At 41.3% G+C, this 60,948-nt stretch overlaps 2 protein-coding genes across 2 annotated transcripts; one reads left to right on the forward strand and one right to left on the reverse strand.

The window, feature by feature from the left end:
- Positions 1–34,167: 34,167 nt before the first annotated feature.
- LOC137235428 (SWI/SNF complex subunit SMARCC2-like) lies at positions 34,168–38,081 on the forward strand. Its single transcript, XM_067758411.1, is given in 2 exon segments — positions 34,168–37,245; positions 37,247–38,081. Coding segments are annotated over 2 exon segments (3,066 nt in total). The 5' UTR covers positions 34,168–34,390; the 3' UTR covers positions 37,458–38,081.
- Positions 38,082–44,815: 6,734 nt separating this feature from the next.
- LOC137234950 (actin-histidine N-methyltransferase-like) lies at positions 44,816–46,681 on the reverse strand. Its single transcript, XM_067758246.1, has 3 exons — positions 46,655–46,681; positions 44,944–45,913; positions 44,816–44,860 (listed from the first exon to the last, which is right to left on the reverse strand). The coding sequence occupies exons 1-3, from the start codon at positions 46,679–46,681 to the stop codon at positions 44,856–44,858; spliced, it is 1,002 nt and encodes a 333-aa protein (XP_067614347.1). The 3' UTR covers positions 44,816–44,855.
- Positions 46,682–60,948: the final 14,267 nt, after the last annotated feature.

Genomic DNA, 60,948 nt, shown 5'->3' on the forward strand with positions numbered 1-60,948 from the left:
GACGACGACGAAAGCGACGAGGTGCTATCGATCAACATCACCGAGGACACACGATCGTGGGCCCAACAGGTAGAAGAGGAGGAGAAGGAGATGGAAGAGTTCACGCGAAGTGCAGCCGCCTTAGTCATCGCCCCAACGACCAGTGGAGAAGCACGATCCTTCCGACCGCTGCTTCAGCATGAGAAGCAGAAAGATAATCAGCGACACATGGAACACGGGGATGGCGCGGAGACGCGTCCTTTCCGCCCATCGCACCGCAATGCCAGTGGGCGCCGGGGCGGCGCGGAGCCGCGTCCGTTCCGCTCGACCCGACTCTCTACTGGCAGAGCGGCCCCGTATCAACCATACAAGAAGGGTACCACCACCACTATCGTTCCACATCAGGCGCACCCTGCCGGCTTCAGGACAGGGCGCTTACGGGAAACCCATGACGCGATGACGATCACCCGAGCATTTATTGCTATTGCTCCTACAGCGATCATACGGATAGAGGCAGGGGGGCACCTCCATCTGGTGCGCGCACTCATTGATCCCTGCGCGCCGACGTCCGTGATAGACGCGCACCTGGCCAACGACCTCCAACTCGAACGGCTTAATACGGCCAGAACTACGAAGTGCACACTAGTGTTGCGCGGGAAATACGGGGTAATGAATCGAGTCACGACTCAGGCAACGGTGGTATCACGGCATACGCGTCTCAACCCAACCGCGACGATTGACTCCTCGGTCACGGCACCCTTCCAATTTATGAGACTCGCAGACCCGACTTTCTATCGATCTGCGCCGGTCCTCTTAACACTCGGGGCCGACGTGTACGCCACCATTATGGTTAGTGGCACAGCCCCAGTAACGGTCAATGGGCTCCTCACGCAGCCGACGATCTTCGGACTGGTCGTTTCAGGAGCGTTCCAGCCATAACGGTCTGGCAGCATTCTTACGCGTCTACAGCGACATCCAGCCTTCACATAATACATAATACATATTACATCCAATTAACCAGGTGCATCAAAACCAAGCAACCCCACGTACATGCATACTAACTTTTCCCTTTTTTATTCACAGCTCCGCCAAGAGAGGATGCATTAGTGATGACCGGGAGTTCACAGGAGATCCCATTGGAATTTTAATTTATTTTAAGTTATTTAATTTATCTAAGTTATCACGCCTCGGGTCGGTTGCTGGCGTACTCATCAGTTTCCTTCTTTGCTCTTTCGAGTTGCTCGCCGCAAGGGGGCCGGCATGTTTAGGCCACCAGCCTAAATATTCGCTACCACCCTAATGTACACTTTTGGCAATTTTAGTATTTACCGGTAACGGCCCACCCCTGCCGAGCGCTAACTTTAAAGGGGAAAACTCGACGAAAGTTAGCTATCGGCAGGTGGTGCGGACCTTTTTCGTTTTTTAAACTTTCTTTTCGATTTGGAACGTCAAAGAGCCAGCAGCTAGCTCCAGGTGAGTAAGAAAAAAAGTGAGTTATTTAAATCAGCCATTTTATACAGTGCGAGTGTCAGTGAATTAAGATTGGAAAAGAATTAATGTTAAAAATCTGAGTTGCCTCTTGAATTTATTTTGTACACTTTCGGCTCCTAGCCATTGTCACATAACTTTAATTTTCAATTTGCCTTTTTTTGCAATTCATTCGTATGAATTTGGATGTGCCAAGTGCATATTGTACGCGGTAATAAGTTGTATCTTGAAGTGTGCGCAAATAATTATTTTCATCCTTGTGCCTTAAATTAATTCCCATCTTTAAATTCCGTGAATTAATATTGCAAGTAATTATTTGTGCATAGGGAAGCGTGCGTCTAATTAATTCCTTCTTTACCCAGTACTTGAGTTGGAATTGATTAGGCCCCTTCATTACATACCGCGAGTGTACTCTTGCACACCTTTTGTGTTGTGAACTTTCACCTTAGCGAACCTTTGATAATTAATAACCACATCTTCTTTACATAGTTAATAAATTTTTATTGTTTTGATACTAATTCTGTGTTTTATTTCTTTTATTTGCAATGCACACGCCCGACTTCCCCGGGTCCACTGCCCCGCAAAACACCCGATAAAAAACAAAAATAAAATATGTAGATCGAAAATTCGGTATGAATTTTTTTTTGTTCGGTTAATATTTGTTTATTTTTTTTTAATTTGTACGATTTAGCCATGCATGGTCATTATTTTCTCATACCAGCATTCAGCTTACTTCCATCATTAGAGATGTTGCAGGTCTTCGCAGCTGGACGATTCACCTAGTCCAACTGGGGAATATTAATTTTTGGAAGTTAATTTTTCCGACACCTTTTTCCCGCACTGTGGGACATCCCGATTTTGTTTTGATGGCAGCAGAGAGCAGAGCACATATACATTTACTTGTGTATCATCGACAGAACTAGGCGGCGTAGTCTTTTTCCGTTCGTCCATATACGGTTCTTATTTTTGTTGTACAAATCCATTGCCTGGGTTAATAGGCTAGAACACTCAAGAAAGTTTAAATAAATTCCTCTAACGGAGTTCCAAGAAATCGAGCAGTTTCAATATGGTTTTAGCAAAAAAAAGTTGTTATTACAGAATTTTGTTCCACATAACAGGCGAATACTTGATTTGTGCAATAGACCAGGCTGGGGCCATACATAGAGATCGAAGTTGGGGCAGATGAACGCGCATATCCTTCGGAAGTGTGCATTCTTCTTCGGCGATGTCTGCAAAGGCGGGAGCCTGAGTTTGAAGGAAATCACAGACTCTACGTTCGTGTTTCTCTGGATCATACTACACCAGATCTCGCCATAGGGCTTATGCAGATATCTTCTTATCAACCTTGGAGGCGCAACTACATCAATCAATTGTCTTTTGGGATGCCTCGGTACCCAGACGTCTTAAGAAGAAATTCCGTGGCAGTTCTAAGTGGGAAATTTGGCAGCCCTGAAGCTTTCTCTGTTGCAGCAATTTGAGGATTTTTATACATCTTTGTGCATTGTAGGCAATTTCGGATGCATTTGTATTGAAAGTTGTTGGGGTTCCACAGTAGTAACGTTGTGCCATCGAACTGGCTGTCCAGTTGTTGTGTTATGTGCAAGATCCACGTCGTGAGCAATATGGCCGAATGTATATTAAATCAGTGTCAAGTCCTGTGATGTGAACATTTTGAGAAGACAAGGGATATAAATGTTTATTTTGCAGCATAGCTTTCTTTTGTTGATTCCAATCTGCGTTCGCAGAGCCATGATGCTGTCGGACAAAACTAAGTTCCTCCTCTATGAATTTCAACCCGCCGGTGATATAATATTTTGCAAGAAATATTTTTCCCCGGGCGCAAGAAAACTTCACTATGCCACTGCGCAAAACCAACTCATGAGGGTTCTACCGAAGGAGCTAACTACTTTTCGCGAGCATTTGCCAACACAAGGGTGCATTTCACAGGACCATTTGACATAAAAAGTTATCGTGGCTGTCGTATTTCTAAAGGTTTGTTTTTTTGTTTGCTTTGCTACCAAACCTACTCATTTAGAAGCCACATGTGACTTAAGCACAGCATCCTTTCTGGCAGCTTTTGACAGGTTCATTGCTAGACGAGGATGTCCACAAAATATGTATTCCGACAACGGAACTAACTTCGTCGAAGCATCAAGGGCGCTTAAGACGGAATTTAAGGCCTTTGTAGCGGATGCGCGTGATAAAACTTTATCAAAGCATGCACATCAATTACTCAAATGGCACTTCATACCGCCATCTGCGCCGCATATGGGCGGTCTCTGGAAGCGGGTGTTAAAAGTTTCAAAGCACATTTTAAAAAGGTAGGATTCGAGAGGAAATACACGTTTGAGGAATTTAGCACGCTCCTATGTCGAACAGAGTCGTGTCTCAATTCGCGACCTTTAAGCCCTGCATCAAATCAACCATCTGATGTAGAACCTCTTATAATTTCTTAGTAGGAGGACATCTCTTAACCCCACCAGAATTAGATACGAATGAAAACTCGGCTTCAATTGTTAATCGGTGGCAGAAACTGAAGACCCTTCGCCAGAAGTTTTGCAGAAGATGGAAACCGGAGTGTCTAGCTGAACTACCCAAACGGGATAAATGGAAGCATCCTCAAACTAATATGAAAATTGGACATCTTGTCGTCATCAAAGAGGATAACATGCCTAACGAATGAAGAATGGGTAGAGTGGTCAATTTGCAACGCTGCTCCGATAACCGAGTTCGCGTCGTAGACCTTGTGACAGAAAATGGTCAAGTAATACGACCAATAGTAAAGTTGGTACTACTAACAACAGATCCCCCTGAAAATAATGAACCTACTTCCAGGGAAACCAGATCTAGTAAAGATCCTATCAACCAAACAATAGTTAAAACAAAAATTCCAACAAACTTAAAATAAATTACGTTTAGCACTCACCGTCAAGATGCACATTTCTGCTGCTGTTGGGGAATTATTTTCGAAACCGGATATCGGCCGTTTAATCCGCAAAATGAACAAGTAAGGAAGGCTAATTTCGGGAGTAACCGAACATTACATACTCAGTTGAGAGCTATGGAGACAAAATAAGGGAAAATCACCATGTAGGAAAATGAACCTAGGGTAACCCTGGAATGTGTTGTTTGTACGATATGGGTACCAAATGAAACGTGTTAATGAATATTTTAAAAGAGCGTGGGCCTTAGTTCTATAGGTGCACGCCTTTTCGACATATCGCCATAAAGGTGGACCAGGGGTGACTCTAGAATTTGTTTGTACGATATGGTTATCAAAAAAAAGGTGTTAATGAGTTTATTAAAAGGGCGTTGGCCTTAGTTCTATAGGTGGACGCCTTTTCGAGATATCGTCATAAAGGTGGACCAGGGGAGACTCTATAATTTGTTTGTACGATATGGGTATCAAATGAAAGGTTTTAATGAGTATTTTAAAAGGGAGTGGGCCTTAGTTCTATGGGTGGACGCCTTTTCGACATATCGCCATAAAGGTGGACCAGAGGTGACCCTAGAATTTGTTTGTACGATATAGGTATCAAATGAAAGGTGTTAATGAGTATTTTAAAAGGGAGTGGGCCTTAGTTCTATGGGTGGACGCCTTTTCGAGATATCGCCATAAAGGTGGACCAGGGGAGACTCTAGAATTTGTTTGTACGATATGGGTATCAAATGAAAGGTGTTAATGAGTATTTTAAAAGGGAGTGGGCCTTAGTTCTATAGGCGGACGGCTTTTCGAGATATCGCCATAAAGGTGGACCAGGGGACACTCTAGAATTTGTTTGTACGATATGGGTATCAAATGAAAGGTGTTAATGAGTATTTTAAATGGGAGTGGGCCTTAGTTCTATGGGTGGACGCCTTTTCGACATATCGCCATAAAGGTGGACCAGGGGTGACTCTATAATGTGTTTGTACGATATGGGTATCAAATGAAAGGTGTTAATGAGTATTTTAAAAGGGAGTGGGCCTTAGTTCTATGGGTGGACGCCTTTTCGAGATATCGCCATAAAGGTGGACCAGGGGAGACTCTAAAATTTGTTTGTACGATATGGGTATCAAATGAAAGGTGTTAATGAGTATTTTAAAAGGGAGTGGGCCTTAGTTCTATAGGCGGACGGCTTTTCGAGATATCGCCATAAAGGTGGACCAGGGGTGACTTTAGAATTTGTTTACGATATGGGTATCAAATGAAAGGCGATAATGAGTATCTTAAAAGGGAGTGGGCCTTAGTTCTATAGGTGGACGCCTTTTCGGGATATCGTTATAAAGGTGGACCAGGGTTGACTCTAGAATGCGTTTGTACATTATGGGTATCAAACGAAAGGTGATAATGAGTATTTTAAAAGGGAGTGGGCCTAAGTTCTATAGGTGGACGCCTTTTCGATATATCGCCATAAAGGTGGACCAGGGGTGACTCTATAATGTGTTTGTACAATACGGGTGTCAAATTAAAGGTATTAATAAGAATTTTAAAAGGGAGTGGTGGTAGTTGTATATGTGAAGGCGTTTTCGAGATTTCGACCAAAATGTGGACCACGGTGACCCAGAACATCATCTGTCGGGTACAGCTAATTTATTTATATATGTAATACCACGAACAGTATTCCTGCCATGATTCCAAGGGCTTTTGGTTTCGCCCTGCAGAACATTTTCATTTTCTTCTACTTAATATGGTAGGTGTCACACCCATTTTACCATGTTGCTTTCTAAAGTTATATTTTGCGTCAATAAACCAATCCAATTACCATATGTCATCCCTTTTTTCGTATTTGGTATAGAATTATGGCATTTTTTCATTTTTCGTAATTTTCGATATCGAAAAAGTGGGCGTGGTCATGGTCAGATTTCGGCCATTTTGTATACCAATACAAAGTGAGTTCAGATAATTATGTGCATTGATTTTAGTAAAGATATATCGATTTTTGCTCAAGTTATCGTGTTAACGGCCGAGCGGAAGGACAGAAGATCGACTGTGTATAAAAACTGGGCTTGGCTTCAACCGATTTCGTCCTTTTTCACAGAAAACAGTTATCGTCCTAGAATCTAAGCGTTTGCCAAATTTCACAAGGATTGGTGAATTTTTGTTTGACTTATGGCATTAAATGTATCCCAGCCAAATCAAATTAAAAAGGGCGGAGCCACGCCCATTTTGAAATTTTCTTTTGTTTTTGTATTTTGTTGCACCATATCATTACTGGAGTTGAATGTTGACATAATTTACTTATATACTGTAAAGATATTAAGTTTTTTGTAAAATTTCAATTAAAAAAATTTTTTTTTAAGTGGGCGTGGTCGTTCTCCGATTTTGCTAATTTTTAATAAACATACATATAGTATTAGAAGTAACGTTCCTGCCAAAATTTCATCATGATATCTTCAACGACTGCCAAATTACAGCTTGCAAAACTTCTAAATTACCTTTTAAAAGTGGGCGGTGCCGCGCCCATCGTCCAAAATTTTACATATTTTCTATTCTGAGTCATAGGTTCAACCCACCTACAAAGTTTCATCGCTTTATCTGCCTTTGGTAATGAATTATCGAACTTTTTCGATTTTTCAAAATTTTCGATATCGAAAAAGTGGGCGTGGTTATAGTCCGATATCGTTCATTTTAAATAGCGATCTGAGATGAGTGCGCAGGAACCTACATACCAAATTTCGTCAAGATACCTCAAAATTTACTCAAGTTATCGTGTAACGGACGGACGGACGGACATGGCTCTGCTCAACTGAGTATAAAAAGAAGAATATATAGTTATTTACAGTAATCCAATTAATCACTGGTATTCGAGCTACAAATAAATTCAAACGAAAGCTTTTCACGCTTGCATATCCTTTTCAACTGATTGAAATCGAATTTTTATATTCAATAAAATCCAAACTTCAAAAACAATACCGAAAAGGATAAATACGAAAATCGAATATATTGTTACACTCTAAAAGCATTGCACGGCGGATTACAAATTTATAAACGGACATAAAAAAAGTAAAAAATTACTTTTGAAAAACATTTTAACTTTTCTTTAAATTTCTCGAAATTTGGATATAAAGTTATTCAGCACTTAATTTTCGAGATTATTAGTATCTACATGTATATTAATACGCTAACAAAATTTCCATACAATCAGTTGACAGGCTGTTTCGCATAAGCAGTTAGCATACGTAAAATCATATAAAAGTTATATGAATCGATTCCTATGGATCAGACGCAGTGCATAGGCCTATTTTTATACTCAGCGTGCTTTGCACACAGAGTATATTAACGGTTGGTTGTACAGGTATAAAAGAATCGAGATAGATATAGACTTCCATATATCAAGTATCGAAAAAAAAATTGATTGAGCAATGTCCTTCCGTCCGTCTGTCCGTTAACACGATAAATTGAGTAAATATTGAGATATCTTCACCAAATGTGGTATACGAGCTTATCTGGACCCAGAATAGATTGGTATTGAAAATGAGCGAAATCGGATGATAACCACGCCCACTTTTTATATATATAACATTTTGGAAAACACAAAAAACCTGATTATTTAGTAAATAATACACCTAGAATGCTGGAATTTCACACGTGGACTGATTTGAAAAAAAAAATAATAATTTTTAAAGTGGGCACGGCACCGCCCACTTGTGATGAAATCAATTTTACAAATATTATTAATCATAAATCAAAAATCATTAAACCTATCGTAAAAAAATTCGGCAGAGAGCCTTAACTATAAAAATTGCTTTGAACGAAAACTAACGAAATCGGTTAAGGACCACGCCCGCTTTTATACAAAAGATTTTTAAAAGAGTCGTGAACGAATAAAATAAGCTATATATTTACAAAAAAGAGCTTTATAACAATGGTATTTCATTTCCCAAGTGGATTTACAACAATAAATAGGAAAAACTTCAAATTAAAAAAAAAATGGGCTAAGCAATTTTCTATGTTTCAGGAGCCATAACTCGAAGAAAAATTAACGGATCTTAATAAAATTGGGTACATAAATTTGCCCTATAGCAAGAAATATTTCTAGAAAAATGGACGAGATCGGTTAAAGACCACGCCCGCTTTTATATAAAAGATTTTTAAAAGGGTCGTAGACGAAAATAATAAGCTATGTCTTAGCGAAAAAGATCTTTGTATCAATAGAATTTTACTTTCTTCTACATTTTGATTGTCACTCCATAACTCGATAACGGATAAAAAGATTGCCATGAAATTTTTAGGAAAGATACAGGAAGGAGAGATGATGGTTAGTTGATTTTGAAATCCCAATTCGGTTTAGCCATTCTTGAGTTATGATTTTTTTTTTAGAAAAAATTCAAAATTTGAAAATTTGGTATATAAATTTGCCTATATTAGTATTTACGATCCTTTTTTCCGGGAAGTTAACCAGAGACGGACTGGGACTGGAATTAGAACTACGACCGGGACTGAGACTCGGAGTGGGACTGGGACTGGGACTGGAACGAAATACATACCACCCTCTGGGACAGGCAATAAGGGATGAAGAAGAATGAGAAGAAGGTGAGAGAAGAGAAAAGAGAGAAGTAGAAGGATACTGAGAAAGAAATAGAATGAGACGAATATGGAGATAGATGAAGCGAAAAATACGGCAGGTGGAGTGAATAAAAGGATCAGGAAAAAGTAAAGAGGGGTGGGAGAGGGCAGAGTTAGACGGAAAAAGCTTATTAAAAAATGCAGATAAGCCAAATTTAGGGCAGAACAACGTCTGCCAGGTCTGCTAGTTGAATTATAACATTAAATTGGAAAACACTTAATTTGAAAAAAATGGGTGTGGCACCGCCCCTTTTTTGTCTAAGCAATTTTCAATATTTCGGGAGCCATAACTCGAAGAATAATTTACATATCGTAACAAAATTGGGTACAAATATTTTCCTTATAGCAGAAAATATTTCTAGTAATAATGGACGGGATCGGTTAAAGACCGCGGCAACTTATAATGTTTTCTTTTCTGGCTAATGTGTTACGCTTTTTGTACGCCGCGCAAGGGTTGTTGTTCTATTCTAAAAAGCAGGCAACGCCTTTATGGGGTATTTCGTTCTTTTGTGAAAATTGTTGCCAGCTCACAACGCAAAAGTGTTACACTTTTACCCTGTATAAAATTGCGGTGTGGCAGTGCAACTCTGTGAAACTCTCAATTCGCTCTTAAGTTCCACATATACTCTGTTAATATGAGTGAATATGGTGAGTTGGAATGTTCTTTGTATGCACTATAAATGTTGAAAATCTTCTGGGGTAGGAGTAACTCTATTAAGGCTTTTCCATTTACTTAGGCAACAATTTATTTCAGAAAAGAAAACGCTATTAGATATAAAATAAGTTTCAAAGGTTAAAAGGGGGTCGTAAACTAGAACAATAACGTATAACTTAGCAAAAAATTGTTTTGAATCAATGATATTTCATTTATCAAGTTTTATTGTAAGAGGAAATGGGGAGACATTTTTTGTAACGGACGGTGCCACGTGTTATGTAGAAAAGAAATTTATCTGAAATGGAAGGCAATTGAAGCTCACGCTGAGTATATAATGTTCGGTTACACCCGAACTTAGACACCTTTACTTGTTGTTAACAAATATTACTCTATTTGTTTATAATTAATGTAAATTTTTTTTTTGTAAATTCGAACAATCTCTTCAATATCGAAATTTATTTTATGCCCAAAAGTGGGCCATCTGTAGGACCAATTATATTAGTGCTCTAAGACACAAATCTAAATATTATGTTGAATTCGAAATTCGAAAAGCTGCGTGGTCGTGTTACTCAAATGTTTCATCAGCATATATACATATACGTACGCGCCAGACGGAGAAAGAATAAAACATGGTTTCCCAATGTTGCCACTTACCTATATTGGTCTGTAGAAAAATCCTAAAATAATTGTTCCAAAATAATTGTTAGCGCACAAAAAAACTTTAAAGAGAAGTAATTTTTAACCGGCAAATTTTTTGGACAAATTTTAATTACACGTAAATGCATAGGTCTTTATTTAACAGATTCTTTGTTTTTTATTTTAGTTGCTTTAAAAAAACATGAAATCACAAATAATGAGTTAACTTTTGTTGAAACTAACTAAATTTATTTATAACAATTAATGGAAAATTACCCGAAAATGTTTTTGCATTTTCAGATTTTATGCTCATTTTAGATAAAATAGCTATTCTACTGACCAAAAACAAAAAATAAATTTATATTGCCTTTTATGCCAATTTATTTCATTTCATTATATATTCTTCTATTTCAACATAGTTTATTTTTATTTAAATGCAACTTGACTGAATCGAAAAATTTCACATTGTATATTAAACGAAAACAAAACGTCTCAAAAACGTTTTTTATTTTGGGTCAAAACGGCAACCGGCATCATAGCGGCCGTATTGCATAGGCCGTATATTACCTACTTTGTTGGATTATATGCCCTTTAATCGGATCCTTAGATCCCATAACCCTAATTTGTTTATGTCGCTTAAAGTTATGAAATTAATTTTATTTTAGTAAATATGTTTGCGTGAATAATTTCAATGTTTTTGTTTGTTTTTCTTTTCTTTCTAATTTACTCTGCTTTGTTATATCTTAGTATTATATCGTTCACAGACGATATATAGTTTACAAATTTAATACAAATTAATTGCGTACACAGATCTCAATGGGAATCCCAACATTAAATATCCGAACATTACAATTCATATTTCCACAATGATAACATTAAAACCCGGAAAAGGTCTAAGTGCACTTATTATGAAGGTATCCTCTATTCGCGGACACCGTGGTGTGATGGTAGCGGGCTCCCCCTACCACACCGTATGCCTTGGGTTCGCACCACGGGCAAAGCAACATCAAAATTTTGGAAATAAGGTTTTTAAATTGGAAGACAATTTTTCTAAGCGGGGTCGCCCCTCGGCAGTGTTTGGCAAGCGCTCCGGGTGTATTTGTGCCATGAAAAGCTCTCAGTGAAAACTCATCTGCCTTGCAGATGCCGTTCGGAGTCGGCATAAAATATGTAGGTCCCGTCCGGCCAATTTGTAGGGAAAGACAAGCGGAGCACGACGCAAATTGGAAGAGAAGCTCGGCCTTATATCTCCTCGGAAGTTATCGCGCGTTACATTTATTTATTTATCCTCTATTCTATTCGAAATTTTCGTTTTGTGTCACACTTACATATTACATATATATTTATACAAAATTAAACTCGGTAAAGCGCCAATTGCATACTTAACGGGTGGTGTGAAATAGGCTAAATTCCTTTAGCACATTTCTTTGTTTTTAACTAAAAGTTCGTGAATTATGACACTATTGAAGTAAATGGGCGATATATGTATATGGGTGATATAGGCCTACTGGGGAACCGAGCACCCAAAACTAACTTCGGTTGCGTGCCAACGGGGAGCTTCCGGGTGGTGTGGAAAAAGCTATTTTTCAATTCAATTTCAAGTAATTTCACCATAATTATATGTCAATTTCATTTGATTTTACATATTTTTAAAATTTTTATTTAAGGAGCTCCATACCAAAACGTTATAATTACATTTGAAAAGTTTGTAGAAAATTTAAGAAAATACAATCAAAAAGTACAATGTCTTAGATCAAATTCAAAATTTTAACGAAAAATTTAAGTAAGTAAGAGGATAACTTGCCACCTAACGAATGAAGAATGGGCAGAGTGTTCAATTTGCTCCCCGGCTCCGATAACCGAGTTCGCGTCGTAGACCTTGTGACAGAAAATCGTTAAGTTATACGACCATTAGTAAAGTAGGTACTACTACCAACAGATCCCCCTGAAAATTATGAACCTACTTCGTGGGAAACCAGATCTAGTAAAGGTCCTATCAACCAACTATTGTTAAAACAAAAATTCCAACAAACTTATAATAAATTACGTTTAGCACTCACCATCAAGATTCACATTTCTGCTGCTGTTTGGGGATTGTTTTTCGAAACCGGATCTCTGCCGTTGAATCCGGAAAATGGAAAAGAAGAAAAGATGGTTGTTATGGTCCACTTGGGAGAGTCACCCTTGGAAGGCATCAGTTGACTAGTGATAGGAAAAGGTAGGATTCACCCTCACTCATGTCTGCCTGTGGTGGTCAAAACAAAATTTTGTTAGTTTCGTGCGGGTGGCATCGCCAAAAATTCCCATGACATTGACGAATTTTGAGTAACACCTGGCGCAATGGTGTGGGTGGCTCATCTCATCAGCTGATTTTATTCGTTTCATTGTACTGGCATGGAGATTATCAAAAAGAGATGGCGAACGTAAAATGCAACCGATGCATTAGCAATTATGCACTGCGTGGTGGTAAAGTTTTACCTAATTCGGCGCACAACGTTCCCGCAGGACACAAAAGTTGCAAAGTTTTACGCTTTCTCTACCTTCCATTCACCTATCATCAACACAAGGGTTTGACAACCTGAATGCGACCTGTATAGTGCTGTAGGGATGAGCTAACGATAACAATGAACCAATCGATAATCGCCGCCACACTTAGATAACTGCGTGTTTCCATCGCTGAATGGAAGAAAACATTTTTTTTGACGACACCATGGCATGTTCGGCCATTTTGGAAAGAAGATAAAAAATTAGAAACCGCTGACAGTTTCCTTGTTATTTCCGCATTCGTGCATACTGGTTTTTCTCTTCGATCGTTGTGAATGCATTTTAAGCTAAAAAAGTTTCCTCCTTTGGATTTATTCAACAAAAACCAACCAAAATTGTGACGTTGTTAACGCATTTTAAGCTAAAAAAGTTTCCTTCTTTGGATTTATTCAACAAAAACCAACCAAAATTGTGACTAATCTATCCAACGAAAATTTGTGAAAAAACAAAAAAATAAGATTTAAACATTGATCAATCAATTTGACAACAGGAATGGCTGCTTTGTTTTATTAAAGCAAAAAAATAGTAAAGTGCTGAAAATGAAAATCAGGAATTGAACTGAAAACCTTAAGTGCTATTTAGAAAAATTTGCTACATTGAATGGCTGGCCAAATTAGAGAGAGCAAAAGATACTGAGCCTACAACATTTATATTGCTACAAATTCTTACCGTGATCTGTGTGGGTTCCTAATCGAAAATAAGGAGATACAACAAAGAAACTAAGAGTGTGTGTATCCATTCACGAATAAGTTTGTGCTGCTGGAAGGCAGAAAAGTTTGAAGACTTCAAGAGCAATCTGCATGGCTACAACTCGCATTTAATGCATTTCATTTTAATCGTCCAACATCAAAGCATGCAAGCAAAGTGTTAATACGCCGAACACCTCCAGTAATTGTAGCTGGTTGCACACCCCATTAATGGCAAATGCGACAGGAGAGTGTCAATAGGCGCTAGCACCACGACCACCAATATCTAACCACAACCAGCTATAGCGCCAGCGAAACTACGTGCTGTCACCACCATGGCGTGCAACACCGCGCTCAACCACCAGCGATAGCACTAGTCAACCCAACGTGCAACCACCGGCAGCGTCTACCCAACTGCACAACAACCACCGGACGTACCACCACAATCAACTTTAGTAACAACAACTAGCAGGGCCGCCTCATATAGGCCTGCTGTAACATCAACTTAAGTAACAACAACCAGCAGGGCCGCCGCATAGGGCCGCCTCATATAGGCCTGCTGCAACATCAACTTTAGTAACAACAACCAGCAGGGCCACCGCATATAGGCCTGCTGCCACACCAACTGTATTAACAACAACCAGCAGGGCCGCCGCTTATAGGCCTGCTGCAACATCAACTTTATTAACAACAACCAGCTGGGCCGCGGAACATTGGCCTGCTGCAACGAACCCAGCGTGACACTAAGACCACCAACTAAACCTGGTGAGTTCGTTCCGTAATACGGAAACCAATTTTTTTTTCTTCCCATATTTAATTTAGTAAACCATTTTTGGGTTTTAAAAAGAAAATACTACATACAGATAATCCACGTAGATGTAGGTGTTTAATATAAACCCAATTTAAATCTTATTGTATAAAATTTATTCTTTATTTGCAACATACGTTCATCTATGTAAGGGCGTGTACGTTTGCTACACCTTTTAAAGTATACATAGATGTAGGTATGTAATATAAATTTCATTTAAGACTTTTTACCAAATTTTTAGTTTTTGCTTGCGACATACGTACATCTATGTAAGGGCGTGTTAGTTTGCTACACATTTAAAAGTATACATAGATTAGGTATGTAATATAAACTTCATTTAAGACTTTTTACCAAATTTTTTGTTTTTACTTGGGTCATACGTACACCTATGTAAGGGCGTGTACGTGTGCTATACATTCGAAAGTATACATAGATGTAGGTATGGAATATAAATTTCATTTAAGACCGTTTACTAAATTTTAGTCTTTACTTGAGACATACGTACATCTATGTAAGGGCGTGTATGTTTGCTACACATTTCAAAGCATACATAGATGTAGGTATGTAATATAAATTTCAGTTAAGACTTTTTACCAAATGTTTAGTCTTTACTTGCGACATACGTACCTCTGTGTAAGGGCGTGTACATTTGCTATACATTTAAAAGTATACATAGATGTAGGTGTGGAATATAAATTTCATTTAAGACGTTTTGCCAAATTTTTAGTCTTTACTTGCGACATACGTACATCTATGTAAGGGCGTGGTCGTTTGCTACCCATTTAAAATTATACATAGATGTGGCTATGTAATATAAATTTCATTTAAAACCTTTTACAAAAATTTGTGTCTTCACTTGCGACATACGTACATCAATGTTGGGGCGTGCACATTTGCTACATATTTGAAAGTATACATAGATGTAGGTATTTAATATAAACCTCATTTAAGAATTTTTACATAAAATTTATTCTGTACTTGGTTCATATGAAAGTCTATCTAAGGGCGTATTCGTTTAAAAATACTTAGATTATAAGGAAAGGCGAAAACTATTGGCGTTGACGGCCAATAAGCACTGAACTTTTTGCACCACCAGTGCATGATTAACGAAACGTTAATATTTACAGCAACCCCAAATTGAAAAAATTAAATTTAAGCTCACCATTAAATTTAAAATCAAATGGAAAAAAAATTAAGGATCTGATATCAAATGCATAATCCTGATAAATGCATTGACTATATATGTATATTTATCCTTAAGAGACTATACAGGCCAATCTGTATGTATATACACATAATAATTAAAGGTGTTCATCCATTTTCAATGGCCCTTTTGTTTTTTTTTTTTTTTTTTTTTTTGCGGGGAGGCTGAAAAATGCCTAATGCACCATAATTGCTGCCGTCGCAGCAACCGTGTGTCCGTAGACTAAAAAACAGCCCCGTTCTGGAACCGTCGCCCACCCCGGCACCACTTTCGCATTACTTCGGGGTGGCGTTCCATATTTCTCATTTTTTAAGAGCCTACTGTTTTCCCTGCGTCCAGGTTCCCGCTATTTGCTCTGAGTGTCCATTTAATCACCACTGCTTCGCATGCGCATTTTCTGCGCTCCCTCTCAACATCCATCAGGCGTGTTATTACTATAAATGCCATTTTGCTCACTGAAGTCCAGCATTCTTTCCTGCTGCACATATGTGAAACTAAATTTCTCGTGGTAGGTTCCTCCCCAAAGACTCCATGCAAGGTGAGTCTTTCTTCTTGGAAACGGGGGCAGTAGAACATGACGTGTTCTGCGTTTTCTAACTCTGTGGTACACATTGGGCAATGAGGATCTTCCTCTATCCTACGCTTCCATAAATACTCTTTGAAACCTCCATGTCCACTCATTATTTGCGTGAGATGGTAGTTCAGTTCGCCGTGCTTCCGCTCATTCCATTGAGCTACGTTCCAAACTAGTGTGAAAGTCCAACGCCCTTTACTCGAGGCCTCCCACCGTTCTTGCCACTTAGCTATTGTTTGTGTCCTTGCTCTTTTCTTGTCTTCTTCAGATGGTCGCTCGATATTAGTGTTATACAGATCGGCCATTTCGCTTGCCAGTAAGTCCACTGGGATTTTCCGGGTTAGAACCAGGATCGCGTCGTCGGACACCGTCCGATAAGCACTTGCTATTCTTAAAGAAGCAAGTCGGTACGCTGCTAATATATATTTTTGATGGGTCTGTTTAGATCCATACCACACTGGTGCTGCGTATAGTATTATTGAGCTGGTTACTGTGGACAATAGCTGACGTATAACTTCGCTCGGACCAGCAATGTTAGGCATTATTCGCATAAGTGATCCATTAACTTTGGTAATTTTCTCCCCCACCGCTCTGAAGTGCTCTTTGAAAGTTAACTTAGAGTCAATGTGCACTCCTAAGTATTTTAATTATCCTTTGAGGTGATTTGATGATCCCCGACAGTTAAGACTAACTCGTTCGCCGACCGTTTGGAGCTTACTAATAACACTTCCGTCTTTTGGCTAGCCAACTCCAGTCCTGTATTGGTCAGCCATTCCTTTATTCTTGCTACGGCGTCATTACATAATGCTTGAAGCAGGTCCAGTTTCTTGGCCACTACTACCACTGCAATATCATCAGCATATCCCACAATTTGCGTGTTTTCTGGTAGATCAATCTTTAGCACCCCGTCATACATTACATTCCAAAGCGTTGGACCGAGAACAGATCCCTGTGGGACGCTTCCTGTGATTTTGTACTCTTTAGCTCCTTGATCCGTGTCAAAAAGAAGTACTCTGTCTTTAAGATAGCTACCTATAATTCTGCGTAAGTAAGCTGGAGTGCCGAAGCTTTGCAGCGCTGCCATTATCTGCATCCAGTTCGCAGTGTTAAAAGCATTCTTGATGTCCAACATAATCAGTGCACAGAACTTCCTTTTATTTTGGCCTCCAGAGATAGCTTCTCTAGCTATATTGACGACTGTTTGTATTGCATCTACGGTGGATCTTGATTTGCGAAATCCATATTGACTATTCGATAAGCCACCTGGTCTTTCTAGAGTCAGCTCACTAATTATACGCTCGAAAATCTTCCCTAGGGAATCCAGCATACAAAGTGGCCTATATGAGGATGGTTGGTCCGGCTGTTTACCACGTTTCAGCAATAGGACAAGTCTTTGTCGTTTCCACGGGAGAGGGAACACGCCTTCTTGCATACAGGCATTAAAAAGATCAGTAAATAATGTAGCCCTAGTTGTAATCGCGGCTTTAAGGGCTATGTTTGGTACTTCGTCGGGTCCTGGGGATTTGTTATCAGCAACTCTTTTTGCAGCGTCCAGCACCTCTTGCTCTGTAATTTGCGGAATTTCCGTACTTTCTAGATCCTCGCTTGGATAAGTCAAGCGATCTTGCGCCGGGAAAAGTGTTTCAACAATAATATTCATCAGTATCGGGCACGTAGGTTGCTGTGATATCGGTCCTTTAACTTTGGCCATCACAGTTCTGTAGGCTGATCCCCAAGGATCTAGGTCGACATTATCCAGCAGTTCCCTAAAGCATAACTTCTTGCTCTTTTTTATGGCATTTTTAAGTGCCTTTCTTTGTGCGACATAGGTGCTGTGTAGCTCTGCATATTGTGGTGATGAGCGTGCCCTCTGCGCTATTCTTCGTGCTTTGTGGCATTTTCTACGCTCTTCCGCAATTTCGTCATTCCACCAATATACCGGAGTGCGCTGTGCTTTTCCGCGACTTCTGGGCATGGCAGCATCACATGCCATACATAGCAACTTAGTGATTTGAACCGACTGGTCTTCCGCATGCGATTCTCGTACTATGGCGTCCTTCCAGATAATGTCAAATATTTGTGGGTCGAAAAGGTGCTGTTTCCATTTCCTACTTTGTCGATGTCTTGCTGCTACCGTTCGTGGAGTTTCGAGCAGCTCTACGCTAATAGCTTTATGGTCGCTGTGTGTGTAGACGTTGCTTATGGACCATTTTGCTCGTCTTGCTATTTCGCTGCTAGCGAAGGTGAGATCTATAATGGATCGTCTGGTACCTGTATCGAAGGTATATATCCCTGGTTCATTTAGGAGTTCTAGCCTCAAAGAAGTAAGACTTTCGAGGAGAACTCTCCCTCTTTCGTTGGTTCGTCTACTTCACCACACAGATGACCATGCATTGAAGTCTCCACACACTAAAAGCGGGTGTTTACCTCGTGCTTCAATGGTGATCCCGTATATCATGTCTTCGAACTCGGCGATGGTCATGCTCGGAGGGGCATAGCAACTGAAGACGTATATACCGTTGGTTTTTGCCCACGTGAATCCTGCTACCGTTGTCGTCATAATTTCCTGTGGGAGAAATTTCCCTGGTGCCCAAATTGAGGCTTTCCCTGCTGAATCTGCGAGCCAACCCTGCTCCTGGCGATTTTTGTATTGTTCAGAGAGTACCACTATGTCATATCCTCCTTCATAGACTGTTTGGGATAATAGCTCTTGGGCTGCCTCGCAATGGTTTAAATTGAGCTGCAATACCCTCATGAGACAGTCATTTTGCTGCCCTCTCGTTGTGGGCATTTAAAACTGCCTGCTGAATGTTGTCCCCCACATAGCGCGCATTTCGGTGCATTTTCGCAACTTGCAGCCTTATGACCTTCCTGGCCGCATTTCCTGCATAGGCTAGACCTATCTACAGTCTCCTTACATTTCTGAGCTATATGCCCGTAGCCCCAGCACCTATAACAGCGTTTTTCTTGCTTGAGCTCTCTAATTCGGCAGGAAACCCATCCTACCCGGATTCTTTGCGTATTAAGAACCGCCTTGGCATCATCCGCTGTAAGGCTTATAAGTGCCGACTTCGTGCCACTGTACCCTGTGCGTATGCTTTTTATGGCAGCCACATCTGGAAGTTTGATGTTGCATTGCTGGTGGAGGGCGTTGCAAATCTCCTCGGGCGTAGTAATCTCATCGAGGTCTCTGCACTGTAGCGTGACCATTTGGGACTTTGTTATAACTTTAGCCGAGTCCTTTAGTACCGCTTCAATTTCTGCTTGGTACGCGCTTGTTTTCCCATCTTGCGATTTTTTCAGCTCTAGTAACAGCTCTCCTTTCGCCGTTCTTCTAATCGTTTTGACGTCATCACCCAGGGATTTTAATTCGTCGCATTACGCAATATGTCGGCGTACGTCGCATCCCCCGCCTTGGAAATGATGATTGCATCCGGCCTAGCCTTAAGTGATTTTTTCTTGCTCTTCTTTTTGGCTAACTGCCACTCTCCCGTCTTTTGGGCTGCAGTTTCCTCTTTCCGCTCCGTCTCCTCTTGCGTTTCTTGCCGTCGTTTGTGTCCACCCACGTGCCCTGGTAAGACATCTTTTAGAGTAGTAGTGGGTTTTACCACGTTGTTCTCCTTGGTCGAGTACGAATTATTCCTCGGTCGCTTTCCGGGGGGTGATGGACTTCTATCCTTGGCGCATTCGCTTGCACGCAATTTATGTTCTAAATTCTTTACCTCTAGGGCCGACTCGATGTACAGCACTTTTATTACGGAGGCCAAGCGCTTGATTTCCGCGTGTATATTATTACGCCCTATGAAGAACTGCATCAAGTCCTCAATCGCCTTGCCTAGCTTGGTCATCTTTTTCTCTCCAGGGGGGTTTTGCTGATTTAACGCAGCTGACGCCTGCTTAATTAGCTCACTTAATAATGGTGTGCCCGTTTGAGCCTTGCTGTCGGAGTTCTTTTTGCAAAGCTTCGGTGTAGCACCCGGCGACAACGCTCCTTGCTTGCTTTCGGCCTGCGCTCCTTTGGGTTTCGTTACCACTTGCGACGAAATGTTAAGGCCCCCAGCCGATGGGCCACGCCCTTCTGGAGAGCGAGCTAGCTTCCTTCCTACAAATGGATTGAACGCCATTTCATTCTCCTGTGTTTGGTTTTTTATTTTAGTATTGTTGTTGTTTAGGCCACCAAGCTAAACCCAAGAATGAGCACTGCCAATAGTGACCCAGCCTAATGTAAACTATTTGTGTTTGCTTCTATCTACTTTCGCGCACTAACACCAACGCCTATATATGTCCGTGCAGGCGTATGTGTACGTGTTGGTGCGCGACTTTCCAATTTAACTTTCCAATTTAACTTTCGTTCTATTACCCCTCAAAACCGCTTTTCGACGGAATTGAAGGGTGAACGCGTTTTACAAGAAAGAAACTCTTTCACTTCTTTTTTGGAAACCTCCGTGCCAACTGCAGCCATCAGCCCTGCCATAGGTAAGATTTTCTTTTTAATTTGTATAACCTAACCTGTATATAATTAATTAAAGTGTGAATTAGCTTTTGTATATATATATTGTGAGTTAGCTTTGAACTAAAAGTAATTAAATTGTTAAATACTTGAATTTAATCTGCGGTGTGTTCTTTTCCTTTTTTTATCTTTTTTCAACGAGCGCAAAAACCCCTTGGGAACTCACTTGAGCTATCGAAGCCCCAAGAGATTTTTTCATGGTCCTACGACGCCGGAATAATTACAGACACAATTGAATACCAGCAACCGACTGGATAAACACAGCCCACCTGAGCGTTTCAAAAGTAGCCATCAATATAACCACACAAAAGCGTTTCACAAGCTAGCAGTTAGCTGCACCACACAAAAGCGTTTCAAAAGTATTCATCTATAACCAAAAGCGTTTCAAAAGCTAGCCGTTAGCAGAACCACACAAAAGCGTTTCACAAGCTACCAGTTAGCAGCACCACACAAAAGCGTTTCAAAAGTTAGCAGTTAGCACCACCTGAGCGTTTAAAAAGCGACAAGCATTACACCAGCAAACAAAAACGAGCGGTCAAACAAAGTCACAAAGGTACGTGGTTTGAGTTCAATTTTTTTGTTTGTTTTTTGCACAAGTAGGGAATTTACTTATACTAACTTCTCGGCGTACCAATATCGCGATTTTATTAAATAAAAACCAGATAATTATACGTATGTGTGGCAATTAAGTCACACAGATTTACTTAAAGTCTTTTGATTTAGTATTTTGTTTGCTGTAGCGCATATTTTCGAGTAATATTGCAGCCAGCTGCACAAATTCAACATAACCCCACTTTTTCACTGTAGTGTGGCAATTTCTTTGCAACAACACTTTAACGCACTTTATCACAAGTCACTGCCAATACTTTAGAAACACTAGACACTTAAGTGTAATAAATTGAACCAATTCATTAGGTTCTGACGTAAACCAGCGTTACTACCATTAAATCAAAGTCACTTAACCATATTTTCTTGTATACACAACACTAACACTGCGGTGAGTTGGGTGACAAGAGTGTTCGCATAAAAGCACAATCAGCTGAGAAAAAAAAAAATAAATAAAATAAAAAAATTATTAAAAATTTGCGTGTTTACCCCCTTGGCGGCAATCCATTATATTGGGCATATACCCACTAGCTACATCGTCCTATCTTAAGCTGAACGTGCCTTCGTGAACTACCCTATTAACAAGTTAGATCCATTTTGCCCTTAATCTCAGTACTGATACCATGTCGAAAGCGATGGAAAGTTACATCAGGATGGCTGATGAAGTCATAGAGTTTGAAGCTGACTTCAACTCCACACCCGACTCCGAACATACCAAGTATACTCTGGCTATCCAGCAAGAAGAGTTAAAGGCAAAGTGGAAAAAAGTAAAAACAGCCCATGATGAGATATTAGCTGGGGACACTCTAGAGGAAAAAAATATATCAGCTGTTAAGATAAAACACAAAAGTGCTTATGCAGTCTACTTGCGTTGCATGTCAAACATATCAACGCGACAGGCCACATTCAACAAACCCGACCCTAAGCCCGAAGAACAGCACGAAAGGGATACAAATATGCGTCTACCCCCGTGTGACACTGATGTGTTCAAGGGAGATTACTTATCCTGGCCTACATTCAGAGACCTCTTTACGGCCATATATATTTTAAATAAGCGACTCACCCCGGTAGAGAGATTGTACCACTTGATACAAAAGACCCAGGGTGAGGCTAAAGAGATAGTGCAAAAGTGCCCACTCACAAACGAAGGTTTCGGTATAGCGTGGCAAAACCAGACAGATACGAAAACAAACGCATACTCAGCTGAAAACGTTGTTCAGCTTAGAGGCGGTTGAAAAGGAATGCGGCACTTCAATTAAAAAGCTGCAGCGAGACATCAACAACTGTATCGCATCCTTAAAGACACATCAAATCGACGTGTCCAATTGGGATGCAATTATAACTTATTTGTGCTCAACGAAATTACCAAAAAGCACACTAGCCTTATGGGAGCAAACGGTTCAAAATAAAACAGAAATATCCAAGTGGGAAGACATGGATAAATTTTTACAAAACCGTTTCCAGACACTTGAGACAGTCTCTGGCATAACTGAGGATAGCCTGGAAACCAAGAATCCGAAAACCCATAATGGTAGACAATCCACTGAAAACTCTCACAGAAAGCTAGGTGCTTTTATGACGAGTGTAACCAAAGGTGTGTGCAAGATGTGTAAATCCACTGAGCACAAACTACAACATTGCCAACGGTTCCGCACATTGTCGGTTTCCGATAGAATCACCTTCATTAAAAACAAGAAAGGGTGTATTAACTGCCTATCCTCAGGGCATACTGTGTCTAGGTGTTCAAGCTCCTACAATTGCGCCACCTGCAAGCAAAGACACAATACGCTCCTACATATTCAGGCAACGGACACCAACCAAAACGCAAACAACAATAATACCAACCCTGGCCCATCTGCCCAATCGCAACAGAGGCGCACCTATTCCAATAACCAAAGCACTGGAAATAACCAAAGCAATGGAAATAACCACTTCAAGGCCTGCTTTACAAACACAAGTAAAGGGGTTTTACTAGGTACGGCCCGCATCAATATATTCTACAACAACACCAACTTCTCCGCGCGGGCACTTATAGATTCGGGGTCAGAATGTACTTTCATAACTGAAAGACTTAAACATCGCATAAACTTGCCATCTCAGCGGATGTCTGCACATGTGTCAGGCATCACCAATCAAGTGTCAGCACAAGTAAAGGAGGCGTGTCATATACAACTGATCCGACAATAAATATTGCTACCACCGCGCTTGTGCTGCCGCAATTAACTGGCAATCTACCAACATGCAAGGTGGATGCCATGGCCATGCAGGCCTTCCCGAACTTAGTATTAGCTGACAAACGTTTTTTTGTCAATGAACAAGTCGACCTGATATTAGGAGGCGACATTTATGCACAGGTGATGTTAGGGGGAATAAAGAAAGACGTGTTAGGAACACTGCTAGCCCAAGAGACGGTATTCGGCTGGATATTGACCGGCCAAACCGAAACAATCTCACCCAGCGAGAAATATGTGTCCTTTGTCAGTGAAGTGCAATTAGACAGAGAGCTACGATCATTTTGGGAAACAGAGGAAGTCCCCAAGGACAAAACGTACAACCATGATGACAAGTATTGTGAAGAATTGTATAAGAACACAACGATTCGAAATGATAAGGGTAAATATATTGTATCCTTGCCTTTTAAACAGGAATTTCCAAAATATAAACAATTAGGTCCCTCATTAAAAATTGCGTGTTCACAATTCTTCCGAATGGAAACGCGTTTAGCTAAAGACCCACCATTACAGTCAGAATACAACAGGGTCTTAGCAGAGTATGAAACCTTGGGGCATATGTCCCGGGTACCAACACACATCCCCGCTGAAGATTGTGATACCTATTTTTTACCACATCATGCCGTCAAAAAGGAAGAAAGCACAACAACCAAAGTGAGAGTGGTGTTCAATGCGTCATCATCAACTGCAAACGGAGTCAGCCTCAACGACATCCTCCATCCGGGGCCAGTTCTACAGAATGATTTAACCATTCTCATATTAAGGTGGCGTTTCTTCAAATATGTCTTCAATAGCGACATAGAAAAAATGTACAGACAGATTCTGTTACACGATGATCACACTAAGTATCAACGGATTGTATTCCGAACAGAAAGTACGCAGCCAATACAACTATATGAGTTGAAAACGGTCACCTTCGGAGTTAACTGTGCACCGTACCTGGCAATACGAACACTGCTCCAGTTAGCGGACGACGTGGAACACAGCTACCCTATAGCATCAGATATACTACGAAATGCAATGTACGTTGACGACGTGCTAGCAGGAGGCCACACTATTACCGACGCTATTAAAGCAAGGGATCAAATAACTACAGCCCCGGGGGCAGCAGGATTCTCGCTGAGGAAATGGACCGCCAATTCGAACAAACTACTTAAAGGCCTACCAAAGGCTCACCTCCTAAACGAAGATTTCCTAGACTTCGAGGATACCAGTATGGTTAAAGCACTTGGCATCAGGTGGAACGCCCACGCAGATACCTTTTACTTCAAAACGAAACCCATAGAGGAACAGTCTAGCTTTACAAAACGGAAAATTCTGTCGGCGATAGCAAAATTATTTGACCCATTAGGGTGGCTGGCACCATTCGTGGTTACCGCCAAAATGTTGATGCAAGGCATCTGGTTAGAGGGAACAGGATGGGATGAAACCGTGTCGCCAGTCTCGCTGGATCGGTGGCAAAGTTTCATTGAAAGTTACCAGCACATAGAAAAAATTAAGATCCCACGCTGGGTACACTTTTCACCAACAGCCACAGTGGAGATCCACGGATTCTGTGACGCGTCAGAAAAAGCATACGCAGCCACCGTCTACCTGCGCGTCAATATTAATGAGCAAATATTTGTAAGCCTGTTGTTAGCCAAATCAAGAGTCGCGCCAGTAAAAACTATCTCCTTACCAAGACTAGAACTTTGTGGAGCAGTTCTCCTTTCAGAAACCCTAGAGTCTATCAACAAGAACCTTAATTTAGGCAAACATAAAACCTTATTATGGACTGACTCAACTATTGTATTAGCTTGGTTACGGAAACCTCCGTGTTCATGGTCAACCTTCGTGGCCCACCGTGTGACAAAGATAATAGACCAAGTTGGGAACACGGACTGGCGTCATGTGGACTCAGCGTCCAACCCTGCAGACTTAGCCAGTAGAGGGCTTTTAGCGCAAGAACTAGTGAACAATTCCTTGTGGTGGGAAGGCCCATCTTGGCTGCAGCAAGATGGCAAAGAATGGCCAAACCAGGAAATAAGCTACACCACAACCATGGAAGAAAAAAGGTTACAAGTCCACACAACCTCGCTTAACCGAAAAGACGAAGATATTGTAGACAGGTTTTCCGACCTTTCCCGGGCTTTAAGAGTTGTGTCCTATGTTCTACGGTTTTACAAAAGGACTCATCTGAAAACCTCCTTCAATGAAACATCACTGACGATTTCACCCATCGAGATTAAAGCAACGATGTGTCGACTGATCGTCAATGCTCAACGAAGCCATTATGCGGAGGAGTACAGAGCACTCCAAGAAAAAGGCTTAATCAAGCCAAAGAGCGATTTACAACCCTTGCACCCATTTCTCGATGAGGACGAGACAATCAGAGTCGGGGGGCGGCTCGAGGCGTCCAAGGACCTCTCGTATAACGAACGCCACCCCATAATTCTGCCTTATCACAGTGGACTGTATCGTCTCATCATACGATTTGTCCATAAAATCTCGTTACATGGGGGAAATCAGCTTATGCTGCGCCTGATCCACACACAGTACTGGATACCTCGCGTGAAAAATATGATACGATCAGAAATTCACAAGTGCAAGGTATGCGCAGTGCATAGGAAACAGGCGCAAACACAATTGATGGGCATTCTACCGACCGAACGAACCACCTATACCCTGGCATTCACTAACACCGGGGTAGATTTTGCCGGCCCCTTTGAGATAAAGAATTATCAAGGGCGAGGCTGTCGCGTGTCCAAGGGATATGTCTGCCTCTTTGTGTGTTTCTCCACTAAGGCCGTCCACTTGGAAGCGACTACCGATCTGAGCACCCGGTCATTCTTGGCGGCTTTTGCCAGATTCGTCGCGCGACGAGGCTGCCCGAAGAATGTGTATTCCGACAACGGAACCAATTTTTTGGGGCATCCAGAGCCCTCAGGGCGGAGTTCAAAACCTTCATGGCTGACTCACGCGCCGAGGTAGTAACAACCTATGCATACCAAAACCTGAACTGGCATTTTATTCCTGCGTCTGCTCCTCATATGGGGGGATTGTGGGAAGCGGGAGTGAAAAGTTTTAAATATCACTTCAAAAGGGTAGCATCAAACCTTAAATACACCTTTGAGGAATTCTCTACCCTGCTTTGCAGGATAGAATCCTGCCTCAACTCCCGCCCCCTAACGCCCTCTTCAAATCAACCGTCCGACTTAGAACCATTAACCCCGGGGCACTTTTTAATAGGGGGACACCTATTAGCACCCCCGGAGCCAGACGCGGACGAAAACCCCGCATCGATTATCAATCGATGGCAGCGACTAAAGGCGCTACACCACACCTTTTGCCGACGATGGAAGACGGAATACCTCGTCGAACTTCAAAAAAGGAATAAATGGCGCCAACCTAAAGCAAACATGAAGCTAAACGATCTAGTTGTCATAAAAGAAGACAACCTGCAACCCAATGAGTGGAGGCTCGGGAGGGTTATCAATCTCCATCCGGGATCGGATGGACGAGTACGAGTAGTGGATCTCATGACGGCAAAGGGAAAGGTTACAAGACCCCTCACTAAACTCGTGCTACTCCCATCCAGCGAAGAGGATCAGGGATCTAGAGAGCCGTAACCGAACCCACGACCCAGGCCCGAAACATATAACCTACGACCCCCCCCCCCCCCCCCCCATCCCCTTCCTTTTCAAAGATATATCTATCTGTTGTAATTCATGCTAGTTATCAACTGGCATGCTGAGAAGATACGCTATACTAAACATGCAACCGACTATCACACCCCCCCCCCCTCCCCCCCCCTCTTTTTCAAAGAAATGTCTATCTGTTGTGCTGCATGCTAGTTAGCAACTGGCATGCAGATAAAAGATAATACTTGTTTAGGCCCAATGCCTAACTTTTACCTGATTGACGGCGCCCCTCCCTAATGTTTTAATAATATTTCCAGCCACCCACACTCACGCCTACATTTGTGTGCATGCATGCACATGCATGCGTTTCATACACATGCACGTGTGTGTGTGCAGGTTGTCAGCACCCATGCACGTATATGTGGGGGTGGTTGTATGTGTGGCTTTTCCCCTCCTTAACACCAGAGGACTTTTTCGCGGCTTAGCGGTTGTCCTCAACGGGATAACCGGTCTCTTTTATGATCGACCGCCAAGCAGTTCACAACGCCCCGGATCACCATCGTCATTTTTGCGACATTAAGGTAACATTATACCAATTGTATATTTTCCTTTTACTTTCTAATTAAATAATATTTTATAACGAGGCAAATCCTCTTGTGTTTCTTTATTTCATTTCGAGAAACCCATAAACCCGAGATCGACCCGTGTGCGCCATTCCCATTGCCGGTTTACGACGCACTCAGGCCGAACATTGGTCCTTCGAGCCGGATAAAGAACTAAAAGCCTAAAATTACAGTCCACAACGCAGCACAATTTTGCCTACTAAAAATTTATTTGCCACAGCAGATCACAGCAGCCAAAAATCGACAAGAAAAAGTTGGAGGTTTTACATTGTACATAGGTGACCAGAGCCACAGCATATTTGCCAACCACAGCACAGCACAATCAACTTTTCCAGCACAAAAACCAATAAGAAGTAAGTGTTATATTTCTTGCCACTTTTTTTTTTTGAGTGTTGTTTTTTTGCAAAATAAAGAGAAAAACCCGTGTAGTGCGCGAAAAATTAAAATCAAAAAAAGAAGTGAAAAAGTGAAGTTATTTAGTGAGCACCATTTTTCTTTCCAATTTCAAAAATTAAATCACTTGGTTTATTAATTTATTTCGATCCTTGTGATTATCTGGTCTATCCCCCCACCAGTGGTAAGGTTTTCCAGACACAACACAAGGAAGAGGGTTACCTAACCTCATTTCCGCACCATACTAAATAGTTTTGTGTTGTTGTTTTTTTGCACATCACAAACACGAAATTGAGTTCAATTTAATTAATTAATCCGGTGCTCACTTCACTTTTTAAACACTATTTACACTTTTTTTTGCGCTTGTTTTTGCAATATCGCACGCATTTTTTCACTTTTTCAAAAATACACCCATTATCTGTGGAGGTGGCGAGTGGTCCCCCTTTTTTTGTTGTTGCCGCTGAGACAAAAAGTCTGTAAATTAAACCTTTTGCGGTTGTCGCTGCTGTGACAAAAAGTCCATAAAGTAAACCCTTTTCGTTGTCGCTACTCTGACAAATTCTGCAATAAACAAAATAAATAATAAACTTCGAATTTCAGTAGTGTTTATTTACGGCTGGGCAGGTATTTTTACTCTAAAGCGTTCCATTTCTATAATCGGCAATTTTCTCGTTAATAAACGTAAATAAAACAATGGAAACCTACATCCGTTTAGCAGAATCAATCGCAGAGTTTGATAAAGATTACAGCCTTATTCCGGAGAGCGACCATAGCAAACACACCCTTGCAATACAGCAGGAAGAGTTGCGGCTCTTGTGGAAGAAGGTAAAGTCTGCGTTTGATTCGCTATTGGGATCTGATGAGGTGTCAGCGGATGACGTTATGGCGATCAGAAAGAAGCAAAAGGCAGCATACGCAATCTACGTGCGATGTTCAGCGTCTATATCTGCTGAGGCAGAAAAATACAAGAAGGATGAAAAGAACGTCAACCCTGAGCAAGAACCTCATGGGCATAAAATTCGCCTCCCTGCTTGCGATACGGAAGTTTTTAAAGGGGATTATCTGTCTTGGCCAACTTTTCGCGACCTTTTCACGGCAATTTATATAAACAATTCCAGCTTGAAAGGGGTGGAAAAGTTATTCCATCTCAACAACAAAACGCAGGGCGAAGCAAAAGATATCGTTAAAAAATGCCCCCTCACAAATGAAGGTTTCGAGATGGCCTGGAAAAACTTGTGTGAAAGATACGAAAACAAACGTATCTTAGTTAACACACAATTACAAATTTTATTTAACTTAAAAAAGGTAGAAAGTGAGTGTGGCAGTTCAATAAAAAAGCTGCAAAATGATATAAATAATTGTATTTCGTCCCTCAAATGCCACAAAATTGACACTTCCAATTGGGATGCAATCCTGACCTATCTATGCTCAACCAAGTTACCAGAGAGCACGCTGGCTCTTTGGGAGCAAAGTATAGACCATAAAATGGACATATCCAAGTGGGAGGATATGGATAAATTCCTGTCTAATCGGTTCCAGACACTTGAAACAGTGTCTGGTTTTACAGGGCATGCCACTTCGAAAGTGCAAAAACCAAACGCGTCGCGACAATCAACGGAAACCCCTACGAAAAGACTTGGTGCTTTTCAAACGAAAGTATCCAAGCAAACAATAAAATCAATTTGTAAAATGTGTAAATCCCCTGAACACAGATTACGCAACTGTTCACGCTTCTGCGACTTAACCCCAGTAGAAAGGATTAAATTTATAAAAGCCACAAGTGGCTGCCTGAATTGCTTATCCCCAGGACACACCGTGACGAAGTGCACCAGTTCCTACAACTGTTCCAAATGCCACTCTCGTCACCACACGCTCCTGCATGCGGATACATCTCAGCACACGGCTGTACGCAATCCTTTCAAAGATGCGGATAATAGCCCAACAACTTCGGCACAGGCGCGACAATCTGCGAACCAGAATGTAAAATCCTGTCATGCCAATTCCAGCACAGGCGTGCTATTAGGAACTGCACGCGTACACATTCGCCATAATGGTACCGACTTCTCCGCACGGGCATTAATTGATTCAGGGTCTGAATGTTCCTTTATAACTGAAAGACTGAAACGCAGAATCAATTTGCCAGCGAGAAAAATGCATGCCCAAGTTTCAGGCATCACAAATTCGGTGTCAGCCCAGGTGAAAGAAGCATCCAAAATTGAATTACGTTCACCAGTGGATGCCTGCTTCAGCCTGACTACACCCGTTCTAGTCCTAGCCAAACTCACTGGGAATCTTCCATCCTGCCATATCAACGTCATGACTATGCAGGCATTCCCAGACTTGGTTTTGGCAGACAAGAGGTTCTACATCAACGAAGATGTAGACCTCATACTTGGAGGAGACATATATCCCCAAATTATACTGAGTGGTCTGAAAAAGAATGTACTAAATACACTTTTGGCCCAAGAGACAGTGTTCGGTTGGATACTAACCGGTCGCATCGAAGCACCGAGTCCGACGAAGAGCATCATGTCATTCTACAACGAGGTTGCGTTGGACAACCAATTAAAAGCTTTCTGGGAGGTAGAAAATGTTCCCAAAAACAAAATGCTTAATGAAGAAGAAAGGTATTGTGAACAATTATTCAAGGACACAACAAAACGTGATGAAAGTGGAAGATGTACAGTTTCGCTACCATTCAGGCAGGATTACCCTGAGAATATTAAATTAGGACCGTCCCTAAAGCGCGCATGTTCACAATTCTTCAGAAATGAGGGGCGATTACTAAAAAACCAAGAGTTAGGGAAAGAATATGTTCGGGTGTTATCCGAATACGAAACGCTTGGACATATGAGAAAAATTAAAAATAATATACCATCCGACGATTCGGATAATTATTTCCTGCCCCACCACGCCGTTGTAAAGGCGGAAAGTACCACTACCAAGGTGCGCGTCGTCTTCAACGCGTCAAGTCCGACGGCAAATGGCATTAGTCTAAACGACATACTCCACCCAGGTCCAGTACTCCAAGCAGACTTGCCTATTTTAATTCTACGTTGGAGACTTTACCGTTTTGTCTTTAATAGCGACATAGAAAAGATGTATAGGCAGATTTGGGTGACCGATAATCACGCCAAATTTCAAAGAATTGTCCATCGAACATCCCCCAACGAACCCATCAGTCTTTACGAACTAAAGACTGTCACATTTGGTGTAAACTGTGCCCCCTACCTCGCGATACGGTCACTTCTACAATTGGCTGATGATGTAGAAAATACGCACCCAATAGCATCGGGTATATTACGAGAAAGTATGTATGTCGACGACGTTTTATCTGGAGGACATACAATAGCGTCAACAATCAGAGCAAGAAACGAGATTCGCGAAGCATTACACTCAGCTGGCTTTCCATTGCGCAAGTGGACATCAAATTGTGAGGAAATCCTTCAGGACATCCCCAAAACGGATCTGCTCAGCGAGGACTTCCTAGCGTTTGAAGAGGCTAGCTCGGTGAAGGCACTCGGAATACGATGGAACGCGCATTCAGACATGTTTTACTTCACCGCAGGAGCTTTAGAGAGTGGCGAGAACATCACCAAACGCGTAATCCTATCCGCTATAGCCAAACTTTTCGACCCTTTAGGCTGGCTTGCACCAGTGGTCATAGTGGCAAAAATACTAATGCAGCATATCTGGTTAGAGGGCACCGGGTGGGACGAACCTGTCTCCCCAACTACCTTAGAACGGTGGGAAAATTTCACCCAACACTATAACGAAATAGATAACATTAGGATACCGCGATGGGTAAATTTTACGCCCGAGGACGACATCGAAATACATGGTTTTTGCGATGCATCGGAAAAGGCATATGCAGCAGCTATATACATGCGCGTAAAAAGGGACGATACAATTTTCACAAATCTCTTGCTAGCCAAAACCCGAGTAGCCCCAGTGAAAACCATCTCACTACCACGCTTAGAACTTTGCGGCGCCGTGCTGCTCGCAGAAATCACGGAATCAATATTCCGAAACATTCATTTGGGGCCAGCAAAAGTTCACCTCTGGACGGATTCAACCATCGTACTCGCTTGGATAAGAAAGCCGCCCTGTTCCTGGTCAACCTTCGTCGCACACCGAATCACTAAGATCATCGATATGGTCGGTAGCAAGGACTGGCTTCACGTGGACTCGGAATCTAATCCAGCGGATCTAGGAAGCAGAGGACTACTTGCATCAGAGTTGACCAACAATTCGTTGTGGTGGCAGGGACCTTCTTGGCTGCAAGAAGACAATTCCCACTGGCCAGCACAAGAGACCGAATACAAAACGTCCGTTGAGGAGAAGAGGGCACAAACATATGCCACGACAAGGGTAGATCATGTAGATATTCTCGACCGTTTTTCAAATTTACCCAGGGCCTTAAAGGTTCTCTCCTATGTTAGGAGATTTTATAAACGAACTCACCCAAAAACTAAAGCAATGTTCCACGAAAGGTCGTGCATAATCTCAGCCGATGAGATTAAGGCAACGACTCAAGCATTAATACGAGTCTGCCAGAAACAATTTTACGGGACAGAATATTTAAAATTGAAAAATAGGGAACCTATCGATCGAAAGAGTGAAATACTGTCACTCAACCCATATATCGACAAAGATGATATTATTAGAACAGGGGGGCGTCTAGGGGCTTCAAAGGACATGTCATACAATGAGCGTCATCCGATCATCTTGCCGTACAATTGTAGGCTGTCTCGCCTTACAGTTATGATGGCTCATCATGACTCCCTTCATGGCGAGAACCAGCTCATGCTCCGTCTTATCCGAACCCAATACTGGATACCGAATGTCAAGACCATGATCAGAGCCATCATCCACAAGTGCAAAACCTGCATTATTCACCGAAAGCAGGTACAGTCCCAACTTATGGGGACCCTTCCCTGCGAACGGACTACTTTTACCCGCGCGTTCACCAATACCGGGGTAGACTTTGCAGGGCCTTTCGACATCAAAAGCTACCGCGGTAGGGGATGTCGACTGTCAAAAGGCTACGTATGCCTTTTTGTCTGCTTTTCCACTAAGGCCATCCATTTAGAAGCCACTAGTGACCTTAGTACCCCAGGCTTCCTCGCGGCCTTTTCGCGTTTTATCGCGAGAAGAGGATGTCCGAAGAACATCTACTCCGACAATGGTACGAACTTTGTCGGAGCTTCCAGATCTCTACGATCGGAATTCAAAGCCTTCCTGGCAGAAAGCCGAGACAAAACAGTCTCCAAGTATAGCCATCAAGCATTAACTTGGCATTTTATTCCCGCTGGCGCTCCACATATGGGCGGCTTGTGGGAAGCGGGAGTGAAGAGCTTCAAAAGCCACTTCAAAAAGATCGCTTCTCCCCACAAATATACTATGGAGGAGTTCCAAACACTTTTGTGCCGGATTGAGGCGTGCCTCAACTCGCGCCCTCTCAGTCCGGGGTCGAATGACCCAACGGACCTGGAACCACTAACCCCAGGACATTTCCTAACGGGCAGCCATCTTCTGGCGCCGCCAGAACCGGATGTGAACGAAAGCCCGGCCTCCATAATAAACAGATGGCAGAAGCTCAAGGCCCTCCATCAAACCTTCTGCCTTCGTTGGAAAACTGAATACCTTTCCGAACTTCAAAAACGAGTGAAGTGGAAACAGTCAAAGCAAAATCTTAAAGTGGATGATCTAGTTGTCATCAAAGAGGACAACTTATCTCCCAACGAATGGAGGTTAGGCAGAGTCGTCAACGTACACCCCGGCGAAGATAACCGAGTACGTGTAGTCGACCTCATAACCGAGAAGGGTCAAGTCAGACGACCTTTGGTCAAACTGATCCTTCTTCCCACGGAGATAGATTGTGCGAGGACCAAAAGCTTCGCTTAACAATCCCCCCGTTCCTCCACATCCCTCCGTTCAAAAAAAAAAAAAAAAAAAAAAAAAAAAACTTCTATTTTTTTCATTTCAAAAAAAACCATCCCACTTACTCGTTATTCCAGAACGAGTATACCAGAAAAGCCTTTACGCAGACCCTCGGTCTGCCACAGAAAGCAAAGGCACTCGGCCCATAATCCTTTTAAAATTTTCAAAATTTCAAAACCCAGCGCTCGCCCACCGAGGCCAATCAACCACCCTAATGCAGATCCCCATCTGCCACAAAACACTTATTTTTAATTTTCACAACCAAACCCCATTTCACTCACTCACCCCGAGCGAGGACACCAGAACCCTAACGCAGACTCAGGGTCTGCCACAGAACGCAGATGCACTTAACCAAAGAATCGTGGGCACAATTATTAATACAATTGTTGCAATATGTGGAGGCTAAGTTGGGCAAAAATGCTCAGGAGCCGCCGGCAACGCGAATCCCGATGCGTTTATTTATGGATTTCAAGCCTGGCGGTGGCCTATGTATCATCTTCAGCACAATGTTTAGATTTCGTGCCGAGCAACGCGAAAAAAATTTTGATTTTTCCGTTGGTAAAAATCCACCACGTAAAGATCCAAATATCCAATTGGTGATTGACATTGAACAAGCGTTGGTTGAGGCAAATCTTCATCGTATACATTATATTTACATCAGACCAGAAGTAAGCAAAGATTTAGCACAACGATTACGTGATATACTAATTACCAGACGTGTAGAAATCGTATTCGATGAGGATGAAGCTACTCACATTATATATCCGGTGGTTGATCCTCATCCAGATGAATATGCACGACCAGTTTTTAAGCGCGGAAATCATGTAATGTTGCATTGGTATTATTTTCCTGAATCATACGACTCTTGGGCAGTAAATACTTTTGATTTACCCGAATTCGTCCCCGAAAATCCAGACTCAACTGGAGAACGTTGGCTTGTTTCGGCATCTTGGGTTTTGGATTTGGAGCAATATAATGAATGGATGGTCGAAGAGGATTACGAAGTCGATGAAATGGGCAAAAAGAAAACACATAAACATCGTATGTCTGTTGATGATATGATGTCATTTGGAACGGATGAAAAGAAACGCGTTTCTTCTGGTGTAAGTGGTACTACGACAGGTAAACAAAAGCGACGTCGTTCACCATCACCAAACACTTCGAAACCTGGCAAACGTAAGCGTTCGCCAGCCGTATTGCATAAAAAATTGCGTAACGAAGATGACGATGAAGATTTGACACGTGACATGGATGATCCACCAGCAGAACCGAATGTTCAAGAGGTTGTAAAATCAGCGCCCATGCAGTCAACTGCTAGTCCAGCACCAGGAGGAAAATCACGTGCTGACAGTGATATGATACCCATTAGAAGTGGCACTATGACAGATTTAGATGATGAAATGACAGGCTGTAGCGCGGCTCCGGCGCTTTCCACTGGCGATGGTGAAAATTCACAAACTGGTAAAACTAGTGACAACAGTAATACTCAAGAGTTCTCTTCCTCTGCCAAAGAGGATATGGAAGACAATGTTACCGAGCAAACCCATCACATTATTGTACCCTCATATTCGGCTTGGTTTGACTACAACTCTATCCATATTATTGAAAAACGTGCCATGTCGGAATTTTTTAATGGCAAAAATAAATCAAAAACTCCTGAAATTTATATGGCTTATCGTAATTTTATGATTGATACTTACAGATTAAATCCAACTGAATACTTAACCAGCACCGCCTGTCGCAGAAACCTAGCTGGTGATGTATGCGCTATAATGCGTGTACATGCATTCCTGGAACAATGGGGTCTTATAAATTACCAAATCGATGCAGAATTACGTCCAACACCAATGGGTCCACCTCCCACTTCACATTTTCATATATTATCAGATACACCATCTGGTTTGCAATCGTTGAATCCCCAAAAGACGCAACAGCCATCTGCAGCCAAAACTTTGCTTGACTTAGACAAGCCGAAAGTAATTAAAGATGGTAAAGAAGGTTCTGTTGAAGGTGACAAACCAACACCACAACAGCAGCAACAGCTGCCACAGCAGCAAATCAATAATCCACAACAACAGGGCGTATTGCAACAAACTCAACAACAGCAAATGAATATGAAAACAAAAACTGCACTGGCCAACATGTTGAATAGTCGCTTGGGTAACAGCAATGGTGGGGCAATACAAATACAACAACAGCAACAGACGATGGTCGTAGCAGCAGGTGGCACCCCAGTACCAGAACAGTCGCTTCAACAACAACAGCATCCCCAGCAAATAATACAACATCAAGTTGTGGTCGCTGGTAATGCCCCACAGTCTGGTATGATATTGCATCACAATCATCAGCAACAGCTGCAATATCAACAGCGCCAATTAAATATGGATCAAGTGGGTATCACTTCATCTCCTAATGATAGTGCTTTAAACATGATAATGGAACACGAGACCCAGCAAAATCAGTCCCAACTATCACAACAGCTGCCACGCGAAAGAGGTGATAGATCACCACCTGAAATTAGCGATATTGTATCATCTGTGGCGACAATAACGACCAGCACATCCATGGCATATGTAAATACTCCACACGGACTCTTTCCCATGCCATTGGGCAAGTCATCCAAATTGCCGCAAGTATCAAAAGCCAAAGCAAAATCCAAATTCCTTGGAAAATTTATGGCTAAGGCTGTTATGGATAGTCGAATGTTGGATCTACCATTCTCAATACCGTTCTACCGCTGGCTATTGAATGAAGAATATTCAGTTGGTTTAGCCGATTTGGCACGTGTCGCACCCGAAGTGCAAAGTACATTGGTAAGATTACAGGACGTGGTACTTGAACGCGATCAAATATTAAACGAATCGAAACTTGATGCAATGGAAAAGACTGAAAAGATTGAATCGCTGGATTGGGATGGATGCCCCATAGCTGATCTTGGATTGGATTTCGTTTTACCAGGCTATGCAAATATAGAACTATGCCGTGGTGGTCGTGATACGCCAGTAACAATTCACAATCTACATCAGTACATCTCATTGGTGACGTATTGGTTCCTTGTTGAAGGCGTGCAGAAACAATTTGAGGCGCTACGAGAAGGATTTGACTCGGTTTTCCCGACACAACGTCTGCGTATGTTTTATCCTGAAGAGTTGGAAAATGTTTTTGTGGTTCTGGTGCTTGCAACTACCAACGATGGGACTACCGACTGGAGTTTTTAAGTCTTTAACACCACAGCTAACAATTGTGCGCAAAACACTTGATGGTAATCAAAATCCAAACGAATATTTACCATCAGTGATGACATGTGTAAATTATTTAAAATTGCCTGATTATTCAAGTCAGGAAGTGATGCGAGAAAAGCTTAAAGTTGCCGCGAATGAAGGCAGCATGTCGTTCCATTTATCATAAATATTGCAATGTATAGCAACAAAATTTATTAAAAAGAACTAAGTGCTTATAATTGGCATAACGAATGATACACACATCTTCAGATGCATAAAAATGAAAGAAGTTGCCCTTATGTAAGTTATAACCCGATTCAAATATGATCGGTGGCAAGAGAACCAAAAAGAAGCCCGTTGGCGAAAATACTTCTTCGCGCTTCCAACTGGGATTTTCACCCGACATAACCTTCAAAAACAGACCAATCAATGCGCCAAGGAATACAACAACAATGCTTTCAGGCAAATATTGGAAGCCAGTCATTAACATTGAATGTATCAACAAAATACCCAACATAATAACGCAAATAACAAAGAAAATGGACAATGATGAATTGTGCTCTTGCTCGACAGCATGTTGGTCTGGTAATGGTGGGTCTGCAGTAGGTGTTGTAGCATTTTGTGTATTATTTGCAGGTGCCAATCCTGTAGCCGTAGATATGGTAGCGTTTGTTAATACATTGGTACTGAGTTCATTCGTATTTGGGATTGATGTATTTGATGATAGTGAGGAGGCGTTGATTCCAGCGGATTGTTTGTCAGCTGATGGATTGTTGCTGAATGTTGATTGTACTGATGACTTGTCTCCGGCGGAGCTGATATTTGGCTTACCACCACTTAGTGTTATATTCTGTGTGGTTTTTGTTGGTTGAATGGCAGCGGCGGAGTCCGATGGTTGGATACTTTTATTTATGGCTGTATTATTACTTAATGTGGCATTAATACCATTGGCATTATTTTCGCCCACTGAAGTTTGGACCAGCAAACAAATAGCACGTGCAAAGCCGCATGCCATTATTTTGCTTTTAAACATTTTTGCTGTTGGAGTTGACTGCTTCGTTTTATAGGGTTAATTAAGCCATTCGTATTATATTTTCCTTACTTTTTTAATTTTGCAAATTTACAATATTCACGAAAATTCCAATATACAATTTTTACTACTTTACAACAACAAAACTAACACGTCTACTCAATTAAAAAATTAGCAAGCGATTGTACTACGGCCACGCGCCGTAGTAAAAATAATGAAACAACGGAAAAATTCTTTCGATTAGTCCCGTTTGTTTCAATTCTGAGAAATTTACATTCTATACACGGGTGTGTATGAATGTGCACAATTTTTTTTGTCTTTGCGGCTGGTAAATATCTACCAGTGCATGGACTTTTGTAAAGGCAAAATGTTGGGGCACTGAAAATGGTAGTAGAAGTTTCGTGAAAACGATAACTACGGTTTATATTGGTACCAAAAAATTCCCAATTTATCGTAAAACAAACAAATCACAAATAAATCACATCCCAAAACGTCTACCTACCACAACCATTTTCCAAGGTACCAAAATTACTGCCGCCAAATAACCAAGGTCAGCTTGCTATCGTTTACGTAAAACTTTTTATTTTCCTTCAAATTATTCACAAAAAAAAACAAAAAAAAAACTGAGAAAAATAGCGCAGAAAATATTCGCGTACTCAGGCATTATATTTCTCCACTCAAAAATTTATTTCCTGTTTAAGTTCTGCACAAATTTTTTCAAAATTTATTGATTTGATCAGTATCGCCCCCTAATGGTAGTTGGGTGGGCTCTGCAATTCAATACTTTAAAATTATCGCAGTATACAGTATACGTTTTCAGTGCGAAAATACTGAAATATTGGTAGAATCTGGGTTTTGGTAGCGGTAGTAGTAGAAAATGAAAAATGGGCCAAAAAGGTATGTCAAACTACCAATGCGGTAAAGTACGGGCACTGACTGCCCATATACTTATACCAACGTATGTACATACATGCCGAGTTTTTAAATCTACATTATATTAGGGATGCACAAAATGATGCAAACGGGTACCGAAGAACCCGTTTCCGAAAAATCGGTACCGGAGCCAAACACCCTTCGGGAACCGTGCCATTTGCTAAAGGCCATCAATTAAACCGGACTAGAAGCGTATTTGGGGAAAGGTTGAATAAACAACTCTCATAAATAACCGAAAGGTAACACAAAAAGAGGAAAATGATACATTCTACAAATGATTCTCCTCATCCAAAACGAACATTTTTTTATTTTTTCTTTACATCGCATACAATTTTGCTGTCCAAACATTTTTTTTTGTGGCGGGCAGGGAAGTTGTTGGGTTTTAGCACCAACAACACAAATAACAGCGACTCAAAAGAACCCACGCTATACACTTTCTACCCGGTTCGGCACCAGAATGTGTGAACCGAAAATCGTAAATGCTCATTTTCTACAGCACTAGTGTGCCCGTGGCCAACTAAAACGCTGCCGGGTGACACAAAATAAACAAAATAAGGCACTAAAGACCCAGGCACATAACGTGCGGGGAAAGAGGCCATGCACATAATGCACGCCACATATGAATCTTTTTTTTTGCAGCGACAGATGTTTCCCCTTATGCGCGCGTTAATAAAATTTCCCAAATGCCCAATAATACAACTAGGGACCACTCGCCCATGCACTTTGACAATGACCCGACCCATTGAAACCTATTTCACTCCTTTCAGGAAAATGGGTCGTTTTGCCGCTTTAAAACGTAATGCTGCCACGAACGCAGCGCGTTATTCGTCGGAATGCCGAGTGTGTCTTGAGCGACACCCTATCCGCTTGTGCCCAACCTTTCGGGCGAAAAGGCCAGAAGAGCGCCTCTACGTAACCATTCGCGAAAGCTACTGCGGAAATTGTCTGGCGCCTGATCACCGCTCTAACGCGTGCCCAAGCCAAGGGCGATGCAAACGGTGCGGCGAGAAGCACCACACGATGCTGCACATCGCCTCGATCGACGAAGAGGAGCAGCTATTACGAGAAGCCCGCTCCAAGCCATGGAGCATCCAAGTGGAAGAGGAGCTAGATTCACCCCGAGAGCGGCTAGACGACTCAATCTCGTTATATGCGTCGGACGCTGGAACGGAGACTGGACCTCTTCGTCCACCCCGAAACCGAGATGCCAGCCGAACCGGAGCGGAGACGCGGTCTCTTCGCCCGACCACAACGCCTACAGCCAAATCATTTCGACCACTTCTGCAGCACGAGAGGAAGCGGCTCCAACAAGGGACAGCGACAGCCCAGCGCCATACATATAACGGCCGAGCGGAGACCCGGTCTCTTCGCCGGCAACCCAGGAACCCCCAACGGAGACGACATTCGCGCGACCGCAGAGCGGAGACACGGCCTCTTCGCCTGCACCAACGAAATCAGCCACAAGATCGTAGCCACGGAGGCAACACGCTGCAGCTCACCACCGTGTCCACCTTCCGGTCAGGGCTCGTAGCCCAACATCCAGCGGCCACCGCCACCATGATACCAACGGTAGCGATCACACCCACCGCGGTCGTGAAGATAGAAGCTGGGGGGCGGCTACACCTCGTCCGGGCCGTAATTGACGGATGCTCCCCCACCACCGTGATAGCATATGAGCTCGCCCAGGAGCTCCAACTCCCGGCCAGCAACATTGGCGGGCAAGCAGGATGCCTACTACGCATACGAGGAAGACACGGCCAAAATAAACGAATTGCAACCCATGCGGCGGTCGTGTCAAATTTTCGGCGAATGGCCCCCACGACCAGCGTCGACAGCGCCATAGCATCCCCGTACGCACATCTCCGTCTGGCGGATCCACAGTTTTATTCATCCGCCCCGATCCGCCTCGTACTAGGGACAGACGTATATGCCGAAATAATGCTACCAGGGATTCTGCCCACCACGTTTGGCCCTTTGCTGGCTCAGAGTACCATCTTCGGTTGGGTACTCTCGGGCACAACCAAGGCCTAACATCAAAATGTTCGGTAATGACCGACACAGATGAATTTTTTTATACTTTGTTATTTTTATTGAATTTTTGGTGTACACAGTTGCAAAAGACCTGCATTGTGAATTCGTACCAGCGAAAAATCTTTCGATTCCTCCATTGCCATACCTGCGTGTCAAATAATAGCTGACAGGGAGAACGGCAGTCGCGAATGGCCAGATAATGGAATAAGGGTTTGTTTTTTCTTTTGCTCGCCGTTATTAAATTGAAGTGCCATGAATTGTACATTTGTTTCAAATCAGCTTTCTTTTAAATTTGTATACCGAAAATCAGACTACATATTAATATTCATTTCTATAATCAAGTTTATAGATTAAATTTGAGCCACCAGCTATGCAGGCATTTTAAAATATGTAAATAAAGCAATATACCAGTCGTCTACAGAAATGTTTGAAAACCACTGGTGAGCTAATGATTTAGTTAATCGAACAACGATTGAACAGGTGATCGAAGCTGTTTACTATTGTGCACATTTCTACCAAACCTTCGCCACTTGTATGAATTCACAATGGAGGTGTGCGTTTAAAATCTTGTATCATTACAATAAGTTATTTTTATTGAATTTTCTTCATACACAATTCTATGCTTGTTCATTTCCAATGAATTTGTAATAAACGGCAAGAAATATGAACACGTATATCTTCTTACTTCTTTTCGCAATCCCTAGCTCTAGGCAAACCTGGCTCAGGCCTTGAACCATAACGCGAATGTGCCGAATGACCGAGGCATCAGCAACCAAGCTCGCACCCTGCGCAAACCATCTTGCGTGTCGCCAAGCCGGCGGACTGGCCGACGTTATGTTAAGTTAGATATAATTAGTTATAAGTTTTTTATTTTTTCCTCTTCTTCACGGTCGGTGATCCTTGGCGGACTGTGACGTTGCGTACCGCAAGGGGGGCGGCATGTTTAGGCCCAATGCCTAACTTTTACCTGATTGACGGCGCCCCTCCCTAATGTTTTAATAATATTTCCAGCCACCCACACTCACGCCTACATTTGTGTGCATGCATGCACATGCATGCGTTTCATACACATGCACGTGTGTGTGTGCAGGTTGTCAGCACCCATGCACGTATATGTGGGGGTGGTTGTATGTGTGGCTTTTCCCCTCCTTAACACCAGAGGACTTTTTCGCGGCTTAGCGGTTGTCCTCAACGGGATAACCGGTCTCTTTTATGATCGACCGCCAAGCAGTTCACAACGCCCCGGATCACCATCGTCATTTTTGCGACATTAAGGTAACATTATACCAATTGTATATTTTCCTTTTACTTTCTAATTAAATAATATTTTATAACGAGGCAAATCCTCTTGTGTTTCTTTATTTCATTTCGAGAAACCCATAAACCCGAGATCGACCCGTGTGCGCCATTCCCATTGCCGGTTTACGACGCACTCAGGCCGAACAATACTTTATATCAAAAAAACAGATGCAACTTAAGGTGGATATATAATATTTATTTATACTTACATAATGCATTTTTAATGGGAAATTGGCAAACATATTACTGGCACTCGGATGTTCACTGTCGGCGGCAAATACTAGTGATACCCAAATACCTTCGGCGTCGGCTGTCAAATCATCCGGTAGACCAGGTAAACCTTCTACAAAAACTTCACTTTGTCCCGCTTTGGCACCTTATAGGTGATATTTCATCAAACGCACTCCTCCAGTTTCGGCAACAACAACGAAATCTTATTCTTAACGGCCGCGGCGACAGACAACTGAAAAGTGCCACAAGGAAAAAAAATGCAAATTTGTATTATCTAAAACATACTGAATATCTACACATTATAGTATGCAAACTTCTATTTCTAGCTGCTGCTTAGCACAATTGCACCCAGCTGATAATAAAATTTGATGGCTGATTTCACCTTGCTACATAAGATCCGTTTTTTTTTTTTAAATTTTTCTTTCACTAAAGGTCGAGCCGGACCAATTTGAATTGAGTGATGAAAAAATGCTGTTTTTACATAGAAGTTACTCATTTTCACTCCCGCAACATACAATTTTTTTTTTCGATTTAATTATTCTAATTTTGGAGATCGCTAAATAATTCAAATTTTCCGCATCAAGATTTTCGAATCACCTTTATAAATTTTTTGTTATACGATAAGCGTATTTTTTGATCAGTGTACAATAGATTTGCCTTAAGCGCACTGCAGCAACCTTTTATTTGTATACATTTGTATTATGTATGACTGTATGTACAAATATGAATTTAACAACACATTGCAGCTGTCTGTTACTATCGCTCTTTATGAGTTTTTGCAATCTCTTGCGTTAAATTACCATTATTAAAAATAAATTTACAAACAGCTCTTACCTTTTGCAACAAGCCAATGGTTTGCAATACTTTGTGCCACTTCCTTAACGCTGTTTCATGACCAGATTTCTTGTTGACGTAAAGGCTCGACCCAATCTTGATTTGAATTTGGCAATGTTTGCCATTGCGCCAAATTCAGGATGCGAGCGCGATGGCTCATATCATTCGCAAGACGCTCCCCCAAGGACCGCAACTTAATAGCACATAACTGTGTAGTATTTAAAACGCAAATAGTTGTGCATCATACTTTTAAATGTAATTCTTTTTATCCTTTCTTCCACCTTTAACTGCTACCACTAAATTGTGTGGGTGGAAACCACACACAAGTCGTTATAAAACAAGTACAATGGTCTCTGTTGATTTTCACAAACAACTTGTGCACGTTTTAGTTGCTCCAGTGCGGAAACCCATAGTTGAAGCTCAAAATGTAACGTCCCATGCATCCAGGCAACATCAGCTTCGCATTCCAATTTTGTGCGCGCGTCAAATGCCCCGAATCACACAACTACTGTAGCTGCTTCTCCTTCTGTTTTTCCGACATTAACAGCATTTAGACTCTTTGACCATAATGATTATAGGAAAGTTCAATTTCACAATTGGCATAACCTTCTTCCAATTGAGCAATAACAGCGGCCTCAACCATGTTTAATTTGCTTTTCAAAACGACACTTAAGATACGCATAAACTTAACTGAACAATATTAAATCTTAAACAAATTTTTGCTTGAGCTTTAGACGTTATTAAATAATGGCCACTAATAACTCATAAAAATTCAATTTGTCACGCTCCGTCAACACATTGGTCTCGCTTGTGAAAATTTCTGTTACACGCCCACGGCTAATACAGCTTAACTCAGCCAAGCAAACGTGCATATGTACTCATGCACATTTTTAGTGCCATGTAAAGGAATTTGAACAAATACGTGGAACATCAACAAAAAAGGAGTGATTTAAACCACAGCTGGTTTATATTCGTGTATAAGTAATCGATTTTTGCAGAAGTTAGCTGCGAATAGTAAATACTAAAGTTTCTAAGGTATAAAGACCTAGCGAGGTCCTCTAGCCACATATATACATACCTACAAACAAACGCGTACATCCTCCAGCTTGTTTAGCGGTGGTTTTATATCGAAAGGACAGTGGCCTTTTGAAGGTGAAACTACAGCATGACAACGCCGTCAGCAGTGCAACGAAGTCAACGTCAAAGATGACATTAACAGCGAGTACGTTATTCTGGAAAATGAAAATTTTAAGTGCATAATTAGAACATTGCAGTGACAGGCAGACATTGTTTAAAGTGTTTTCGATTTATATACCTAGAATATCTGCGATCACAACAACCAAACCGATGATTGCCATATCCCAACAAGGTATAAGAGCAGCAATTGTCTCAGTTTCTTGACCAGATTCGGTAACGCCATTAGTGGCGAGTGGGCGAGAGCGTGGAATTAAATTCTCACGCGTCATAACCGTGGAGACAGCCCAACGATACAATACATAGCTGAACTGCTCTTTGAACGCTTGGCCCATCGGATTGAATTTGTGAGCACGAGGTGCTTGTACAGTGCAATTGTAGAGAAACGCATATTGGCGCGCAATCGCTTTGCATTGACGCAGGGCCGCGGTTAATACATTCGAACCGCATAGCATTTCCATTTCCTTCGAAGTAAAATACAATACCGTATTATATTTCTCCGGCAAAAAATCAATGTAAGGCTTCCAAAAGCTGTCTGGTTTCAAAGCTTCTAGCATAAGAACGTAGGACAATTTCAAATTAGACATTGAGCCGAATTGTGCCGGACTCTCTTCTAAATCGAGATTCCCCTCTGTGAGTATAAGTTTGCGTGGTATGCTACAAAGCAATTCATCTTCGGCTATATTGAGTGTAGCTTCCAAACCCAGCTCATACCCGGGAAATTGAGCTATGCGCACCCCATCATAACGCACGCAATTTGCGCTGACCCAACTATAGAAATTTTCAATGTTTGCCAGGCGCGCAGTAATGCTTGGATTGGATGTTGAGCGTTGCAGCGGCGCTTCAAGTATTTGCACATGATGCAGAAATGACTGTATTTCAGTATATTGATCCCAGCCTTCTTTCGGGTTAATGGGTTGTTGGAAGCAAATTTCGAAAAGCGTTTTAATGAGCGCACTCAATTCATTACGTTTTTGTAGCGTGAGTGTAATTTCTTTAACGACGATCATATTCAGGAAGCTCGCCAATCGTTCAAAAGCGCAAAAGCCATGTAATTTGCTTTTCCACCCATCTATTAATTCCGTCCTCACCTGGAAAGAAAGAAAATGAAAATTAACAATGTGTGTAAAAATTATAACTGATGCGTACCTCGTTTTTTTTTTTCAATGACAGGAAATTCATTGAAGGGTAATACAATCCACTTTCACAATAACACAAGGTACACTACAAAAATTCATATGGTGTTGCCAGATGCTAGGGCGGCAAACCGGGAAAAACGCGATCACATTTATTTTTTTCCCCCTGCCTTCCTTTTTTGGGCCGTGTTTTACGAATTAATAACCTGAAATAATTGATCTTCTATAAATATCCTATTACCACCCAGATCAAATACACCTGATTTCTTATAGTGGGGTTAATGTAGAATGTATTTATCACATTTTACAATAGTTTTTTGCTGATTACACTGTAGGGGCGTATATGGGCGGAACGCCTCAACCGATGCCCCCCCCCCCCCCCCCCCCGAGGACGGCGGCAGGCCAAGTAACCGTCGTTTTACACAAATAGGGCTCGGCTTTATAACCAAAGGCAACCAGTGCCGGATCTCCGGGCGAGTATAGTACTCGAAGAAAAATCCCCCAATCCGAGAAGGCCGGCACCAGAACCTTGCCTGGGCACGTGCGCCGACTCCGACCGTCAGATGTCCCTGCCCCTCGTGCAGGCTCCGCTGCTCCCAACTCGTGGTACTGGCTTCACAATCTATAGAAAACAAATGAAAAATAAGAGAGTTTCAATCAATGTTTATCTCAGATTAAGGAATAAATAAAACTTACCTCTGTTTTCTTTGGCACGTTCGGCATCCTCGATGCTGCTTTAAAATGATTAATTACCCTGCAAAAACGCTCTCGTCACTCCACGTCATTTGACTAGTCATTTGACAGTCATAGGTTATTTTCATAATCACATTTGCTTGGGCGCGGGTAAGTTTTATGACCTAATTTTTTGTAGGGTGGCCACACAACCAAATACGTTCCACAAAGTCATCCCCGTGCGCCATCTGTCGGCAAAATACTTACAGCCGGCCGAAAGCTTACCGCGTGGCTACACTTAAAGCCAAATCTGTCAGATCGCACACGAAGCGCACCGTCATAGAGAAGTACTTGCCATTTTAAACAAATCGCGTGGACATAAAGATAATTTACATAAAAACCACGTTGTATACCGAATTTATGTTCAAAATAAATCCAAAAAAAAAAAAACACAAAATTCAAGGCTCTTGTGCAGCTAACTGCCTAAGTAATTGTAGCTTGTTGCCAACCTCTTGCGAATATCTTCTCAACACCCAACTCCCCTCAAATTCTAAACCCCGACCAATGACAATTACCACTTTTCAGGTCCAGTATGACCCGGTACACGACTCTACGCAGGAAGGCGGAACGCATGGCCCAGCGGTACCCGAAACCATGCCACCTGTGCGACAAACGACATCCGATCCGGTTATGCCCGGTCTACCGAGCCAAATCGGCCGAGGAAAGGCAAAGGGAAGCCGCATTAGGACGGTACTGCGGCAACTGCCTGTCAGTGGCACACCGCACCGCCGACTGCACGAGCAAAGGACGTTGTCACCAGTGCCAAGGGGACCACCACACCACGTTGCACCAGAGCTTCGACAATCCGGAGCCCCAGGAAATTGATACCAGGCCATGGAGCGTTCAGATGGATAGCGAGGACGAACACATTCTGTCTCTTCAAGCATCAGAAATAGGAACTGACAGCGGGCCACGCGAGCTAGAAGAAGGAGAATTGGACGAAGCCGGAGCGGAATCACGGCCTTTCCGCCCGGCCACCAGTAGGAAGGTGGAACCAAGGAAGTTCCGGCCCCCACTCGCACACGAACGCCGCAAAGATGGAGCGGAATCACGGACTTTCCGCCCATCAACTACACACCAACGTCACCAAGGAGCGAGGAAGCGGGGCTCAGATCGTCACAAGGGAATAGCGGAATCACGGACTTTCCGCAGCCCGAACCGGCGTCAACGCACACGAGGAGCGGAATCACGGACTTTCCGCCCCCGTCAAGGATACGAGTTAGAGAGAGTAGGTTCGCAGGGCCAGCTCGAACGACATTCTCGACGTCTGCCAGCTGCCTTCAGAACTGGGCAAATTACGCGGGAGATCGTAGCACTTCGGCCCTTTACATCGATATCGCCAACTGCCGTGATCAAAATCGAGGCGCGAGGGCGGTTGCACCTGATACGCGCACTCATCGACGCGTGCGCCACAACTTCTATAATTTCACGCGACCTGGCTCGACAGTTACACCTCGACGAAGAAAACTACGGATCACAACGAGGGTGCCTCTTGCGAATAAGGGGTAAACATGGGCAGAACCGTAGGCTCACGATTCACGCTACGATCGTTCCCAACTACGCCCGTGTGAGTCCAAGCGCGAACGTCGACCCTTCGGTCGCGACACCCTATACCCATATGCAGCTCGCCGATCCAACATTTTTTGTGTCAAGTCCGGTTCGACTCGTGTTGGGAGCCGATATATATCCGGAGCTGATACTGCCGGGCACATTGCCATCTACGTTTGGCCCTTTTTTAGCGCAGAGCAGTATATTTGGCTGGCTCTTGTCTGGAGCATGCCGCTTCTAAATCTGCCTCAACCCTCGAACTAGCTTCACGTGCCATTCGTGTGAAAAGAGGTGCAAAAAATTGAACTCAACCACGTACTATTTCCTAACGTTTACTTTTTCTTTACTACAGCTCCACGATTTACGGATGGAACCGAAATACCAATTACTGTATCAAGCAAAAGGTCGCCATGCCGCTGCCCTTATTGGGACATCCATGAATTTTGTGCATTTAAATATTAGTTAGTATTAAGTTGATCAGGGGAGATGGCCGCAGGGATCTACCGATGTTGCTTCTAGCAAGGGGGGCCGGCATGTTTAGGCCACCAAGCTAAACCCAAGAATGAGCACTGCCAATAGTGACCCAGCCTAATGTAAACTATTTGTGTTTGCATCTATCTACTTTCGCGCACTAACACCAACGCCTATATATGTCCGTGCAGGCGTATGTGTACGTGTTGGTGCGCGACTTTCCAATTTAACTTTCCAATTTAACTTTCGTTCTATTACCCCTCAAAACCGCTTTTCGACGGAATTGAAGGGTGAACGCGTTTTACAAGAAAGAAACTCTTTCACTTCTTTTTTGGAAACCTCCGTGCCAACTGCAGCCATCAGCCCTGTCATAGGTAAGATTTTCTTTTTAATTTGTATAACCTAACCTGTATATAATTAATTAAAGTGTGAATTAGCTTTTGTATATATATATTGTGAGTTAGCTTTGAACTAAAAGTAATTAAATTGTTAAATACTTGAATTTAATCTGCGGTGTGTTCTTTTCCTTTTTTTATCTTTTTTCAACGAGCGCAAAAACCCCTTGGGAACTCACTTGAGCTATCGAAGCCCCAAGAGGTTTTTTCAGTTGTTGCTCATCATTTATTTAATTGGGTCCCCACTTGAGGCCGCTATCTTGGTCCGAGTGTGCAGTTACCTATATAGATCCCGTGGTTGTCTATGCGAAGGCAGAGAGGCCACGTGAAGGTTGACGCAGTCCCTCATGAAGACTGCGTTCAGAGCCAGATCAGTATTAATCGGGAGGATCTCAACCGAACCTGCACCACCAACTTAATGATGACGGACTTTGAACGTACCCCAAGGCCTGCCAAGGTTTTAACGGGACGGAGACGAATGGGACATTAACCGGAAAGTCATTTCGACGGTGTGTCAAGCCGTGTACTGAGATTTCCGAATGCCACATTCGCCAGCCCTTAACAAACATATCCGAGTCGTTGATTCCAGTATACCTTAATTAAGACCTTACTGGGCTCAGTCTTAATGTGACAATCACCTTAAATTTACAAATAATTTACCTCTTTACCTTCCTGAGTGTGTATCCCACGTCGTATAGTTGCCTCCCTATCTTGGGTAGGTATTCCCTCGAAGCAACCCCGCACTAGGCTGTGGATGCTTAATTCAGGGCGGCATCTACTCGCCCTGTCACTGGAGGTTCTCAGGGTGCGTTAGGCCTTTTAAGCCAAACCCTCCTCACCAGCCGCTCTTGGTCGAGGGCTGCTTATTTGATATTCGCAGCTAACCTAACTAATAGGCCGTTCACTGTCCGCCAGCAGTGACCCCCTTGGCCTGAGCTCAGCCACATATCGAAAATTAGTACACTTATACATACATAGAGATATACAGGTTTTCTCTGATTTTCAACTTCGCAAACTAACATACTATATAGTTTAGACAATTAATTTAGAAAAGTTTAGTCTGTACCTTTCCTATACACAATGCGCATAAACGAATTAAATGAAATAATTAAACACATTGGAAACATACAAATAACTTTTTTTTTGTCCAGATGCAGGTAAAATGCATTGAACATCCTCAAGAATACTGTAGAAGTCTGACAACAATTGCAATTGTTCGAAAGCATCGTATATTTATAGCTAAATCTGCGAAATCAGAGAGCGTTTCTTATTAAAGGCTTAGAGCTCTTCTTTAACTTTTCCCTCTTACAAAAAATTTGTAGAAGAACCATAAGAACTGCTTCCATGAGCCGTAGCGTTATATTAATTAAACAAAAAAAAAAAACAAAAATTGTATCATTGTTTTTTTTTAAATGAACTGTAAATAAAAAGTTTGTAATAATGGGAATGTGGTGTCTACATTCAATTAGAAGGTACTAGGGTATGCAGGTAAGGGCCACCGAAAATTTAGGTGCGTCGGTGGCCATGGATTTTGAGGGTGGGCTCAGCACCGGCCGTCGCAACAACACCCGCGGCGCCCCCAAGTTATATTCGGCCCTTTTTGTTTATCCCCCTTGTGTATTTATTTTCAGAATTTTTTTTCCTCTGATTTTCAGAGTAGTCACCGGTCATGTCCGGTTCGGTAATTTGTTTTTTGCGTTTAGTTTTTTGAAGTTACTTTTTGTTTGAATTTTGAATTTGAGTGTTTTAACGGTCTATCCGTGGCATCCGGTTCGACCGGATGTTGTTTTATTTTGAATTTCCAGCGTTTTGAATTAGTTCTGCGCTGTGTGACCATTTAAAAGGCATGATAGGAACGTTTTCTTGTTATGGCGCAGGACAGCAAGGTTGGCAAGAACCCAACCCAGCCGACATGACTATCCACAGTGTAACCCCAGATCATGCCGACTGCCTTCCTTGCTGCTCCCATAAAAGATGCGATTCCATAACATGGTTATTGACAGTAAACCAATTAATCATTAGTATTCGAGCGACAAATAAAATCAAATTTCTTCAAACGAAAGCTTTTCACGCTTGCATATCCTTTTCAACTGATTGAAATCCAATTTTTATATTCAATAAAATCCAATTAAAACTTCAAAAAGAATTCGATTTTATATTGTCATACTCTAATAGCAGTGCCGGCGGATTACACAATTTATAAACGCACATAAAAAAGTAATAAATTACTTGTGAAAAACATTTTCACTTTTCTTCAAATTTCTCCAAATTTGAATATAAAGTTATTCAGCTCTTAATTTTCGCGATTATTAGTATTTTTTTATTAATATTCTTAGGTCAAACCCTCTATTTTTCACTGAACGATAATTTTTCTTCTCGAGCATTTTTTTGAAAGGCACCGGCCCACCCTAATGCTCACATTTGTTGTGTAAATTTATTTAAACAATTTAACTATTATACCGCAAGGCCATTTATAAAAAAATACATTATTTTTCAGAAATGATCGCATTTCTGATGTTAGGCCAATACACTTGGCTGTATTTTTTATCACCCTGTTTTTATACTCAGCTGAGCAGAGCTCATAGAGTATATTAATTTTGTTCGCATAGCGGTACCCCGTAACGGCATAAACTAATCGAGATAGATATAGACTTCTATATATCAAAATGATCTGGGCGAAAAAAGAAATTAATTTAGCCATATCCGTCCCTCCGCCCGTTTGTCCGTGAACACTATAACTTGAGTAGCAGTGCTCTAAAGGCAACAACCTTTTCCACATACATTGTGTTCATATCCGTCAGTCAGACGTCGAATTTTTATTGAACTCCGTGCAGAGTTTTTTTTTTAATATTGTGCTACTCAGCGTTGGAATTCCCTTCGCTCTCCTCCCCCAACTCTGGTGATGGACGAAAAGACTATTGCCATAAACTCGAATTTGTCAGAAAATAATACTTCAGAATCTATGAAATCTAAAGTGACCATTACTGATACTTAGCATAGACTTGACTTGACTTGAGAACTGTCAGTTACATTTCTGTTAAATGAAAAAAACTTAGCAACACTTAACTTGACTTAGAAGTCTGATGAATTTTGATTTTATATGTAACTTCTAAGTGACGTTTACATTTTGAGATGCCATTTGTTTGTTTCCATTTCATTTTGACATTTTGTCATACAAATTGAGATTTATTGATTATGATGCCAGATTGTATGCGCTAAGTGGAGTATAATCGTGGCTAAGTTGCCAAGTTTACGCCAAGTCAAGTCTATGCTAAATATCTGTAATGGGCCCTTAAAGTCCGTGCACACTAAGCGACGCGACACGCACCGACAAAATATTCTTTGCATGTATTCTTATGGAACCATGCACTCCTAGCGACAGTCGGAAGTCACGACACGACCAAGTTGGCCAGTTAGGCAAAAATTGCGCGAATATTTTGTGGAACGTGTCGCGTCGCTTAGGTGCACGGACTTTTAAGCCTGACAATGTGATAAAAAGCGACAACACTAATAAAAATTTCAATAAACAACAACCAACATTGTTATCTTTATTTAACATAATATCTTTTCTTAGAGCAGAGAATGCTCGTGTTTTTAATGTGGTCAGTGCTCCAAAAGATGATAACAAAAACACTCAGCTCTCAGCTCTCCTCGCGTTTCAGCCTGATATGGTAGAAAAATACAATAAAATTGCTTCACTTACTTCGGAAATCAATTGCCTACGCGGCTCTTTTGAAGTCGCAGTTAAACAAGTTATGAGTAATGCCGATGTGTGGAATGGTAATCCCTCTCATCTGCCACCTCATCCGCCACCCAAAACTAATGAGAATGCTAACAAACCAAATACTAATAGCACAACGAACATTGTGACGTCAGTACATGAGAATACTCGATCACCTATTGCTGTTGATGCTGTTGCTTGTACCATTAAAACCGGGACGCCTAGTGTTGTGACGTCAGCGCATGCGGATACAATAAATCATAATGTTGTGACGTCAGTGTCAGTGAATGCCCAACCATCCATACTATCGGCTAGTGTTGCTCCTTGCACTACTAAAACGTCAAAGCCTAGTATTGTGACGCCAGTGCCTATGAATCCTCAATCATCTGTAACATCGGTTAGTGCTATCTATATTAGTCCTGCTGCTGCTTGCGCTACTAATAAAATGGTGTCAAATGCTGTGACGTCGGCGCATCAGAATGTTATTTCAATTTCAAATAATACTCGCAATACATCTGCATTCATAATTACGGCCGTACCAATAACCGATATTTCTGCTTCTTCTTCCTCCACTCACGCGCCTATTTATAATGATGGACAGCGCGCAAATGTGTCTAAAACTAGAACCAAAATGAAAAAAAAACAATCCTCAAATTCTTATTAGAAGATCTAACGCGTCGAGCGTTACAAATGGATACATATATCGTCTTTTTCGCCATCTGTAACTGAAGATAATATAATTGAATACGTGGCTAGGCAAGCTAAATTAAATAAATCCACGTTAAGTTGTACGATGCTAATAAAAAAAATTGTTTCATTGGCACAACTGAGTAGAGTTAGCTTCAATTTGGGAGTTCCTGAGTCATCATTTGACAAATTGCTCAGCTCCGAAATTTGGCCGACTAATGTTACGGTGAAGCCTTTTCAGTTTTTTCGGAAGGCTCACAAAAAGCCACCTCGCACACAGTAGGGAGAAATATCCCCACTAATAACAGCAACAACGAATTAAATATATATTTTCACAATGTATCTGGCATAAGAACAATGTGCAAAAATGGATTACGCTATCTTTGTCTTCATCGAGATATAGCTCAATGAAAATTTTTTTGACAATGAGTTCTTCTACTCAAAACTTTTCTCTCTTGTCTGACCACCTCTGCGTGCTTGGTGACTCAACCTTTGTAATATTCACTGGTCAGCAAATGTTTCCAGTTATGGTCTCACGCCTAATAACCTTTGTTCGAATCACGAACTGTATTTCATTGATAATTTATTGAGCCTTAATTTAAAGTAAATTAGTAATTCTGTTAATGCTCTAAATAGATTATTGGATCTAATGTAATATCTTCTAAATACAATTAAAGACAAAAGAATTTTGATGTGCGCTAAAGTGTAGCGCTCAAATCAGATTGTTTCATTTATTGATAAAATTCATTCCTATTTTCACAAAAGTTCTTAACCTATACATATGTACATACTTACATTAATATTTACATACTAGAGGTGCATGACTCAATAGTGAGAAATGGTTTGTCAGCAAATTATTATATTGACCTATATATTGTCAATATGATTCCCGCTTGAGCAGTTTGGTATGACGTATCAATGTATTGGGCGATTTGGCAAATGCGAATGAACTCATGGTGGTTAGTCGGCATGTGTTTACATATTGAGTTGAGATTCCTTTATTGTTTTTTTTTGTGTTTGGTGCTTATTGTGAGTAACGTGGGATGTTTATTGTTTGTATATTTAGAAGATTTTTGATTAACGTATTTTGGTTTAAATTAAGTCCTTATCTTTATTGGTTCTATAGCTCATTTAGTAAATTGTGCAAAGCTATTTTCCTATCAAAATATTTCTATATATATAAGTTAAGATAAAAAATTTCTTTGAAATAGTATTTCTAACAAAGGGTATAGGTAAAAAATGGTTTATATTTCCTTTCCTTTTCATTGTTATTCTTATTAAACAATTTTTTAATAGTTTTTTGTTTTGTTTTTATACGTGCTGAATATTAAATTTGTAACTAACTGCAAAGGCAATTGCAGAGCTGTAATTGATGGAAGAGCCGTGTGGTTAAGTAATAGTAGGGAGGTACAGTGTTTGGAAAAAATTTTCGTATCTTTATATTTTTTGTTTTCTTCGTATTTTCCAGCAATACATTTTTGGTCTGGACGGCCACCGTTGTGTGATGGTAGCGTGCTCCCCCTACCACACCGTATACCCTGGGTTCGCACCCCGGGCAAAGCAACATCAAAATTTTAGAAAGAAGGTTTTTAAATTAGAAGACAAATTTTTCTAAGCGTGGTCGCCCCTCGGCAGTGTTTGGCAAGCGTTTCTGGTGTATTTCTGCAATGAAAAGCTCTCAGTGAAAACTCATCTGCCTTGCAGATGCCGTTCGGAGTCGGCATAAACATGTAGGTCACGTCAGGCCAATTTGTAGGGAAAATCAAGAGGAGTACGACGCAAATTGGAAGAGAAGCTCGGCCTTATATCTCTTCGGAAGTTATCGCGCCTTACATTTATTTATTAATTATACTTTTGGTCTTTTTCGTCGTGCGATTTCTGCGGCGGCCACCAAGACAGAATCTTCATGACTTTTATGAAAAATTTATTTTTATTTTTACCGGGATTGCCACATGCACAACCTCTTTGGTTAGTGCAATTATTTCATCTTAGAGAACTTGGGTATCAATTATTATTTTATAAATTCGCCTACTGCAGTAAATATGCAATTCTTAATCACCAATTTGTCCCTCAGGACAACTGTTTTTTCCTTGTTTTCAAGTCCTAGATTTCCGACTTATTTCAGCCTGGTCGAATATTGTCCTAAGTCAATAACTTCCTCAACAATCTGGTTGCTTGAAAATTTTCTACGCTACCATTTTTCTATCCGAAGAGGAAAATGAGCGCGACTAGTCTTTTGTTGCAAATTTATATAGCGCTTTAATATATATATATAGGTTGTGACTTTTTCTTCATTTTTGCTGTTGTTGGTAAGATTATTATTTTATTTTTTAAGTTTGCATACTTCCACCGACACGGAGTTTCTTTTCAAATGTAATTTGAAAGAATCGTTATTTTTGGTATACATTTTCTACCGTGATAGCTTTTGTGGTTGGTATTTTCATGTGAACTACTATGGATTTTTGCTATTGCTTCCTGATTATCTTTGTTTTTAAAGGTATCAGGAGCGATCAATGGAATTATGCAAATTCTTGATTTGCCATTGAATTTAGGCGGGGCTAATAAGCTAACTTTACTGTCAATTGAGAAATTTGAAGGTTAATTTTACTTGACTTGTTTATTGCTCTTCCTCAACTTTGAGTTTGGAAATTTGAACAGAGAGAAAAAAATTTAGACGCGCTGTTGCACGGTATTCAATTGCCTATATTTAAATTTTATATAGTTTTTAAGTATAGCGGCTATCGCTATGATTAATAGTCCTATCGTGCATATTAAAGCACCTAGCCTAATGTCGGTGGTTTTTGTGTCCTCTTGGGCTTGTGGCTCATATTTCATCAATTTGTTGTCAACTTTTTCCTCTTCAGAGGTTTCTTTACCGAATTCATAGCCAGCTATCGCTATCATTATGCCTTGGGCTATTTTTGTCCACCAAGACTTTTCGATTGAAAGAGAAAATTCAAGAGAAAATAAAAATTTATTGGGGAAAAAATTTGCTAATTTAAGCTTTAATTTTAATCTTTATTCAAGCATTCCATTTACTCTTGACCTTCATTAATTTTTAATAAATTCACCTTATTTAATTAATAGATATTTTAACAGTTTATTTCTAAAATTGTAATTTTAGTTTTACTTTAGAATTTTTTCATTTCTAAATTAGATATTAAAAAATATTTTCTAATTTTATTTTTAAATTTAAATAGTTAAGTACACTTTTATTTTCTTTTGTTTAATTAATTTTACAAAATAATTAACATTTGTTTTAAATTTTAGAAATGTAGTTTTTTTCAATTTACAAAATATTTTAAAATTAATTTTTATGCCATCTTGCTTTTATTATTTATGTTTCCTTATGTTTTAGGCAAACTAAGCGTTTTTAGTCCACAAGATGGTTGGCGCTCGATATAATATTTTACGATTAAAAAAGGCAAACATGCGAACGATCGGAAGTTTCGTGAAGAATTAGAAAAGACATTTTGTTTTATTATTTATATATCAAAGATGTGAATACATTCGATATAATGACATTGCTATAAATTTGTTATCGCAACTTATCGATATATAATATACACGCTTAAGTTCAAAGACATAGTACTTATACAAAATAAAGGCAATATGAGAAATTATAACGTGATTGATTTAAAGCTTAAACATTCACCCCCCCTTGAGAGCACAAAGGGTTATCAACAGGTAGTCGTCTTATTTTAGCAGTGGCCCGCTGAACTTCCTACCCTCACGATACCGTCATTGCCTGGATGTAGATGAATTATGCGGCCAAGCTTCCACTGAAGCGGCGGAATGTTTTCTTCCTCCAAAATGACTACATCACCAATATTTAATGGCGGACCTGACTTAACCCATTTATTGCGACATTGCAAGCTTTGCAAGTAATCTTTATGCCATTTGTCCCAGAACTGTTGAAAGTACCATTGTAATTGCTGGTACCTCTGCAAGCGATTGAAGTTTTCGACGCCTTTTACATCTGGTTCAGGAATCGCATTTAACGCAGTGCCAATAACTAAATGGCCAGGAGTAAGGGCAGGTACATCACAAGCGTTTCCAGGCACTGCCGTGATCGGTCTAGAGTTGAGTATTGACTCGATTTGGATGATAAGAGTATTAAATTCTGAAAAGATTAGTGCAGAGTTATTCATTATTCGTTTGAGGTGGTACTTAAAAGATTTAACGGCAGCCTCCCATAGCCCGCTGTTTAAGCGACTTAAACTATGAACATTTTTCGTTCATTTGTTTCAGTAGCCATTGAGTGTGCTTGTAATTCTCAACTGGTTAGTGAAATATTCTAAAGACATAGTTTGAGTTTTTTAATTAAAAGCGAGGTTCTTCGGATGGTGTGCTAATACATCAGAGCCCAGTGCTCGCCTCCATATCACACTTTGAAGGGGTTCTTCAAATAGAAGATGAGGTGGCTCATTAGAGCGAAACCTCAGAGTGCCCAACGCTCGCCCCAAATTAAATAAATAGAGGTTTTTCTTGTAGAAAATGGGGTGCCAATACCTCAGAGCCGTCCCGTGCTCGCCTCCATATCACATTTTAAAGGGTTCTTCAAATAGAGGATGAGGTGGCTCAGTAGAGCGAAGCCTCAGAGCCCCCAGTGCTCGCCCCCAAATTAAATAAATAAAAGGTGTACTGATGCTATGCATCCTCCCATGAATTAAACACACCAATAACACTAAAACTACCCAACTTAATAAACTGAATCACTTAAAATAAACACAAATAAATAAAGGTGTACTGATGCTATGCATCCTCCCATGACTTAAATACACCAACAACACTAAAACTACCCAACTCAATAAATGGAATACATTAAAAACAAAAACCCCATAAACTCAATACAGTCCATTAATAATAATAATTTATAAATTAAAAAAAAGGGAATGCTTGGTGGGAGTTGAACCCGCAACCCCGGGCGTTTGGTCAGGTACGTCAGCCACTGTGCCACGACTCATACGCTTACAAGCACATAAAATTACTCATTTATAACTCTTATTAAACTGCTCGCCCTCAATTGCCCAAAGCTTAGACACCCGCCAAAGTGTGGAGAACGGGGAGGTATATGCTTCCACAGAATGCCGTTAATAGCACATTCCCTTGCGATTTCGTCTTGAGATTGTTTCTGCTGGAATATACTGAACAGCTCTTCTAGCTCTTTTCGAGCGCCCACAAAATTGGTAGCGTTATCGCTATACAAAACCGCGCAACGTCCACGACGAGCTATAAAGCGTTTCAAAGCCATAAGAAATCCCTTGGTACTGAGGTCGTCAAAGAGCTCCAGATGCGTGGCCTTAGTGACGAAGCATACGAATATGGCTACATATGCCTTTGTTGGTGCCGTACCGCGGCGGCGAAAATGAATAAAAAAAGGTCCACAGTAGTCAATTCCAACAACATTAAACGGCCTTGATTGTTGTACTCGCAATTCAGGCATATCTGCCATGAGTTGATCGTGCCTTAGTGGACGTGCTCTGGAGCAACGAACACAATGATGAACGATGGAGCGGACAGCAACTTTCCCGTGAATAGGCCAAAACGTTTGTCTCGTTATGCTAAGGAGTGCTTGCGACCCAACATGATGATTGATAATGTGTAAATGAGTCAATAGTGTTTGTGTAAAGACATGGCACTTGGGAAGTATTATTGGATGCTTGCTGTTGAAATCTAAAGCTAAATTCCGTAAACGTCCACCTACCCTAAGAATTCCCTCATCATTAATAAAAAGCATGAGAGCCTTAAGTTTACTTTGCTTTAGCACAGTATTATTGCATCTCAATGAGCGAAACTCTGAAGTGAATTCCTCTTGCTGAATTGATTTTACAATAGCAATCAATGCGAGTCGAAGTTCTTCTGGAGAGAGTACACCTGAGCGACGATTTGATTTAGTGATTGTGCAGTTATTCTTAAAACGTAATATGTATGCGACTACATTGAGTAGACTTTGATAGTTGTTGTGATATTTGACATTTTCTATGAAGCTTATTTCGTGCGAGGCTGCTAGAACAAGTTTTATTTTTTTTCTTTGTAGAATATCGTCATTGTGATGAATTCCCACAGGCGGGGCAGGCCAAAAATCTTCAGATTGTTTTAAAAAACAAGGGCCGTTATACCACAGGCTGGAATGAATTAATGCCTAAGGTAGTACCCCACGTGACAGTAAATCAGCTGGATTGAGATCGGTTGGTATGTAGCGCCATTGAGAAAATTGACTGCTTTCCTGAATTAACGCAACCCGGTTAGCGACAAATGTTTGCCAGCAGCACGAATCTTGTTGGAGCCAATTTAAAACTATAGTGGAGTCGATCCAATAGTTGATGCTCTGAAATTCTAGGAAATTAAAAATTGTTTTTATGCGTTTTACCAGCTCGGCCATTATGACTGCAGCACACAATTCTAGCCTTGGCAGACAACATTTTTTAAGCGGCGTTACTCTTGTTTTAGCGCATAATAATTTAATGGTGACAGCGTCCCCGTCTTCAGAGATACTTTTCACATATAGGCATGCTCCATACGCATCTTCAGAACTGTCTGAAAACTCATGAAGCTCATATTTTGCACACGGTGCAAACGCTTGGCGATCGATCTCAAAATCATTTAGGCAATGTAGCTGCTCTTGAAAGTTTTCCCATCTACTATGGTACTCTTGCGGCAGTGCCTCGTCCCAGCTCAGCTTTAAACGCCATAATTGCTGCATGAATATCTTGGCAAGTACTACAACCGGGCTAATTAGACCAAGAGGGTAAAAAAATTTAGCAATTTCAGAGAGAATGCTGCGTTTTGTAAATGTTTTTGGGCTCTGTGCAGGCGGTTTTTGATAAAGAAACTTATCTGTAGAAGGGTTCCAAATGTGACCTAATGTCTTGACAGCATTTTTCCCCTTAATTTGAAAAAACTTCTCCTTATCTTCTTCGGGTACAGCCGACAAAATGTCATTATGATTGGCGCACCATTTCTTTAACTCGAATTTCCCTCTCAACAGCATTGACTCTAATTGTCTCTGCAAGATCTTTGCATCTTGAACAGTATCAGCACCTGTTAATAAGTTATCGACGTAGAATCCATTTAGAGCCGCTTGTGCGGCGTAAGGAAAATGTTGGCCTTCATCTGTACAAAGCTGTTGTAAAGCGCGTGTTGCCAAAAACGAAGCAGATGCTGTTCCGTACGTTACCGTACATAATCGAAATATCTCAGTGGGATCACCTTCACATGAACGCCATAAAATGTAATGAAAACGTCGATCATCAGGATGAATTGATATCTGGCGGTACATTTTTGTGATGTCCGCTGTAAAAACGTATATAAAATATCGAAAACGAAGCATTGTTGTAAACAAGTCAGACTGAATCACGGGTCCAATCATAAGCAATTCGTTTAAAGAGACACCAGTGCTTGTTTTGGATGAGGCATCAAAAACAACCCTAATT

Source organism: Eurosta solidaginis, chromosome X (genome assembly GCF_040869045.1).
Source record: "Eurosta solidaginis isolate ZX-2024a chromosome X, ASM4086904v1, whole genome shotgun sequence".
NCBI lineage: Eukaryota > Metazoa > Arthropoda > Insecta > Diptera > Tephritidae > Eurosta > Eurosta solidaginis.

Excerpts from the sequence above, each read along its gene's own strand:
- LOC137234950 (XM_067758246.1), bottom strand. The coding sequence starts at position 46,681 with ATGCCGAACGTGCCAAAGAAAACAGAG. Across the intron at positions 45,914-46,654 it reads ACGTGCCAAAGAAAACAGAG|GTGAGGACGGAATTAATAGA; the intron begins GTAAGTTTTATT and ends CTTTCTTTCCAG.